The following is a 72,089-nucleotide window of genomic DNA, read 5'->3' as shown; positions in this document are numbered from 1 at the left end:
CTTATCTCCATGCAAACAGGTACAATGACTTTCTGGGTCAAACATATGCCTCGATTGTCATAACCTACTTGCCATAATAAAGCTCAATGATGATAACACACAAGAAGCTCTTTCACTTTCATATCTTTTGTCTTTCATCCCCCTTTCTTGATTGACTTCCATCATCCTTCTCAAGTCCATGTAGCCTAGTATCACATGACTGAGTATAATGACACACCAAAAACATTTGCATCTCATGTAGTTGCACCTGCATTACCACATATTAAGAATTTCATACATACATATAGATATCACAATTGCATCACATCTTGCACACAACACATGTTAGCACATTTTATATTCTCATCATGTAAATAATTATTTGCATTATCATATTCATCTGCATTTCATACATTCACATTTGCATCATGCATACACATATAAAAACATAAAAGAACAAAATATGGCATTGCATCATATACATATTTGCATCCATATCATAAGCATCACATAGAAACATACATCACATAGGTATGCATGCATATAGCTGCCGCAAAGATGAATCATCTCATATACATAATCATAAGTGTCATGATACAATGATATCAAAATCATATGGCTACAATCACCCGAAGGTGTCTACATCATCATACAAAATGGTACAAAATTGATACATAGGGAGCCCTCTACGGCTATGATGAACTCCCTCCCTTGGAGCCGGATGGCCTCGACAGAGTCTGAGCCCTGGAAGGACCCACCCCATGATCATCTCTCATGTCCCCTTTATCTCCTGAGCCTAGTTGTCTCATCCTCCTCCTCTCCTCCTCCTCCCCGATCCCGCAGCCAATCCTCGTGTCGCCCTATCCGGATAGAGGAACCCACTGATAACTCCTGCCAATACTACTGGTAGTGCTAATCATGTCTATGCCATCGTGTCCCATGCCACATGTCCAACCCTCATCTCTAGTCCTGGATCCTGAAACACTTGTCTTAGGGCCTCTCTGTCTCTGTCTTGATCATACATAATCAGCTCCCCATCGATCGGTATCCGCAGAATCCTGTATACATCCTCCAAGGTGACTGTCATCTCCCCCATCAGCAAATGAAAAGTGCAAGTCTCAGAGTGCCACCTCTCTGCCAGTGCAGTCAGCAATCCCATGTTCGCCCGAAACTCAGGCACATACAGAATATGTCTCAATCCCATAGCCTCAATCGTAGCTTGGTCCTCGGCTGTCAACTCAGGTTGCAACCTCTGAGTCGATGGGAATCTCTCCCGTGACTCCAACATAGGCAAATACTCCTGCAGTCACACAAATCAATCATCTCAGTCCTAGTGACACTCATTGTTCATCACAAAGTGTTGCTTCTATCCTAGTGGTACTCCCTATTCATCACAAAGTACTATGTGTTTTGCACTCCTTGTTCATCACAAAGTACTGCTCACATTTGCACTCACTGTTCATCACAAAGTGCTGCTCATATTTTAGTACTCCCTGTTCATCACAAAGTACTATATCTTGGTACTCACTGTTCATCACAAAGTGCCTTGATCTATCTTATCCTAGGGCCTATGCTTGAGTGAATCCTCTTGAGTAGTTTCCTAATTGGCAACGTATGTTCTATCACAGAATTGTCAATCCTAACCCTATTTGCTATCATAGTTTTCCCTAGAGGACCTGCTTGAGTGTATCCTCTCAGCAGCTTAGCCAATCGACAACATATGTTCATCACAGAATTGCCGATTTGACCTAGAAGACACAAATTCACATTTTTGAACACAAACACATTTTCCTGACATAAACGTGCATTTATTACTCTACCTAGCATGCATTAATGACAACAATAAATGCATCAAGGTACAAGGAGATTTTGTGGTACTTACTAGCTCTCCTGCCTCTGCTGGCCTTTGGAACCGGCAAACGCGGTCAAATCTGTGAACCAAAGCCATCGCTGCTGACTGTTGTTGCTCTTGTTTTCTCTCTCTACACTCTAATCTCTTGGAGGTGTAGATGACAATGAGGATGTATTTCTCTCGTGGTGTATCTTATAGACTACCCTAGCCTCAATCTCCTGTGTCAGTCTTCGTTATCTCGTGACTTTGTCACTCTATCCTATCTTGTCAGTCCATTCTAGCCTTTCTTTCTTATCGAGAGATTGTCTGTGATCTTTCAAGACATTTTCATCCAATCTCTTGAGGGGGCATATCATTCCCATCTTGGGTTAACTCTGTATCAGTTCATCTTATCTTCTTTGAAACAACGCGACAAGCCGCATTGTCTCAAAGAGGGGCAAAATGTAGACACCCAAAATCGTCCAGTCTAATTAAATAAATATTTATTTATTTAATTAGCTAAGCTTAATTCTTCTATTAATTAAATAAATCTTTATTTATTTAATTAATTCATTTATCCTCTTCTAGCCTTATTTCTCATTTAAATAAATACATTTATTTATTTAAATTATCCTTTTCCTAAATTAAATAAATATCTTATTTATTTAATTGATCCCACTTCTTCTATTAATTAAATAAATCTTTATTTATTTAATTAATTCATTAGCCTTTTCTACCCATGACACATGTCATTCATCTCTTAATTCATACACTACCTACCCCTTTCATTATTTTATTATTTCTTTTACCTACCCTCTAATCATAGCCGACCTCCTTTTACACCTCTCAATCTTATCCCTCCATTTCATATTGTGTCTTCTATATAAGGAGATGCTTCCTTCATTATCTAACCCTAATCAATCATTCTAATCAATCTATGCAAAGCCCCCCATTGACTACTTGACTACACTACGCTTTTGAACATATGCGATCCTACTTGCAACCACAGTTCGTTCTTTGTTGAGCTCTTGTGCATATAAAATCTGAGAGCAAATATATCAAGCAAGATCAATGGAGATAGGAAGAATGGAGATCCAAACCCTATTGGACATGTGATGGTATAATCTTTGTGATTTCATTTGATTTGCATTGTCTTAGGTAATCTTCATATGTTATGGTGGATCTTTGTTGTTGTTAGGCTAGGGTTTTGTGGTTGAATTCATTTAGTCTTTCAACATTGTTGTTATCCATTTTCACCATATACAGTAATAAATATGGTCATAGGGCAAACGAATGTAGATCTAGGAATTATCAGAATATCAATCCTCCCATCGATCAATGCTCCAAATGCAACAAAGTTGGCCATAACTCTGAAAACTGCAGAATGAATGTAAGATGTTATGTTTGTGGAAGATTTGGACATTTATCAAATCAATACAAAACACAAACCGGCATAGGTTATGGGAAAGCTATTCAAAAAAATAATGTAACTTGTTATGCATGTAACAAGATTGGTCATATTGCTAAATTTTGTACAAGTAAAGGTACACTGGTAGACAACAAAAGTACTAGCTTGAAAGGTAAAGAAAAGGTTGAAGAGGTTAAGCAAGAATTCTCAAAGAAATGGATTAGAAAAGATGATCTAAATATTGGGAATACTCCTCCACCGGTAGAACCAACAATTGCTCCACCGGCAGGACAGAGCAGTGCTCCACCGGCAGGAAGTTCTTCATCTAATTGAAGAAAATTATCTTGAGGGTTTGGCAATCTAATGACACATGTGCTATTATTCCCTCGGTTAGAGAAAAGAAGTTGAAAATCACTCATTACCGGCAAATAAAGTTAAGTGAATACATTACCGACAAGCAATTAATGTGGTAGGTAGCAAAAAAGACTTTATAAAATAAGGTTTTGGCTCCATTTCATTTCACCGTGATTTCAAACTTTCAGAGAGCGTGAAGATTTCCGAGCAAAGGCATTTCGAGCAAGAAGCAAGCACACTCCAAGCAATCATTCATCCAAGACAGAAAAATGTATTTATCATGGCATCCACCTCTGCAATTGAATACATAGCGAACCCTACTGTTGTGGAAGTAATTAAAAGACCTAGGCCCGTATTTCAGTTGGTCCCCGAAATAGCAAAGAAAGATGATACCTTAGGTGCATTCTCTCAAATCCCTAAAGGTGTTGTATATGTTGAAGACCCTAGAATGTATATTCACTATAATATTGAAGAGCTACGAGACAAGGAAATCAAAACCATGTACAAAATTGAGATATGTGATGATACCGGCAATATCAAAGCTGAACACAAAATCATTGAAACCCTAGGATTCACAGAAATACTTAGTATTCCTGAATTTCCTAAGGATGTGATTAGGATAGTATCAAGCAGAGTTCATGGAGAATTTTTCTGGTTAGATACAATTCGTAAGATCACCAAGCAAGCGGTAAAGGCTATCACAGGGTTACCGGCCACCGGTAAAAGACCAGATAAAAACAAGAAAGTTTCAAATGATTTAGTCATTGACCTAACAGGTGCAACATCTGATAAAATATCTTTAAGGGTTAATGATGTAAAGGATACAAATGTGAGATTCATAAGCATGATATTAGGTTACAAAGCCACTCATGCCAATAGACTCAACTCAGTTTCAAGTTTATGCATCAAGAGTGCTTATGACATAATAACCAACAATGCAAAAATTGACATCTGTGAATGGCTAAAGGATGAACTGATAGACAACCTTGGAAAGATAAAGAAGGATAAGAAAGGAACCTTCAGATTTGGGAATCTGTTAGTGTGTCTAATGCTTCATATAACAAAACAAGTTCCCGGTATAGGATATAAAGATTTTGGATATGACATACCGGTAGGAAAGCAACTGATAGAATTGTTCAATACCGTGGGCGAGAATAAGGAAAACATCATTCATGACTTTTTCCAAGCACTAAAGACAAAAATGAAGAAAAGGACAAGGTTATCACAGAAGATTGTAGACAAATACAAAGATGATATATGCTTTGTTATCAAAAAGGATGAAATATGGATGGAAGCAGTCATCCCCGGGACAATCTGGGTAACAGAAATGGGCCATGAAATAGATGACCACATAGTTGAAACTTATGCCAAAGCACTTTTGGAAGCCCCCAATGAACCTAAAGAAGAAATATTTGGTAGTGTTGAAACCATAGAAAGCCAAATTCAGTCAAAGAAAAGAGTGAAGAAGGTAGAAGCATTTGTGAGAAAAGGATCCAGACAAGCAAATGCCATTAAGGAAGATGTATTAAAGAAAACCGGCATAACTAAAGATGAGTTGGCAGCCCCACAACCTGAAGCTCATCTATCACTGGTAGGTACTTCCTCAGAAGGAGATATGCTAGCAACTTTTAAAAGAGTTGTTAGGAAAAGAGATCCCTCACCGGTAACCACTCCTTCACCTAGAAGGACAAGGTAGAAGCAACAAGCTGTGAGATCTCCAGTCAGAAAGGTCACACCTAAAAAGAAGCTGACCCCTAAGAAAAAGAAAAAGCAAAAACCAACTTGGCACCTCTAGACATTTTGTTAAATGAGATCACAGAGGAAGGAAAAATGAAGAACATAGGGAAATTTTATGACACCCTATCAGCTGATGAGAAAGGGCAAGTTGAGGAGAGTGTAATATTACACATGGACATGTTTAAAAAGTTTTTGATGCAAGTCTTAAATGAAATTCCTGATGACTTATACAAAAGAATTGAGGCTAGAAGGCAAGGAGTAATTGAACTGGACAAGAAAATAAAAATAGAAAAACTACTTGCAGTATATCCAGTAAACTCCCCAAAAGAAATTGATGATCTGATAGCTCAGGCTAACTGGATAGTTTTTTCCACTACACAGGCAAATTTCACTGATGGCAGGCAGAGTTACAGAGGTTTCAGAGGAAACAGAAGATGGTTGGGACATATTTTTGGTTGAAAAATAAAAACAAGAAGAATATAGGAATCCCAAGCCTATTAAGGTATATCAGAAGGACAAAGGGAAAGGGAAAGTTGGTGGACCTCCAAGCATAAAGATTAAAGATAACCTACCTCCACCTATAAAAATTATAATCCTTGAAAACCAACCGGCAACTGAAAGCATGGATGCAGAGGATAGCAAAACAAATCCTGAAGTCCTATTCACTGTAAATGTTGATACCTAAAAGATCAACATAACAATTGATAAAGACCCAAGTGAAAAATCAGATATGGCCAAAGAGCCTCCGGTAACAGGAAATATAGAGCAACCGGCAGCGGATACAGGGAAAAAGATGGAATCTGAAGCACAAACAGAGAAACCGACAGAGCTAAAGGCTCCAGAACAGATGCCACCGGTAAGAAATGAAGCAGGAAAACCAGTGCTAAAGGAAATGCAGACACAAACTGACCTGCCAGAGGTCAATACAAGCATGTTCACTTCCACCGGTACTCAGTTTGTTGGGTCAGCATCAAAGTCAACAAATGTGACTGAGGTATTACTTGAATCCATCAAGAAAATAACTGACTATAGCTCACAAGCTTACAAAGCAATAGATGATTCAATACCAATTTTGAAAACAATAGCTCCTAATTGTAATATAGATAATAAAGATTCTTTAGGACAGTTAGATACACTATGTAAATACATTTCTGGAAATATTGAACTAATAAAGGTAGAATCTATAAAGGACATTGTACAAAAGGAGAAACAAAAATTCTTTGAGTAAGGAATTAAGAAGTGTAACAGAGATTTTGACACACTTCTACCGAAACTGTGTATTTTGTTAAAAGAGTACAAAAACCTGTACAAAGACACATGAAAAAAAAACTTCTTGACTATAGATATAGACAAGAAGATAAGCAAGATACGAGAAGAGATAAACAAGCTTGCAGACAATTTTGTCAACTCACCGGATTCATTATCTGTTTTTGAAGATAAGTTAGCAAATTTTGAGACAGAATTACTTAAACAGGAGAAAGAGAAAGAGACAATAATAAATAAGGCAAAATACTTGAGATCTAAACTGAGTCAAAGATTGGATTATCTAGCATCTCTACGAAAGGAAATCTCAGAGGCATTAACACCAGGAAGTAAAACACCGACAGAGCAATTGCAGCATCTCACCGACACTGTGAAGAGAACTGAAACAACAATAAAAGATAGCAAAAAGTTTATGGATAGTATAAACTTAATTTTGGGTGATCTTTTTCAGATAATAACTACCCAACTACAAGGTTGAGGTCATGGACCGGTATAACTACAAACTCTGCTAACATCTTGAAAACCTTTGTCATTGATGCCAAAGGGGGAGTAGTAGGATGAGAAAATTCAAAACACAGGGATCATATGCTCAGGGGGAATCACTCATTTTTTTGGTAAATTTTTGGTCTACACATTTTTGGACATCTTTTTGGAATTTCTCATGAGTGTTGCCATCAATGCCAAAGGGGGAGATTGTTGGCATATGGACACTCCAATGAGACATTGTGTGTGATTGAAGGTTTTGTCATTGATTGCAACATTGCAATCTTATGGCACTGGCAAAACATTCTACCAGCAAAGCATTATTCAAGCAAGATAGTGCACCGGCATCAACAAGACCACTCTACACTGGCACCGGCACTGGCACAGAAGAAAAGATGTATGCCGGCATAGAGGCCGACAAGATTTTTGATATGTAATATTTTGATTATTATTGCAAGCCGACTTGGCGAATTGTAAAATGACTCTTGTATATAAAAGAGATCATTATAGAAATTTGTAGGTATCGGTAAGCAAGCATAAAGAAAATTATTAGACAGACCTAATGTGTGAATTATAGGTCAAGGGTATATGTAAAGAACAGAGCAAGAACCGGTACTGAATCTAGCATTGAAGATGCTATTATAAAGCAGTACAGAATATTGGATTAGCATAATCCTCATTGTAAGTCAGTGTGACTTCTCACTGAGCAGTGTGCTCTAGGTAGTTGGTCTTCCTGCATGTGCAGGCCCCTATTGTAAGTAATTTTCTCTTATTGGCCAGCAAATGAATATTGTGGGTCACAAATCCCACCAAGGTTTTTCCCACACTGGGTTTCCTCGTTAAACATCTTGTGTTATGGTGTTCTTTTCATGTGGATGTTTTTTATTCTGTTTATTACACTAATTCTTGCATATCGGTACACTGTTACTTTATGTTCTGCATGTTTTGTCTTAAGAAAATTTATTACCAGTCAAATACTGATTCACCCCCCCCCCCCTCTTAGTATCTGTGGGAACCCTAACACACCATGCATCCACCAAATAACAAGTGCAAAAACATAGTTTAATCGGTAGAGTATTAGGCATATATTTCTACAGTTATGTCAAAATTTCAAAGATGCACAAAAAACTATTAATGCACACTAAATAACAACAATCACAAAGGCCACAGTCATAGTTTTATTTTCTATTCTTCTAAAATACAAAACACGGATCAAAGGCTAAATTCCTATAAAATATCAGTCTATATCTTTAAAAAATAAGTTCTGAATCCTTAATTAGGCAAAAATCACTATTCTTATAGACTAGGACTTAACAACCCCTGAGATGGAGAAACAAAAAAAACATCCCCAAAGATATTGCCAACAACTCCTCCACTTTCGACAACATGCAAAACCCTGCAAATGAAAACCACTTTTGGCCTCTAGTGAAACTTCATCTGTTAGTTGTATAGGTTTTAGAATGCCTTCTTTTGTTTTGCCAATAGGACCACTTCCATCATATCCCATGTTTTGCATGATTTTGAACCCTTTACCATATTGTTATGTTTGTACTCTTATATTTAAAGTTGCTTCTTTCGTTTCTTCTTCATCCTTGTATACCCAGTTTAGAAGGCCTTTATTATCAAATTCATCTGCTAGATTGCCCGCTTTGACAAATATACCATCAAAGAGCTTGATAGGCTATGAAGAGATTCTTAGATGTTGATGGTTTTCCATGAGATCTTTGTGAAACTAGTAGTTTTGATAGACATAAAGAATGTTCAAAAGAATATTCTCCCATACCTTTATCTTTCAGCTACATCTTTTTCTCAAAATCTACTGATAAAGAACTAAGTGTGGTTTCACTGTTTGATGAAGTAGAAGTGAGAGCTTCCCTATTGTGTGGTACAAAGACATCTTGATCTTCCTTGAGATTACTAAAGTACTGAAAGGGACTAGAATTTGTTGAGATTCAGATTTCTTGTCCATAGTAGGGGAATTTCACACATTGGTGGTAAGTAGATGGTATTTCCTACATTTCATGGATCCAAGGTCAACCCAAGAGTATGTTATAGGTCAATTCCATGTTCAAGACTTGGCCAATTGTATTTTTTTGAATTGGTCCCACTTGAATGGGAAATACCTCAATCCTTCTAAAGATATCTCTTCATCATCATAAGCTTTGATAGCTATTTTTTTCTTAGGATCTATAGTATTTTATGAGAAACCCAATGCACAAATAAGCATTAAAGTACAAATATTTGAACCAACTCCTCCATCTATTAATGCATGTTTGACCTAATGTTTATGGATTAAAACTTCAATATGGAGTGAAGTGTTATGCAGATGACTCAAGGAGAAGTCATCATCTTCGAAAACTGATACATTGTGAGATGGTAAAATGCCCCACCATGGCTTGGAATCGATCGACATCCAATTTTTTTGGTACCATGGTGTCTACTAGAGCTCTTTCTAGAATATCCTTGTGTGCAGGTGAGATTTTAAAAAGTTCTAGTATGGATATTTGTGCGGGTGTCTTTTGCAATTGATCTACCAAGTTGTATTGATTTGAAGGGATAACAAATGTTTTAGATGTGTTTCCTTTCAATATAAACTTAGACTGCACTCATATGGTTACTTTTACTGGTCTATGTTCTTGTTTATCCTTGATTTTCATGATATTTATTTGATTGTTAGATGTTGAAATGTTATTGATGACATTGTCATAAATGTAATTAACTTTGCCCCCTTTTTTGTTTGATGAATATGGTTCTCCCTTTTTATAATTAGGAAGAGGATCTTTGAATGCTCCATGATCATTATTTATTTTGTGTCCTTCCACAGTTATGTCACCTCTTTTGAGCAAGTCTTGAACTAAATGTTTTAATCTTTGACAATCATTAGTTCTATGGCCTTTGCTTCTATGAAACTCACAATGATGCACATCATTTCACCATGCTGGTTTGACTTTTGGTTCAAAATCTTGGGTATCTGGCAATGTTATGAGTTTGTTTGCAAGGAGCTCTTTGAATGCTGATTCAAGTGACCATCCCAAAGGTGTGAATTTTCTTTGATCTGGTGCAGGTGTTGGTTTAGATTTGGTGTTATCTAAATTATTTGAGGGTGTAGTTCCTGATAAGTTCAAGATTGATTGCTTTGGTTTGATGTCATGTGCATCAACCACACCATCATTGACAATGTTCTTGTTTCTTGTCTAGAATTTGGATTTATCATTGCTATTCATGTTGTTATAATTGTTGGAAAATTTTGTGCCTTCTTTAGAGAATTTTAACACTCCTCTTTTAACTAAGGCTTCCTCAATCTTGAGACCATTTTTTATTAGCTTTTGAAAACTTGGTGGACATTGCAATTGGAGTCTATAGATAATTTTTGTTTAGTGTATCAATGAAAATATCCATCTTTTCTTTCTCAGGTATAGGATGAGGATACCTAGTAAACAATCATCGTCATCTTTTCAAGAAGGCAAGGAATGTTTCATTATTTTTCTGTTTGGTGTTGCATAAGTTAAGCATGGTTACTTTGTGTTGAATATTGTATGAGTATTGAGATACAAACCTGTCTACCAGCTCATTGGATAACTTGATACTTGGTGGAAGTTTTGAGAACCATTCCATGGTTTGTCCACCCAAAGTTCTAGGAAATAACCTCATTAAATACGTCCCATCGTGTGCAAATTCCATGCTCATGGTGCAAAATTCCCTCACATGGTCTTGTGGGTTAGTTTTGCCATTGTATTTATTGTATCTTGGAATTTTACAATTTGGTGGAAATGGTATCATGTTCAAATTTTGATCAAATGGATAGGGACAAATATCTTCCAATGTATATCTTCTTGTTGTTCTCCTTTGCATGTCTTGCATTTGTTGTTGAATAGCCTGAATTTTTTGGGTTAATGCATTCAAGGGATTGTTATCATTAGTTCTTGACTCAGTTTCTGCTCTCTTGGGAGTTTCTTTTAGTTTTCTCATATTGAATTCAGCAGGTAGTTTAGTACCTTGACTTGCCAACATCAGAAAGTATTTTTCTGGGTCAATTTCTTGAAGATTTTCCATAAATTTTTGGAGCTTGGGGTCTTTTTGAGCCTCTTGAATTAGTTCATCATTTATGTCCTCTATTTCGAGATCATGATACTTGTAAAAAGGATTTTCCTCTCTTTATGCCATGATTGCTTGTGGTTCTATCTCCTTCCCTTTGTGTTTTTGTTTCTAAGCTCTAGTTAGTATGGGAATATGAGTGATCTAATTGTGACCATTTTGAAAGGGATGATTTGATGAAAGGTTATCCTGGATTATGAGTGACTTAATAAGTGATTTCTTGTCGAGGTAGATAGGACAAATAGATTTGACCACTTCTATTTAGAGATTGAGATAAGGTTGATCTTTGTTGAAAGGCACAAGTTTTTAAAGATTCTTCATCAAACTCATTTCCATGACCGTGTAAATAATCATGAAAATAGTGTAGGAATGTATGATGTTTTAACAAGAGTTTGTAGTTTATGTAAACAAATATTCTCTTCCTTAAGATTTTCTTTTGACTAAGTTTCCTTTTCTTCAATCGATGGTGAATGGTCATACAAGTGATTGAGATTGTTTTAAGCTTTTGATCTTTGTTGTGAGTGTTTCATGATAAAGGATGATATATCCTGATAAATGAAACTCTGCTAGAAATCAGAAGGATGATTGAACTCAAGTTGTTTGACCTATTTTTGTTGAAAGGTTGCTCTTGTAATAACCTAATTTTACCTTGTTTAAACTAATTTTTCAAATGACGAACAAGCTCAATTATAAAAAGGGTATCTGAAAGTGATTCTGATTTTCTAAGAAAAATTCAAATCTACTCTCTATGAGGTGAAAATAGGATTATGTGCCAAAACAGACAGTGCATGTGCTAAAGTATATGTTCAATGCACTAAACTACTTTGTGACTAGAAATTTTGATAATTTTGACTATGTTTTGAGTGGAAAATTTTGAGTGTTCAATGGAAAATCTTCTAAAAAATGACTCAAAGCACAACATCAAGCAATAAGACAGTAGTTCGATTTGTTTCACCCTATAATCTAAATAATAAGTGTATGTTCAAGGATCTTGTTAAATCTCATTTGTTTTATTGGTTTGAACAAATAAGATACATCAGCCAGACTCTTCTATTCTCAAGGGTTGTTAATAATATCACAGCTCGCATCCTGATGCTCCTTCAGCTCAAATAGCCTTGTCACATCTGACGGTGTGCCCATTTTTTTTCCTTTTGCCAAAACTTGAACCAAAGAGAATTGCTCCTCAATTGGATCATTTTCTTGGGAGATGTATGGTGAGTTTCTTGGGGGTGGATTCTTCCCCACCCTTGCATTGTGATACTATAATGTTTGGATAACTGACTCAGCTTGGTTTCTACACTTAAAGTTTGCAATAAGGGTTTTGTTTAGTGCATAAATGATAAACTCCCTCAAGAGGCTACCAACCTTTAGAACAAAGGTTTTATGTATCACAAGGATACTTGAGGAAATATATTAATGAACACTACCATTGGATGTGTTATTCATCACAATCCATATTTGATTATAGTGGGTTGGAATACTTGGCGTAAGTCGTTCCCCACTTAGGTCATTCCCCTCTCACTAACCTTATGGGCTTCTCAGGAGGGCGGGCCTGCTAATGAATTTAACTTAATGAAAGTGATTATGGTATTTTGGTCACCCAATTAATGGGAGAGCATAGGCCTATCACAAGATTTAGTAGATATCTTCATTCCTCAATCCTTTGCAAAATGAAAGCTAACTTGTTCTTTTTATTCCATTATTGCAATATGATCTAATTGCTACTTGGATATGTTGCTCCAATAAACAAAGTGTTCTTTTTAACCAAGATAGAAATAATGAGTGTTCTTTTTATCCAACAATTGCAATAACTGAACTATAAAAACTTTGAAAAAACTTGCAAGAAAAACAAGAACTTGAAATTTGAAAAAGGTGGCTTGTTATTTTTATTTCTTTTACTTTGCAAAAATGAATTGTCATTTTTTTTTTAACTGTTTGTAACAATAAAATAAAATTTACTTGTTCTTTTTAGCTTGCACCAAATGAAGTATGAGCTAATTGCAAAAATAAAGGTTCTTTTGTTGTTCTTTTTATCATTTGCAAGAAAAGAAAGTTAAGTTCTTTTTATGGCACCAAATGAAAAATGAGATCCTTTTTATTTTGCACCAAATGAAAATGTGAAGTTCTTTTTAAACCTTGCAAGAAATGAAGTGTGAGTTCTTTCTAAACCTTTGTGACAAGAAATGAAAACTTGAAAGAAAAGTAAAATACAAACTAATCTAACTCCTTGTAAATCTACAGGAAAAATTAGAACCTACAAAACCCTCAAAATGTTAGTCTGATATTGTAGACTCACAAGCCTAAAATCCTTCTTGGTGTTATAATAGTTGGCTCTCTGTCCATGACAAATGTCCTAAAATAGAGAGAAAATGCACTAATAAATAGATTATGTGTACTACTATGGAATTGTAATGCGTTATTCTGATGACTTGATGTGCTAAAATAAAGATAGACAAAATAGAAAAGTCTTCTTGATGCATTGGAAATTGATGTATACGTGCTGCTCTGGACCTCAAATGTATAACAAAGGACCTATGTGCTAAAATATCTATTCAATGCACTACACATTACTATAGGTGTGCTATTATGAAACTCTTTTTGAAATTGTCTTTGATTCTGCGTGCAAAATGGTTAAAAATTTGGGGACGGGTCCCACAATGGGCGCCAAAAATGTGTGCATGGAAGTGTGACTGTCAAATAATCAAAATGTTAGTGACACACCAATGAAACTTTATATAAAAGGATTTAATTGACAAAACAAATTAAGTAAATCATCCTTCCAAGATGTTCCATTGTCCTCTATCTCCCAAGATTCCTCAAGTCATGGTTTTGCTCTCAGATTATTGAGAAATTGACCTTTAGAATGACAACTCAAATAACAAGTGCTATGATGAAATTATCTATATGCTTTTGAAACTAAGATCTATGAGATTATAATAAAGTTTTCTATGATGAATATTTTATGCTATGATAATGATATTGTAATCTAAAATGCACTAGTGAGAGATACTTGTGTAGCACAATGTATATAGCTTGATAATGAAATAACATTGATTATGTGTAGCCTTGATAATGAGATGATTAGTCCTATTTAAAGAGTAAATGGGAAATTGGATGGCTAAGATTGAATTGATTTAGCGAGCGGTCGGATTGCATGAAGAGGGCTTGATCCTCAATCCATGTTTGCAACTTCCACCAATGAAATGGTGACAAATAGCATCATGAGAGGGATTGAGAGGAAGGGAAGATGTATTAAATGTGTGAAGAGACATGATGGTTATCCTAGGGGGTTTGGTTAGGGGTAGGTTAGTGGATATATCTTTTATCCAAGGATAAAGAAGTGTGCAAGGGTTAAATGGTTACCTTAGTCAAATCATTGAATGTTTGAAGAGAATTGAAGGTTACCTTGGATGGTTAAGTTAGGGAATAAGTCTCTAACCCAGAGTCCAAAGGTGGGTTATCTTGTGGGAAGAGAAAAAGGATTTCAATGTTTGTAAGAGCCTTAAATTCTTTTGGGAGACTTTGTGGGCTAACTTGTTGAAGAAAAAGGATTTTTACATTATGTAAGAGCCTCAATTGTTTTTGGGAAGTGACTCCTTCCTAATCCTTAGTTTAAGAATATACAAATGTTTAGAAAGTGATTAGGATAGTTTAGAAGAAAATTAGTGAGTAAGTGGTTATTGTAGGAGAATGCAAGTGGGTGAGGATACATCAGTTTTAAATAAATGTTTATTTATTTAAATGTGCATGTGAATTTTGGATTTATTTAAATAAATATTAGTTTATTTAAATGAGAAAAAGGAGGATAAAGTATTAAATGCTTGAACACTTGAAGGAAGTCATTAAAGGCTTAATAGGACTCTAGAAGGAAGTCATTAAAGGCTTGAAGACTTTGAGGGAAACCACTAAAGGCTTGAAGACTTTAAAGGAAGTCATTAAAGGCTTGAAGAATCTAGAAGAAAACCATTAAAGGCTTGAAGACTTTAAAATATAAAATTCATTTAATCAAGTGGATAGAAATAGGTGTCTATAATACCTCATCTTTAAATGCTTGACAAATACTATTGATTGCATGTTTTTTGTATTTTTCTCTAAAGATCACTCATTGCAAGAACACACATAAATTTATATCCTTTGAATGTATGAAAAGAATTCAATTTGCATGTTTATTACTTGTTTTACTATGGCATGCATCCACTTAGTAGTTCTCATGCAAATCAAAGTGGGGATAAAATGTAATGGTGACAATTTCTTTCTCATTCTCCTTTCCCTTATGTTTTGGGCTTACTTTAATAGGAGTGTCTTAAATTTACTAATATGTGTATAAGTGACATATTCCTGTGTGAATTGGGTTCATAACATTCTTGTAACTTATTCTCATTGTCACCCATCCCTAAGATATGTTCTTGAAACCTATATCCATTTTTCATCACCCTAGATTAGATCCATGGGTGTGGTCTCAACCTAGACTACTTTCATAGTCACAAATCTAAACCTTGAACTTTTAAAATTCAAATTCAAATTTCATCCCACCAACTCCCTCTTACCATCCATTATGAGATGACCTTGCATATGCATTTGTTTATTTGAGTAATTAGTTGTCGTATTCAAAGACATTCATTTATTCATTTGAAATAACCCAGAAATGTAAGAATATGAAAATAACATCTAAGTCACAGAGCTTGAAGATAATTTATTCTACATTTTTTTATTGTGACATCATCCTAGATCTATTGCCTACTTACTTATTGTCTTCAATATTTTAATTAGAGTAGAAAATTAGTTAGTTAAGGGGTCCTTGAGAACTTAACCCTTGTGACGATATATTTTCTAAAGGTGTTTCTAAATATTTTGTATGAAAAATGGAGAAAGGTAGGATTAGGGCCAAGATCCACTTTCACACAACATTGAAATAGGGAGCCACAAAATATGTGATTGAATTTGACTAAATCTTGTCCAAGAGAGTCAAATAGTACCTTAAAGATTCTATTTATTCACTACTTTGGAAACCATATTGATTTAGGATGATATCAAAGTAGGATCTAGGTACAATATAGTCAAAAAATTGAAAAACTATAATAGATTGATACATAGATAGGAACTCAATAATAGGTACAAAATCATATTGATAAAATACAGGTGTACCTATGACAGCAATCCAAAGTTGATTTCACTAGAATGGGGTGCCCATAGTTCATTGGTCTTTTGGCTTCTACACAAAAACTTAACTAGAACTTCTTGAGATAGTGTGCTTTTCTCCCTACAAATTTGGTGAAGACTTCTAGGGACCAAATCGCTTAGAGCACCTTGGCCCTAGACCAAGTCACCCAAAGTGCCCTAGTCCTCACTTTTCTAGTCCTAATTCCAGATAGAAGTTTGTCTATGTCTGTTGAGTATCCCCTATTCTCTATGTCTTTGTTGAACACCTATAACTGCACATAAAAGGAGAAAAATGGTGTTTGGGTGCTTTATAGGGGTTCACTTAAGTCAAACCTTGAGTTTGGAATTAACCCTTGAACTCAACTGAAACTAAATTAGAATGTTTGAATTGAAATTATTGACTGGATTGAGTATACCTTCAAAAGGTGATGCAATGCTCTTAGGATAAGTCCTCCATGTGTTGATGCAATAACATGATAAATCACATGAAATCATACTTGAAACATAAATGAAGATGCCTTGATGTATTTTTTTTCTTTGATTTTCTCTTAAAGTGTTTCTCTTGAACTATAATGATAGCATAATGAGGAAGTAAGAATGAGATGTTGAATTGAATTGAGATGGATTCCTTACATAGGGATTTCATAATAAAACCATTTTTAGGCTGAATTAGAGTTATCATATTTTTTCATGGAGCTAGATTTGAATACAATAGGACCATCTTATTATCCTCCCAAAGTTTAGGGTAAAAAGTGCAAGATCACGTGGCATTTAGCGAACTGGTCCTAACAATATCAGCTTGACTTTTTAAGAATGTGAGATAATAGGGTTTTAATGCCAAAATTAAGTTTGTGTAACAATGTATAATGTTTAGATGAGGGAAATGTATCTCGAGATCTAAAATAGGGTGGCATCTATGATAAATAAAGATAATAAAAGATAAAGGGGCACATCTATAATTATGGCCCAAATAGGAGTGTGATGATGTATTAAAGTGGAATAAGACTCATAACATTGATTTAAATATTAACTAATTACAATAAAGGTCGTATAATGCATAGAGGATTGGGAAATACTAAAATGGATGTTAGGAGTGTAAAATTGGACACCCTAATTAAGGGTGTACAATTTATGATGCTACATTTATCCCCTATTTCAATGGAGTATGATCTTATAGTCATACTCTCAATAAAGTAGAAATGAAAAGATAGAGAATCTGAGAACAAGAAAAACAAGGGATAGGAGATATAGCATTGTAAATTATATATGGATATAATTTTGTCCTCACCTTGGTGTTATGTCTTTTGGTGCTTGATGTTTACCTTGATTCTACTCACACCCTTCACAAACCTCCATTTTTACCTTCTCTCTTGTCTTTTCCCTAAAGTTGAGTCCTGATTCTCAAGACCAAAGCGCTAGGACACACTAGTCCTAGCTTAGGACCATGGTACCACAACATCCCGATCCTCTCAATCAGGACCAAAATTTGGTCCTCACAATGGTCATATCAAGTGAGTGGGAATTTTGATCTTGTGTCAGCCTACTCTAAAAATTCAAATAGTTTTGGGAATGTTATGTATAAAAGGAGGCTTACCCCTCACATTTGAAATTGAAGCCATCTAATCTAAGTTAAATTATACTCTAGCGAATTACATTCAAGTGATCAATCAATCGCATCCATCAAGCATTCAAGATGGTATCCATGATCAACCTTCTATGAAGACATTCTACAAGACAACTTAAAACCCTTTTGTGATGATTCAAATAAGCTTCACTAAGGTATACATTTCCATTACAAGCATTTGATTTTAGATCTAGCCTTCCCCTAAAAAGGAAAACATCTTGTTGTAATTCAATTCTATTTACATTTCAATTTAGAGGTTAGTTCATAAATTGAGGTTTGACCCAAGGAAAACCCCTATCCACAACCACTTTTTCTCTTTTTGTGTGTAGGAAATTGACCCAAGAACTATGATTGAATATTTCAATAGATTTAATGATGACAAATAGGTTCAAATTTTGATGAAACAAAAAGCAGAGGACCGGGACGACCTACCATCCCAATCCTGAGAATTTTGTTTGAGCTTTTGATAGTGGATATAGTGCATCTCCTTGATCCAAAAAGGATCCCACTTGCTTGTCTCAAAGTTATAGAACCAAGGTGACTTACCATCTCATTCTCGACAATTCAACCCAAACTTTTAGCAACAGGTTTGTTGGTAAACAAATTTGTCACTGTGATTGTTTCTCTGAAACTGACCCTATTTGCCCAAAGATCAATGACAAATGTGCCAACAATTGGAGAGATTGTGATGAAACCATAATATTCCTCTACATTTGAGAGGGGCATCTCCCTTGTATGATGGGGGTTTCTAGGTTTTTTTATTACTTTTAACCTAAAAGTACAAAAAGGAGAGAAAACTATACTAAGAAAAAGTGAATAAAAAAACCCCAATGGTAGACATATGAATACCAACTAAGCTTCCACAACCGATAATAGATTACAAAGGGGTTTTTAGCACAAAATATGTTTGATATGCAATAATGAGAAAAGGATAACAAATCTCAACATACGAGGAAACATGTTATCTTACCACATTCAAACCAAGATACTAAGGTGTGACTATGTTTCATTGATTACATAGATTACTAATGGCTTATACGATTACATAAAGGGATCATTTATTTCAACATACAAAAAATCAAAAACAACAACATAGGAATACATTTAAATAATATGAACCAAATTTCATTCTTTATTATCATCTAAAACTATACAATTACAAAACCCTTTTATACATAGCGTCAAACCAAAAAAAAACCATTACAATTTTCTCTCTAAATTTCCCCAAAGTTTTGCCTTTGTAAGAGTCCCGCTTTTACAATGCCAAACCCTTTAATTTATAGGATTGAGAGAATAACTACCTTGTAACCACTTAGCCTAACTACTTAGGATAACTATCTATTTGAAGACAAGTTAGGATTTCCCTAACTTTTACAAAAATGAAACCCAAAGGCTACTTTAGTTACAGTACATGATATAAACCACTTTTACAAAGATGACCTTTTGAAATATATAACTTTTGAGAAAGAATGAGTCATTTGTTTTTATAGGATGGGTATCTTGGCTTCTCTTGAGCCACAAGAGTCATGTTCATCAACAACTTTAACCTTCAAGGAAACATATTCGACCTCCATTTGTCAAAACAACCTTTCCTTTTATGGAGCCCAATTATCATTCCTTTTGCAAGCTTTCAATTGAAAATATCTTCTCCCTTTGATAGTTATCCATACACAAATTTATGAGTCATTTGTTGACCAACACATGTTCTTTTAACAACTTTTTTTTTTATAGATGCTTATGTTAATACTTCCCTAAGACAAATGATGCACAAAAAAAAATCAATGTCCAAAAGAGCCCCTAGGTCTAACCTTAAAGACATGAATTTGAATACCAATACCCATCACCATCATAAATAAGACTTCAAAATATTTCTTTCAACAAATTCATCTTGTGAAAATCTTGCAATCACTACATTTGATGAGAGTATGTTTCTTTAAGGCATTCTGACCAACAATTCTTGTTCTTTATTTTTGGATACATAGGTACTTGCATGCATGTCTTCTAAGGTAGTTGCAATAAAATCTGTCATAATTCCTCTACCTCACTTTGATGAGATTTTGTGTGTTACTTTTGTATTGGCATCCTCTATTCTTTCATTGTAAATTCCTGCAACTTTGCATAGATTATGTATTTGTATGTGTGATCTATTTTCTTAAAATATAAACCCTCAATAAAACAAGAGAGTGAACCATTTGTAGTGTCGTAAATTTTACACCCTTGCTAGGGTGGTACAATTTCACACTTAGGTTAGCACCCACCTTAGTGTGTCTTGCATCTTGCATCTCTAATTTCCCTTTAAGCATTTAAGTAATTAATTTAATTAAATCTAAATTCATGTTTCATCACTTTACATGTTATAAAGTTGGTCCCTTTACCCTAAGCGTGCCCCTTTTCATCGTATTCCTTCAATAAATCATTTAATCATAAACCCTAATTGTGTCTTATTTCGACCTTTAAGGCTTGATTCCACATATCAAAACATCTCAAAATCAGCTGTAACTTTGGGACTCATTAAAATTGAGTCAAGTTTTGAGGCCCAATTCAAATTTTTGCTTTGCATTTCCAAATGAGTCAGTTTGAATGGCCTAGTTAGAAAGAGGGTAAAGTGGAGCCAGTTGATTTTCAAAGGGTAAGGCTTGGGAAACTTGTTGTACACCTTTCATTTGGCCTATTTAGTGATGTGAAACTTTCAGAATTCAGTTTGGATAAGTGTACTAGGTACCCATTTCGAGGGGTAAGCTGAAAGTGCATTTTAGGCACAAATGCATATTTTACTAAGTAGCCTACTTTGAGCGATTACATCTTTTTCCCTATTGATTTTCATGATGAATTTCAAAATGGATTGGATTCTTTGCATAAATGTGAGTTAGCTTGCAAAATTTCAAGTCTTCATGTATCCATTTGCTCAGTTTACCAAGCTCAAACTGTATGCAGTTTGAATGTTTTGACAAATCCCTGTTTCAGCGCCTAGTCGATGCCCTGTTTCGCATAAGTGTAAAAGTTGCCTCAGTAAGTGTTATGATATAATGTTTTTTTCCAGGATAATTTTGGTATAAATCATGAGCTACGTTTCAAATTTTAAGCCTCTGCCAATCCGTTTGATCGGTTTTCAAAAGGGTTCATTGAGTCATTGTTTTCAGTGATCCGTACTTTCAGTGTTGTATCAGTTAATGTAGCCATTTTTTTGAGCGCACCATTTGCATCCTGTCAGTCTTGTGATCGAACTAAGATTTCCAAGTTTTAATATGTACTTCAAGGTACCTATGTTTCAAATTTGAGGGCCTACGAAGGTCATTTGATATTTTTGAGAAAGGCATCATGTGTTGCCAGAACATTGACTTCATTAGGTCCGCAGTGTCGACAAAGCCAGTTGGGCATTTTTAAAAATTAATATCTCTTTGCTTGGGACTTGTCTTAAAAAACCGTTTGGTAGAGTTCATCCTTGTATATCAGAGTACACACCTATCAAATGGCGAGGTCCAGAAAGGTGTTTTGACCACTTTGAAAATTGCGTCTTCGCGATTAAATGTGAAAATGTGGCGTAAGTGCCTGAAAGTTGTAAAATTCAATTTTATGATCCAAAAATGGTGTCGATTTCTTCCAGAGGTATGGGTAAGGTTCCTGAAGCCTTTCAGAGGTTAGTTGCATGAAAATGAAAAATTTTAGTTGGACCCACTTTGGGGCCCAACCTGGCTCATGCTTGTACATTATTTTATGGCGAAATGGTCTTAATTCATGGTGATGCATATCAATACCAGTAAGCGTATTTGGCAATTTGGTTTATTGAGAGCTCGATGGACTGCTGTAGACTTGATCCTTGATCCTCGAGATGGAATATTGTAATGCAACTGGCTTGTGTAATGCATTTTTTTTACTTCAGCGACAAAGAAGAGCATTAAAAAATGTGAATGCACTTGGCAGCCATGGTGTGAGAAGACCATTTAAACTTTCAAATTAAACGCATTGGCATGTGAAAAGCCATTAAAACTTTCAACCAGATGTAGTTTGGGAGGTTGAAAGCCAAATTCCACAACCTTCCCAGCATTCTCCTTGTTGTGTGTGATGTTTGGGAGTGCATTTTAAAACTTCAGCCAATGCAATCAGCAGGTGTATCTCTAGCATTTCCCCTTTGATGATGCCAATGGCAAAGGCATGTTTGCCAAGCATAAATCCAATTCCAAAATACAATGCAAAGTCTCCCTGCACAAATGAGAAAGGGGCAATTCAGAAACAATTAGCAACAAATAGCAATTGGCTGGAGGAGAGGCAAATGAAAAGCATAGAAATATTTTCAATACAAAAGAAATTTGGCAGCCAATCCAAACTTCCTCCCTACTGTGGTGCATGGTGGTTGAACATACATTTCAAATTTTAAAACAAATGCAAACCAATCTTGTTTCCTCCTTGTTGTGTGAGCATGTTGGAAGGAGTATATAAAACTACAGCAAACCATTAAAAGCTAAAAAGAGAATGCTAATTGGTAGTGGTAAAGTTAACACTCCCCTCTTCTCATGTGTTGGTTGGTAGAAGAAGTTAAAACAAGTTTCAGCTAATGCAAAATGCAAAATTATAACAGCAACAATCCTCCCAGTCTTTGCTTCCAAACAATGGCAAATTGATAGGCTGCGTAGTTGGATAGAGCATCAAATAATCATCAAGCAAATGCAACATAGCAGATTTGTGCCAAATCTCCCACGCAGCATGTAAAAAACCCCAGCTAAAGTTTTGGACTGGCAGCGTGGCATGTAAAAGGCATTGGGAGCATTTAAAAAAATAAATAAATGTAAAACTATAGTTTCTCCATCCTGCTGTGAGGTGTAATGGTCTATAGCAAATGCATTTAGCAATAGGAACCCCCTTTGTGTGGCTATTTGGAGGCCATATTAATCATATAGCAAATGCATTTGGCATGTGTAAAGGTAATGTTCATGACCTTGCCAACATTTTCCCTCCCTTGCGTGGTGCTTGGGCATCAACATTTTAATCAAATGCAAAAAATCGCCATTAAAACCCAGGAGGAAAGCTTCAAAAATGCAGTTACAGGAAAAGGCTTTAATCCCACATTGGCTGGGTGAGCATGTTTTTTGATATTTATATATAAATCTCCACCAATACATAATGTCAAAGGCATCAAGGCTTTTGACGGACGGTGTTGTTGGGCGCCCAAGGCGGACCCCATGCGCATGGGTGCAAATTCCAAGGCGACTAGAGGTGGCGACTGAGCAGCGACCAGGTGGATCCCACGCAGCCACGCTTCTCGGGCAAATAGGTGAATTTTGCAAAGAAGGGTAGGCTTAACTAGTGAGTAGGTCTGAGATGATTCGATGAAGCACGTTGATTCACAAGCCGAAGATGCATGCGAGTTAAGCCCTGCGAAATGGCGAAATGGTTTGGCGAAAATGCAATAGTGTTAAAGAGTGAGCAAGTTCGGAGGATCTAATGGCCTGCACGATTTCGTGACCCAAAGATGCTCACCCGTTAGAGGCCGCGAAATGGCGAAATGAGAAATGCAAAATGGCGAAGTCCAAGTGGCGATGACATGGTAGGTACAATCAGATGTCCAGCAGGTAGGTCCCATCCCGGTGGTGATGATGTGGTGCAGAGGTGGCGCCTAGATGGCATACACATGGTGGCCAAGTGGCAGTGACAAAGCGGATGACATGGTGGTGATGAGGTGTCATCCCAGGTGGCATCCAGTTAACCCCATCAACCAATCAAGTCCCGACACATGGCAAGGCATCAGGCCAAAAGGGAGGCAAAAATTAAAATTAAAATCATGTTAATGATATAGTTTCAACTATATTAAAAAATGAAAAATTTAAATGATTGTGCACATTGGAAGGATTAATTTGCCCAGGGCTGCATTTTTTGTCAAAATGGCAAGTATTATATGTTTCCGGAAAGCTCTTGGAATGGGGAATTCAATTATGGAGTTTGTTTCAACAAAGATTAGATTTTTTGAGAGTAGTTTCCATGGGAGTGAAATTCAGTTAGAGAGGAGACACTTGGAGATTTTAGTTGCAGATTTGATTTTCTTCCCTCTCCTTCTTATTCCCAATTCTTCTCAGTTGTAAGGGTTCCAGAAATTTGGAGAATGGCTCCATATTTTCATGGCTTCCAATTCTGAGTTTTCTTCAAGATTGTACAGAGCAGGGCTTTCCTTTCCGTAATGGAGTTCAATTCTTTGCTATAGGTGTTCTTAGTTGCAGGTTCTTGTGTATGTAAGGCATGCACAAATTCAAATAGAATTTGTCTCTGGATTTGTATTTTCATTATATTCAAATCAGATCCTCAAGGAGGCTGAGATTTGTTATCTCAAGGAGGTAGTTGTGATTGTTTGCAGGGATTCTTCAAGGAAGAATTTAAATTCTATAATAAATCATGAATAATGGAATATAGTTTCTGGATTTGATATTTTCTGTGAGTGAGCTGAGTAATGCATTTATGCAAGGCATTAAATGTAGGAATACTTAAGAATGAAGAAGGATCTGCAGTATAAGTTTTCATCTATAGTTTGATGTGTGACTCTGTTGCCCTTGGATAAGGCACTGATTCTGCAATTAAGGGGATTCTCAAACAATTTAAAATCCAATCAGAATACCTTTATTTTATGTTATGTTTTGAAATATTTCATCTATCTCATGTTCAAGAATAGTTGAGTTTTATGTGTAGATCTAGCCCATCTGCAATAAACTACTTGTTTTGGAGCCCTGGTGAGATCTATATGTTTATGTTGATGCTATCATAGGTGTGTAATAGGTTTAATTCTAAGCATCAAAGGTATACCCGCCTAGGTTTTGCAGAGCCTGAAGTGTAGAAGGATTTAGGTCCTTGTCATGTTGTCCAAGCCCTGAGGTTCTTCATAGATTGAATTGGCTATTTCATAGATCAATTGCAGGTGTTCTTGGGTTATCACTTTTGGTGAACAATAGGATGCGCTCTAATATCATCATATCTAACAACCCCAAAAATTTGGTGAAAAGTTGGTCAGACAGTGGCGGGAATGCACATGGTCCTTGGCTTTTTTCCTGAAATTTTAGGAGCATAATCCTATGATATAATAATGCTTAACCCTAAAATATTGATGGGAAATTCAAATCCTAGGTTGGCCTAAAGATGAAATTAAGATCTAGGGTTGCATACTTAAGAGCTCTCTTTCTTCATTTGAAGGGGTCTTCTTCTAAGAATCTAAGAGAAAGTTTTTGGAGCATAAAGAGCCTTCTTTTCAAAGAAAAATTAGATCTTTTAAGTCTTAAAAAACATTCAACATTCATCCATCAAACATTCATCATTTATCATTTCATCAATTGGGGGATTTTGAAGATGTAGGAGAACAATAGGAGATCACCGACTAAAGATTGGCTTGTACCTCTCCCTTGGGTTTGGATATGGTTTCATATTGTTTCCATGTCTTTATATGAGCTTCTTTTTTATTCATATTTATGCTTTAGATCACTTTGCATCCTAGATTTAGAGAATTTACTTTGTCAATTGTAAGCAATTAGAGTTTACTCTTTAGGGTTGTTAAAGTTTGTTTGCTTTCATATTAGGATCTTGCACAAACACAAGGTTATTGCACACACATTTCTAGTACATTATTGGATATTTGTGGAGGTGGAAATCACCAAAATAGGGGTTTGACTAAGGCAAAACCCCATATAGCCACCCAAAACCCTATTTTGCAGATTCAGATATAGGTTCAGATCTAAGCGTCGACGGAAGTTTCAGGACCGGAGGAGTGCACATAGATATTTTTTGAGTGCAAATTTCATCAGAAAACCCAAGGATAGGGGCATGGTGCCTTGGTCCTACTTAGGACAGGGGCATGGTGCCTTGGTCCTACCCTCTGTCAACAGGATTTGGCAGAACAGTGTCTTGCAAGATCCAGAACCTATTTTGTCAATTGCAACACCAAAATTATAGAATCAAGACAATAGAATGGCACCTTGGTTCTGGACATTTCTTCTTAGGTCTCAAACACAAATGCACCTCTTATTGTGCCTCCTAATATGTACTTTTCAGTAGTATATCAGTTGTCCTTTGATCTGTATTTCTAGATTAGGGTTTTGTTTTCTTATTTGCATTCTAGGTTAGATTGCATTTTTGAATCATTAATCTCTCTCATTTATAGAAAAGGAATAGAAAACCTAAGAGGGCATCCTTAGCTCTCTCTTCCACACAAGAAGTAGCCTGAAGTGTGTCACCTCTCTAGGCTCTTTTGTATTCTATGAGTGTGTATGAGAGTGGGATTAGTTCTTCCATACATAGTCTCACTTTTTCCTCTACACACCATTAAGATTGGACCATTGAGAAGAGTTTCTTTTACAAATTGTCTTCTTGAGAACTCCTAAAAAGTAGATATTCTTGTTTTTATAAAGTAAACACCAAGATAGTTGCAACCATTGTAAGAATGAATCCAAAGCCAATAAGTGACACATGAAAAATATACCATATTTGAATTATTGATCATTTACCAAGTCGATTTCTCCAACATTGCATAAATATCTAATGCTTGTAGATGTGATTTCCTTTTTATATTCATATATGATCTAGAGGAACCAATAAAACACATCCACGTGACCACTAAAAGGTTACAATCATTAGGATAGGTTTGATAACATTGTATTAATTTAAATATTTTGAGAATTTCCTTGTAAAATCCATTTTGTGCATATTTTGCAATCATTTTATTTTGTTCCTTGAGATGACATCTTATCAAGGGATTTGGTCCAACAATCTACAAGCCTTGTCTTTGTTCCACTTTTTGTATGCACGTCAATAATTCTAGTTATAATCCCTGACATGTATCTCTTCATCTTCCATGTTTTGAGAGATAACCACACACTATTTCAAAGCTTCCATGGCTCTCAGGAATGAGGATACTTAGCGTAGAAATTGGCCTCACATTTTGTGCATACTTTAATATTTTATGTGAATGTTTACCAGCATATCTCCAACCATAATATCTGTTAAGATCTCATTGTTTATGCATTTCATGAGGCATATTTCTTTGTGGCAATGTGTGAGATAGGTCGCATCCTGTGACCATGCTTTCACGGTTTGCATGCAATTCTAAGAGAGTCTTTGCAATTGCAATATACAACAAGTTTTTTATGTCGTTCATATTGCCAACAATAATGAGAGAAAACTGAGAGGGGGGTGAATCAGTTTTTTATCGGATCTTCAAACTCAACCACAAATATAAATTGGATAAACTACGGAAATAACAAAGATAAGAAAATTGATAGCACAACACACAACACCAAGATTTTGATGTGGAAAACCTAGTTAAGGGAAAAACCACGGTGGGAACCTACCCATAATAAGGTGATACTCTGCAGTAATATGTGAAAATATTACAATGGGAAATGCACCAACATTCAGGAACACTACCTAGATCTCACTGCTCAAATATAATAACTTGGAAGGTTTCAACCCTTAGGGAAGTCTCACTGACTTACAAAAAGATTCAAACTACAATCCAAAAGAAATGAACTATAATAACAGCATCTGCAAATGCCTAATGATAGTTCCAATTAATCACATTTGTCTGCTTTGCAACACCAATCTCTACTCAATCACAATGTTGAAGGATGAATCCCTTATTATCACATACACCAGTCTCTGATAATACAAACACAACTTTCATACATAAATTACATGACCATATCAGCTATTTATACAGTTCATCAACATTAACAACAAGGTCGGCTAAATCCTCAACTCATAATTACAAAATTACATCACACGATACAAATATCGACCACTGGACCAATATATTGATATACATGACATATAGTGGACCTAAATCAAATTTCTAAATGCTCATCACCACCAGTAATCACGCCAAGATCAATCACAACACGTTACACCACTAGGAAAACCGTATAACATGAAGAATATCACCAGTTCAGCAAAATTACCAAGAACTCACACAATGATCAATGTGGATCATTAAAAAAAAGATGACACAAATAGGAAATGTCAACAAGCATGTTAGAATCATTAGTAACAATTGTACCAACACCACTTATCAAATCTTCATCAATAAACATCTAAAACTCAGGAGTAATCAAACAACAACAATTGTCATGAAGAAAGATAACTTGCAGAGCACCAAATCACAAACCACCTAAATGAAGACACAAAAGACCATCCCAAAAAATCTCCCAAAATCTCATCTCAAGATCTAATCACACCAAAATATACCGGAGGAAATACTGAACTCTGCAAAAGCACTTATCAGAAAAACAAACTAAGAGGGGGGGTGAATCAGTTGTTAACAAATTATAACATTTAATCCACTTAATAACTTTTAACCAGATTAAGTACCAGTAAAGCAGAAACAGATACTGGTAAACAAAGCAACTTAACAATTAAAAAAATAATCAATGCAAAGCAACCATACCACATAACACCATGATTTGTATGTGGAAAACTTGGAAAGGGCAAAACCATGGTGGGAAGCCTACCCACAGTCAAATGATACTTCTGCAGAAAGTATGTGTTTAAATGAGGGGCCTGCACATGCAGGAAGGCACACTACCTAGAGCGTACTGCTCATTACAAAAGAGTCTCACTAACTATAGAGGTTAAAACCACCTCAAGATATATGAACAACGATCCATAATAATGAACTGCCAGAGATAGCATCTACCATGCCTGATTATAGACCTAGTTAAGCTCAATACCAAAGGCCTTTGACCTCTTCCTTAATCCCAATTTGATCACCTATGATCGGCCAAATCTCCTTCGCATATGATATTACATTCCACGACCATGAACACTTATTACAATGAGGTCTTACATCATTTTATACCAACCCTAAGGCCTAAACCAATTATGTCGGTCACCTAAAAGATATTACGATAAGATCATTACATAAATTCATATTACAATTTTCCATGTCAGCTTAAGACCAAAACAACAATAACAAATCCATAAATCATCCTGAAACATCTCGGTAACGTGTAGAGTACACGTTAACATGATACCAGTCTATAACCTAGATAGGCACTAGACCTATTATGGGTCTACCACTCCAAAGAAATGTCTTCAAGCAGTTGAAGCATCATCAAAGAACATCTTCAACATCCTGAAGTCCATCTAGAAGCTGCACCAACACCACTTATGCATCCTGTCAAGATTCCTCAATAAAAGCTCTGCCGGTTATACCTTAAACCAATGTCGATAAGGGTTTACAAGAGTGTATGATAGCATCTGATTACCAAGTCAATACCAACTGACTAGAACATGCTCGAGGAGCATATAACACATAAAACCAAACATACTACATTGATCCAAACATGTCGGAAGTGTCCAACAGATAGTCTCTTCTGTCAGTAACACTAGATCTTCTAGCGGTAACCAAAACTTGTCTATCGATAACCAACCCTAACAACAATTATTGACATCAATGATAAAACATCAATGCAACACATAATTAGTTCATCCATAATGCCAACAATCTCCCCCTTTGTCATTGATGGCAACACTAGATGTGAAAAACATCTAAGTACCAAGAAATGCCAAACAAGTCTTCCCCTGTGGAAGACAACCATCAATCTCCTGAATATCAGTAACTCTCCCCCTGTGAATGATATCTCTGAATTTATTTTTCTCATCACTATCACTCCCCCTTTGACATCAATGCTAGAAATCTAACAAAAATATCAAAGCAAGAATATAAACCTCTGAATCTCAAAGTTGACTACTCCCCCTGAATAGTAGCACCGCTCATCAGTGCCAAAATGAATAATATCTCTGATAATGCATGTTGGACTAATGACAAACTGCATCAGTCAAGTCTCTATTGGAGGGGCAAAAACCCCTAGCCTGTCTCTTAAATACTCAAATGATTCCTTAGACAATGGTTTAGTGAATATATCTACAATCTATTCTTTAGTGTTCACATAAACCAATTTGACTTCCTTTCCTTCTACCTTGTCCTTTAGAAAGTTATACTTTATTGATAGATGCTTAGTCTTAGAGTGAAATACCGGATTTTTAGACATGTCAATAGCTACAGAGTTATCATAGTAGACAACTACTGGTTCACTACAATTTACCCTGATATCCTTCAACATTTGCTACTGCAACAGATTCAACTTCTGTCGTAGATAAAGAAATGCATGACTATTTTTTGTTGATCCATGAATCCAGTTTCTTTCCAAGAAAGAAAGCTACACCAGAAGTGCTCTTCCTATCATCACTATCTCCTGCCCAATCTGAGTCAGTATATGCACATAAAGTAAAATTATCATTTTTAGAATACCATAAACTATATTTTGTTGTTCTTTGCAAATACTAGAATACCCTTTTTACTGCACATTCATGATTTTCTTTAGGATTGCTTTGATATCTTGAAACAATACTTACTACATTCATAATATCCGGTCTAGTCTAAATCAAATATAACAGACCACCAATCATAGACTTATACCTTGTTGGATTTACCGATGTAGAAGTATCATTGATAGATAATTTCTCACTTGTCACCATAGGAGTACTTACCGGTTTGGAATTATCCATGCCAAACTTCTTCAACAATTCCCTCAGATACTTAGTTTGACAGATAAAAATGGCTTTGTCAGTTTGAGCAATCTACAAACCTAAGAAAAATCTTATCTCACCAATCATGGACATTTCAAATTCATTCTTCATATTGTTAGCAAATTCCATGCACAATTTATCTTCTCCTCCATAAATGATATCATCAACAAATACTTCAATAATCAGAATATCATCATCAGTGATCTTATAATATAAATTACTATTAGCACTACCTTTAGTAAAGCCAAGCTTCAAAAGATATTTATCCAACCTTGCATACCAAGCTCTAGGAGCTTGTTTCAATCCATATAAAGATTGCTTCAATCTGCAAACCATATCTTTATCATTTGTCAGTGAAAATCCATCAGGTTGCTCAATGTATACTTCTTCCTCAAGTTCACCATTCAAAAATGCACATTTAACATCCATTTGATAAACCTTATAGTTCTTATAAGTTGCATAAGCAAGAAATAGTCTAACAGCTTCAATTCTAGATACAGGTGTAAATGTCTCACCATAATCAATTCCTTCCATTTGAGAATATCCTTTACAAACCAATCTATCCTTGTTTCTTACAACTTTACCATCTTCATTCACTTTATTCCTAAAAACCCATTTAGTTTCAATAACATTCTTATTTTTAGGCCGGGGAACTAAAGACCAAGTCTCATTTTTCTCTATTTGATCTAATTCATCTTCCATATCTTTTAACCAATGTTTATCCTTACAAGCTTCAATAACAGTTGTCGGTTCAACTTGAGAAATAAGACATACATCTTCATTTGCTAGTCTTCTTCTTGTCATTACTCCCTTGTTCCTATCTCCAATGATTTGATCTTCAGAATGATTTAATCTTACATGCCTTGGTGTCTTCTGAACTTTAGGTTCATTGTTATAATCATCAGTCACAGTTGAATTTTCTGATTGTGCCGGTGTAACTATCTCATTTTTTTGTACCGGTTGAGGCATTGTCGGTTCAGTTATGATCATTTCCACTGTTGGTTCCCTGTCATGTGATATAGATTGATTTATGTACTGCTCATCCACTTTCACATTAGCACTCTCCACAATTTTCTACAATCTTTTGTTATAACATCTATATGTTTTACTTTGAATTGAATAACCAATAAATATCCCTTCATCACATCTAGGATCAATCTTTCCAATCACTTTTTCCGGTAGATGATGATGACGATGCACGAAAAGAAGGTTCAGACTTTACAGCTCCAGAAGATCCAAATTCTTCAAGCTCAAAAGCAGATAATTTCCCAATCAAAATGTCTCTGTTAACTGAAGAGTTAGCCATTGTCCTCAACTCATTAATTGCAGTTGCCTTCATCTTGTAAGCCGGTGGAAGGGCTCTCAAGACTCTGGAAAATATTTCATCTTCACTTAAAAATCCTCCACAACATTGAACTCCCATAACAATCTCATTTACTCTTACCCAGTAACCATCAAGTTTAGCAATTTTGATAGTAGGATCACCTTCATTAAAAGTTTGAAATTTATCCCACATAAACTTTTTTGATGATTTATCAATTAATCCCATGATCTGTTGATCAATAAGTGCACACAAGAGGGATTCTCTAGCTTTGCAGTCATTTTCAATATTCTTGTTCAAGTCTGCATGTAGTACCCCTGCCCTAATCAATTTCTAATCTTGGTTTAATCTTGGTTAGTTTATCTTAATATAATGTTATAGTCAGATGTTTGATTTAACGCATAGTTGTTGATGTGGTTTTCACACTAGTTGTATGCAAGTTGTTTAGTGTTCCTATTTCGTGGTATTAATATCGGGCTAATGCTTTCATTAAGTTTATATATGTATGCATGTATGACTCTTGGTTGTAGGAGATTTCAGGTACAACGCCGCATGAGTGCGAGGTTCGTCTTCACCTGGATTTGCAGGTTTGAGTGTACCTCTTTAATCCTTAGAGTTGGATTAGGTGGTCGTAAGACCCTAGTTGACCTTAGCCGTGCTCAAGTGAGCATTGTCAGTCGTCGTCGGTATTCCCTTTTTGTTTGGGTTTGCGAGTTGTCTGTCTAGTTGACTTTCTTGGTTTGCGTGCTTGGTGTGTGTGGTTAAATTGATTAGTTAGTCCTTAGTATTTAATTTGACAAAATATGTGTTCGTGCATTAAAGATTAATGGACTAGATTAATCAGGATTTCGTTATGCAATTATCGTTGATATTGGATTGCTCGTTTTAAATTGGGAGTAAGTTCAATTAAATGGTTGATTTTGAATATTAAATGCATTTTGTATATGCTGTTGAAAAAAAAAGTTTTGTATTTAATTGCAATAGATTTAATTGTATTCTGTTGGCTTTTAAATTAGAAAGGTTAAATTGAATTAATTGAGAAAATCAATTTTAAATGGGAAAAGCAATTTAATTTGTTGATATAGTTGGAAAATAGAATTATTTTGGGAATTATTTTAAATAAAAATTTTAATTCCAAAAATGGAATTTTTGGTCTACTCTTCCTTATAACCTAAACTTTTGGAAAATTTTGGAGGATGGATATTTTTGGAAAATATTTTGTTGGAAAAAGATTTTTGGATGGAATTTGGGGGTTTTGAATGGGGAAGGATTCTTGGAGCTACAGATTGGGGCTCTCCATCAGATCCCTTCCAGGAATGCTTATTGAGGTAGGATCTGCTTATCAATTTAGTTATTATTTTTAAAAAAATAAAAAAAAATGGATTTGAATGTTCTTGAAATTTTGGTTTCAGATTCTCCATTGGCTACTTAAGATTTGAGATTGTAGTAAATTGGTTAGTTTGGCTGATTGCTTGTAATTTTGTATGAAGAATAGTTTCTTTTTGGGCCATTATGAGTTTGGCTGGAAATTTGTTTGAGGTTTTTGTTATTCCTCAATTCTTTTTGGGTGTTTGAAACCCATTTGTGGTGGAAGGAAGAATACCCACCAAAGAAAGAAAATTAAAGGAAACCAAAGCTTATTTCTTATAAACTTGTTGTTATGGCAAATCAAAAAAAAGAGAATGAAATTTTTAAACCATTTCTTTTTGTCTGTTCGAATTTTTTTTAAATCAAAATTTTTTAAACAAAAAAAAATTGGATTGGATTGGGGTTTGGAGGGCGGGGAGCGGAGCTCCACCCGCCTCCTCCTCCCCCCTCTCATGCAGCCCACAGCCGACGGAGGCCGCAGCTCGTTGCGACCCTCGCAGCGGCCGCAGACTTTGCGTCTCCGCCACGGTGGCCGCAGGGAGCGGCGCGTTCCCCCGCGATGGACGCAGGGCGCTGCATTCCCTACGCGGGAGCCGGAGGTCCTGCGCCCATCATGACGGTGCCGCTGCGACTAGGGCACGGGCCCGGTTCCCCATTTTGCCTTTGCAATGTAGTTTTTAAAAATGTTTTTTATGTATTTTTTTTTTAATTCAAAAAAAATATATATAATATTTTAATATTATTTCATGTTAAGTTTTAAATTAGATTTTTAATTATGATTAATGTGGCATAATCATAATTAATGATAAATTGATATTAATTAATTGTATAATGGAATATATACGTTAATTAATATTCAATTTCATTTTATGATTAACGCATTTTTTCTAATTAAATTCTAGAATTGTTAATTTCGCAATTGATTATTAATTGGTTATATTTTGATTAATCTTGGATTAATAAATATATACCTTACTTAATAGCAAATTGGAGTATTTGGCTAATTGAGGAAGTATTGTTTTAAAAAAAAATAGAATATTATGTTATTGGAAAATTGTTGAAATATGATATATTTACTAATTGATTATGTTAAATAATATTCAAGAACATATCATTTGAGTAATTGAGGAGTAAGTGAAATATTTTATCATTGGATAGTTTGATCATTTAAACGATGTGCTTCTGGAAATTTAATTAAGTATCATTTGGGAAAATTGTTTAGTTACTGATATTCTCATTTAGTAAAATGAATGGTTAATTTATATTTTTCCTCTGTTTGAGAAATAGACAATGGTACTATTGCAAATTGTGGTATTGTACTCACCTGGTAACGGTGATTTTTCCGTCAATGCATTTTGAAAACTTAGATCAATCAGAGAATTGGATCAACTTTTATGCTTAAATCAATATGAGAAAATATTGTCTTTTCCGATTATTGCCTATGCGAGTTTAATTTCTATATTCGCTTTGCTTATGTAATGGCAAGTCGTGCTTTGTTAGATAGGTCCCTATCATATGGATTGACTTGGGGTACCTGTTTCAATCCTCGGTTCCGAGTTGACTGTTGTTTTGTGGTGGTGTCATAGTTGGTCATATCCTTTGTGTGGGTGTCGAATGATGATTCATGTTTGACCAGATGGTTGTTCCCTCCTTCTTGAACTCCGTTCGTCTGACCATGTGTATTCCTTGGTTTTGAGTTCGTCCGAGTTTAGTCTAGTGTCATATGGGAAAGTGGCTTTCGATTGGGGGCCGCGCCCAAAGTGGCTGCTGGGTAACCCGTCGAAAGTGAGTCTAATAAGGGATAACCTATCAGTAGATTAGAATGTAATCTCTAAGTAAGATAAAATTTGCTTCACACATGGGACGAGTGCTAACATAGACTCGACATGCTGTGAGAAGGCCTGAAATGGCAAACCATCATCCTTGTCTTCACGAGAGGATGTGTGGGTCCACATGAGGCTTGGATGGGTCGGAGGCTCGGATTAGGTTGCTAGGGTAACCCAGTGTATGGGGTCGGAACCTATGAAGACCTGCCATGGTAACCATACCAGGTTGTGTGATGACACTTGTCCCTACGTTCACTAGTGTGTTGTCATTTTGTCCTATTAGGAGCACGTTTGTGGGTCGTCCTTTTGTCTGTGCCCTTGTGAGAACTTGATTTTAGGTTAGACCTTGGGTGGTGATGACTCAGTTTTGTGGATGCTCTCTTGGACCTTTGTATTAGCTTTGATTATGTTCAACTGGATCCTTTTCATTTCAGGGATCGTTTATGTATTAATTGACCGATGTGGTCGTTTGTATATTGTTTATGTTTCGCCTTGATGGCAGGATTGTAAATGGTGTAACCTCTTGTATTCTTAACTTTATTAATTATCAGAGGGGTCTTGCAGTTGAGCAGACCCGGAGATGTAGCCCTTTAAGGGTGAACTCCGAGATCATTATGGTGCTATGTGATGTTATTCTCTTATGTTTCCCTTATTCAACTTTATCATGTATGAATAGCTTATGTTAGAATGTATAAGTGGATAAGATGGAATTAACTTTAAATGTTTATATGCAGTTCTTTCTTGAATGCCATTTTGATCGAATGCATAAGTGGTTTAGATGAGATTTATCGTAGATGCATGTATGCAATCATCTTTTAAATGCAATAAATTGGAATATGAAAGAATGTAACTTAGAGTAATGGAATATATTCAGTTGTTGTTAAGGAAATTAAGTATGCTTGGAAAGATCTCATATGTTATGATGAAATTCTAGTGTGTTAGAATATTAGATGCAGGGCTTGTATTTTTAATGAAAAGCTTGAATGAAGATTATGAATAGATCTTAATGGATGAATCTTTGCTTGTGATTTATATTTCCATCTTTTGAAAGAAATTATCCTGATTAAGAATTATCTCATTATTAAGATAATCAACTTATTGGATTAATTGTGTGAGTTAAGTGAATTGTGAAATTTAAGTAATCTAGTTGGGAAACTCTTTAGGTGTTAGTTGATGTCTTCCGCTATGTAATCTGAATCTTTGTTATCTTGTTGTATCTTAATGTGGTGTAACTTTTTTTAAAAAAAATTATTGCACTCTATTCTTGTGTTTTGGCTTATCCCTTCGGGGTTTCCTGGCGAGGCTTTACACTATAGGAGAAGGATTGTCAGATGTCGAATCATAAGGTGTGTATCCTTTCTCAATTATCTCCCAAATACCTTTGCCAAGATATCTAAGATGAGTCTCCCTTCAAATTTTCCATATCCCATAATTTGTTCCATCAAGCTTAGGGATTTCTCTTCTGAAAATAGTTGTCGGTGGATTAGAAGTGTTAGCTGCCATAAGATCTACCTCAAGTGGTTAAGCTTTTGCAAAAGAGGACCAAAGCTCTGATACCAATTGTTAGGATAACTAGTGAACAACTGAGAGGGAGGGGGTGAATCAATTGTTAACAAATTATAACATTTAATTCACTTAATAACCTTTAACCAGATTAAGTACTGGTAAAGCAAAAATAGATACCGATAAACAATGCAACTTAACAATTAAATAGATAGTCAATGAAAATCAACCATACCACATAACACCATGATTTGTACATGGAAAATTTGGAAAGGGAAAAACCATGGTGGGAAGCCTACCCACAGTCAGATGATACTTCTATAGAAAGTATGTGTTATAATGAGGGGCTTGCACATGTAGGAAGGCACACTGCCTAGAGCGTACTACTCATTACAAAAGAGTCTCACTAACTACAGAGGTTAAAACCACCTCAAGATATATGGACAACAATCCAGAATAATGAATTGCCAGAGATAGCATCTACCATGCCTGATTACAGTCTCAGTTAAGCTCAATACCAGAGGCCTTTGACCTCTTCCTTAATCCCAATTCGATCACCTATGATTGACCAAATCTCCTTTGCATATGATATTAAATTCCAAGACCACGAACACTTATTACAATGAGATTTTACATCATTTTATACCAACCCTAAGGCCTAAACCAATTAGGTTGGCCACCTAAAATATATTACAATAAGATCATTATATAAATTCATATTACAATGATATGCCATGTCAGTTTAAGACCAAAACAACAATAACAAATCCATAAATCATCCTGAAACATCCCGGTAACGTGTAGAGTACATGTTAACATGATACCAGTCCATAACCTAGATAGGCATCAAACCTATTCTGGGTCCACCACTCCAAAGAAATGTCTTCAAGTAGTTGAAGCATGATCAAAGAACATCTTCAGCATCCTGAAATCCATCTAGAAGCTGCACCAACACCACTTATGCATCCTGTCAAGATTCCTTAGTAAAAGCTCTGTTGGTTATACCTTAAACCAATGTCGGTAAAGGTTTACAAGAGTGTATGATAGCATTTGATTTCCAAGTCAATACTAACTAACTAGAATATGCTTGAGGAGAATATAACACATAAAACCAAACATACTCCATTGATCCAAACATGTCAGAAGTGTCCAACAGATAGTCTCTTCTATCGATAACACTAGATCTTCTACCGGTAACCAAAACCTGTCTACCGGTAACCAGCCATAATAGCTAGTGTTGACATCAATGACAAAAAATCAATGCAACACATAATCAATTCATCCATAATGCCAACACAACTTTCCTATATTCTCATCTCTCTTGATATAACACTTGCTACCAAAATTTCTAAAATATATCACAGTAGGAACATGACCAAACCATAGCTCATAAGGAGTCTTACCAATATCACCTTTAATATGAACTTGGTTGAATGTGTAAATAAAAGTGATAACAAATTCTCTCTAGTAGATCTTCATAACATTCTCTTCAATTAGCATAGTCCTTTTAGCATCCAAAACAATTATGTTCTTCCTTTCAACAACTTCACTCTACTGTGGGGTTCTAGGAGCAGATATTTGTCTTCTAATCCCATGCATCTCACAGAATGAATCAAAGTCACCAAAACAAAATTCTCCTCCTCTATCAGATCTCAGATAATTTGCCTTTAGTCCCATCTCAATCTCAACCTTTGCTTTGAATATCTTGAATTTGTCCAATGCTTTTGATTTCTCCTTCAAAAAGACAACCCACATCATCCTAGAATAATCATCAATCAACAACATAAAATATCTATCACCCGACATACTTCTAATGTTTGTAGGTCCACATAGGTCAGTATGCACAAGATCTATCAATCCATCTGATGTATACTACTTGCTCTTGAATTCTTGTTTGCTTACCCATTTGACATTCCTTACATATCAGATTAGTAGGCTTAACAATTTTAGGTAAATCTCTAGCAACTTGTGTAGAACTGATCTTAATCATTGAATCAAAATTAACATGACACATTCTCCTATGCCACAACCAACTTTCATCAATCTGATAAATTAAACAACTTTTCTCACCAGCATTCAAATGAAAGATATTACCTTCATCCTTAGTTCCAGATGCAATCTCTATACTAGAGGCATTTAGGATCTTGCATTTTCCATTCTTGAATTGTAAATCATAACCTTTGTAAACCATCTATCCAATACTTAAAACATTATGCTTCAAACCTTCAACATACAAGACATCATCAGTGTTATGCTTACCATCAAAGGAAATAGAACCTCTACCATGGATCACATAGGCTTTGTCATCTCCAAATCTTACTATTCCACCATCATACCTTTCCATATTCATAAATTTGCTTTTATCACCATTCATATGATGTGAACAACCACTATCAATCACCCATTCATCTTTCTCTTCAACTTTAGTAGCTAGAGCTCTCTCCTCATTAGTACAGCTTGTGGAATCAACAGGCACCGATCCACCTTCTTTGATAGCAATAAATACAACTTCATCTCCTTCTGATTCTTCATCTGTAACATCTTCATCAACAACATAATAATAGTTTTTCTGATGCTTATACTTTCGATTAGGCTTGTAAATCTTATCATACTTCTCATGCTTCTCATATCTATCATTCCTATCATGCTTATCAAATTTGTCATGCCTATCATATTTAGACATTCTCTCTGAGCATCTAGAAGAAAAATGTCCTATCTTATTGCAAGAGAAAGATTTCAAAGGTAATTTTCCATCATACTTACCGGCTCCTTTAGGCAATCTCTGGGAAATCAATGGTTCAAGCTCCTCCAATTCTCTTTCTGGTTCTTCCATATCTCTTCTCTCTCTTTCATATCTAGATATTTTGCATTCTTCAGGATCATACTTTTTCTTTAAAGATACAAATGCTGTAAATGTTGTTTCAAACTTTCCATGTGATTCACCAAACTCACTCAGTTCAAATGCAAAAATCTTTCCAACCAACATGTCCCTTGTCATAGTAGTCACACTCCATATTTCATCAATAGAAGCTATCATATATTTGTAAGCAGGAGGCAATGATCTCAACACCTTAGAAACAATTTCATATTCTTCAAGGGTTCCACTGGCACAGCTAATACCTAGGAAAATTTCATTCACCTTAGCCATAAAGGAATTTATGTTCTCATCATCTCCCATCTTCAACATCTCATACTTCCCTTTCAAACTCTGCAACTTAGCAACTTTGACTTGTTTATCTCCTCCATACAAGGTCTCAAGCTTCTCCTAGATCTCATGTGAACTCTAAAGTCCCATTATATTAGTCATCTCTAAATCAGTCAGGGTACTCAACAATTCTTCCTTAGCTCTAATGTTATTTTCAGCTTCCTTAATATCATCTTCAGTAACCAGTCCATTCAGAGGAACATAATAGGAATTCTTTGTAATCTTCTAGTAATCTTCTCCAAGACATCTCAAGTGCACCTCCATCTAGTCCTTCCATATAGCATAGTTAGTTCCATCAAATCTCATACTCTCCTTCTTAAAGATAACACCTCTAGTTATCATCTTGGATCTCCTCAAGTGGTCAAGCTTCTTCCAGAGCATCTAGCTCTGATACCAATTGTTGGCAACAACAATGAGAGAAAACTGAGAGGGGGGGTGAATCAGTTTTCTACTGGATCTTCAAACTTAACCACAAATAGAAATCTGATAAATTGCAGCAACAACAAAGATAATCAAATTGATAGCACAACACACAACACCAAGATTTTGACGTGGAAAACTCGGTTAAGGGAAAAACCACGATGGGAACCTACCCACAACAAGATGATACTCTATAGTAGTATGTGAAAATATTACGATGGGGAATGCACCAGTGTTCAGGCACACTACCTAGAGCTCACTACTCAAATATAATAACCTGGAAGGATACAAACCTTAGGGAAGTCTAACTAACTTACAACAAGATTCAGACTACAATCTAGAAGAAATGAGCTTCAATAATAACATCTACAAATTCTCGATGACAGTTTCAATTAAGTACATTTGTCTACTCTGCAACACCAATCTCTGCTCAATTACAATGCCAAAGGATGAATCCCTTGTTCACACATACACCACTCTCTGATAATGCAGACACAACTTTATACATAAATTACATGACTATGTCACCTATTTATAGAATTCATCAACCTTGACAACAAGGTCAGCTAAACCCTCAACTCACAATTACAAAATTACATCACATGATACAAAGATTGACCACCAGACCAATATAATGATATACATGACATAACATGGATGTAAATCAAATTTCCAAACTCTCATCACCACCAGTAATCACACCAAGATCAACCACAAAATGCTACACCGCCAGGAAAACCGCATAACATGAAGAACATCACTGGTTCAGAAAAATCACCAAGAAATCGCACAATGATCAATGCAGATCATCAAAACAAATAGGACACAATTAGGAAACATCAGCAAGCACTTTAGAATCATCAGTAACAATTGTACCAGCACCACTTATCAAATCTTCATCGATCAACGTTTGAAACTCAAGAGTACTCAAACAATAGAAACTGTCACAAAGATAGATAGCTTGTGGAGAACCAAATCATGAACCACCTGAAATGAAGATACACAAGATCATCCCAAATAATCTCCCAAAATTTCAACTCAAGATCTGATCACACTGGGATATACTGGAGGAAATATCTGAACTCTATAAATCACTGATCACGAAAACAAATTGCAAACCAGATCGTATTATATGATCAATTAAGCTTCCTAGATCACCAAAACCAATACATAAAGATATAATGATACTAGAATTATTCTATACACCAAACCATGATCCCAATAAACCAATATGCAAACACCAAAGCAATAAATCACACGAATATGTTGACATCAATGACAACAACATATCCTAACAGCAACAATGTCCAATACTTCATACTTTGTTAGATGTCCATACACTATCATAAAATTCCCATCTTTGCATAGGTAGAGAGGATGCAAGCAATTTTTGTAGAATTTGGCCTTAATCTTGCCAATGCATTTCTTTAAAAGTTTTTAGAAGCCAATTCAACAAATTTGTTTTGTAAACCTCTTGCAATTATGGTGTACCATCAAGCTAAGAGTACTTTGATACATTTTGTGAAATAGTTCACATGCTTAGACCATGCTTTCCTATTTCCACATAGGTGTACCAAGACAGTTGCAACTATAGACTGATAAATTCCTCTATCATTCAAGTTTTATGCCTATGTAGTGTCATAAATTATGCCCCATGCATTTATGATAAAGTTCATGATCGAGATTTCATCATTTTAACATCATGGGCTCCAAAGATAAAGTGTCGCCAATTCCCCTAAAACCCCAATTGGGATCATCTTTGGTTGGATAGAAGTGCAGTGCCCTAATGTCCCAATACTTGAATCCAAATGGCATATTCCACTCTGACCTTTCAATGATTCATATCCCTTTGCTTGGGTGTGTCTAAAATAGTCACTCTCACCTATTTTCAGTGTTAAAAGCTCATCCTTTTACTCATGTCTCTCTTCTTCTTTTCCTAGTCTCTCTGGATGGCTCCCACTCTCTCTCTCTCAGTGGTCTTTTAGCTTTCAAAAATCTCTCTTGGCACTTTTCTTATCTTGAAATCTCTAAAATGGTTATCACACTCTTGGATCTCTCACAATAGCAAGATTACATTGATATTTGTCACGCTCTTTTCTCAAGGGCAGGTTTTGGCTAAAACGCTTTGTCTTCTCTCTAATGTTAGGAATTCAAGTGTCTCAACCTTAGCGATTCTAAATTATGCATTTATTAATATTTCATATTTTTCCATGGTTATTTAGCATTTATCAATAATTGTGCTCCAACACAAGGGGTGTGGGTTTTTTTAGTTGGCACTTCTGTCACATGTTGGTGCCTTAAAAATAAAAAAATGACGATAAAGTGATATAACATGTAAGGCCTATTTTTAGGGATGTTATGATAGATTTTATGACAATTGTAAGGGCTAAAAGTGGGGTGAACCATTTTAAACGTTGGCATAAGTTGTTATGACATGCATAACAACATCCTTACATTTGTTATTAATAGTCTATGATGCATGTAAGAGTATCTCCTATATTTGAGGGATGCTTATAACAAATTGTAAGAAGGTGTAATGTCATGTTAGAGGCTATGTTTGTCATGTAGGGGTGAAATGGAATTTTACCATGGTTTTTTAGAACATTGTTTTAGCCCATGGTAATGTTTTATAGTGGTAAATTGAGCCTCCTAGGGTCTATGTATTGAGGGGTTGAGTTGGAGACAAATAAGTTGTTTTACTAGTACACAGATGTTGCCAAATTGATGCAAGATTGAGGAAAAAAAATTATAATCTCTTTGAAGAGTAATATAGATTTGCCCTCTTTTCTTGGTGGAGTTTTTTCCCGAAAGGGTTTCTCCATGTAATCATAATGTTATGTGTTTATTGTTTTGTGGTGTTATCTTTTGATGTTATAGCTAATTTATTTCATATGATAAACACTGTTAGATCTAATTTACAGTTTGATTTGAAGCTTCTATTATTTTTTTTGACCTCTTCTTTTCAAAAATTTAGTATCAGAGCCCGACCAGTTTTGTGTCTTGGGTGGTAGAAGGGAGGTTTTCAGAGCATTTGGGGGAGTTTTAGTTGATTTGTTTTTTCCATATTTATGTTGATATCATGGTTGCAACTTCATCTTGTTTGAACACAGAGAAGTTCAATAGAATGGGTTATGAGTTGTGGAAGCTGAAAATGGAAGATCTCCTTGAAGAACAAGATTAATGGGTGGCTATAACAAATAAAGAGAAACTTGATAAACTTTCTAATGAAGACTAGGAGAAGGTGGATTAAAAGCCATGAGATACTATTATATTGTTTCTTTCGGTTTTTAATCTTTTAAATGTGTCAAAAGAGAAGTTTGCATATGATTTATGGAATCAAATCAGTGAGATCTACCAAGCCAAAAGTCTAGTAAATAAATTTACTTGAAACGGAAATTGTTTTCTCTTAAGATGAAGGAAGGTGATACAATAGTCGAGCATTTGAATTCGTTTAATTTATTTTTGAGTTAATTAGCCTCTATTGATATTTAAATTGAAGAAGAGGATAAATGCATTATGCTTCTTTGTTCTTTACCTAATTCATGTGAAAATTTAATTCTTTCTATCACTACTAACCTTGAAGTTCCAAAGATGGATGCACTTGTTGGAGCTTTTTTGCCATAGGAAATGAGGAGAAAGGATATTAATAGTTTAGGTGATGCTCTCAATGGCCTAAAGAAAGAGGCTCTAAAGGAGATAATAATGGGCCTAAGGACAAGTCTAAGGGGGTGATCCCACAATACTTGGTTACACTTTTTTGAACATCCTATTTCTTGTTGAAATCATACATTTTATGAAAAATATAATGATTTAATCCTTGAGAGGTCCCATTTGAAGTAAATAATTGAGAGATTTATATCAAAGCCTCTTAGATCAAAACCCCTTGGATATAACCTCTCTACTCTTAAATCATACCTAAAATGGAGTAGATCCTTCACACCTATCAAAATGCTGATAAAATAACACCTTTACATTATCTTTTGGGGGTTCAAATGAATTCATTTAAAACTTTTGTTTTATAAGTATGTAGGTCCTTATTATAAGCTTCCCAAATAGTATAATTTTTAATATGTTTAATTTTATTAATATATTTATGTTCTATTTCTTATGAATGCAGGTTTTTCATTCAATATTAAGAATTGTGTTTCACATATGTGGAAAAATTAAAAAATAGAGAATAAAAAATTGTAAAAAATATATTTTACCTAGGTATTGATATCCTCATTTCAACACAAAAACAAGAAGTTAAATCAAATACATACAAAAATTCTATGCATTACCAATCGAAATTACAATTACTTTGACTTCAAAAATTAACTTAAAAAAATATATGTAAAAAAATTATGGAAAAATATTCATCCACTAGATATTGGTGTGACAAATCTATATTTTAAAAATAAGAAATAACTTCTTGCTGTAAAAAATATGATACATTACAAAATAAATGTCACTTCTCAAAAATGTTGATTACTATAAATATTAAGTTATTCAAAATGGCTTTGGATAAATGGCTCTGGGCGAGGAATTATTTTTTGAAAATTCATATGGTGATAGAGGAGGGTTTTGTAGTCATCAGAGGAAAGTTCATCAATAGTAGGTTAATGGATTCTAAACTAGGCCTCAATGGGGGAATGTGCATTAATGGCAGTGGAGTCGGTATGAAACATGTCTTGGGAAACCCTTTAGGTAGCAGTCAAAAACTAGTCAAGCCAATCCTCGGAAGCCCAATTGAGTACCTTCTCATAGGAAAAGAAGATTATATAGAGAAAAACAAGAGGTATTCAACATCTATAAAAATGATAGATATTCGATTGAATGGCATGAGGAGAAGAACTTTCGACATCATTACAAGAAATGGGGGTTCATGTACTGTCTCCACTCAGAAAGTGTCCTAGTGTTGCATTCACTGGGTAAAGATGCTCTTACTTTCCCAAATAACATACCATTGTATTCTTTAGATGGCCAAAGACGTTCATTCAAGAGGGGAAGCAATCATGATAGAGAGTCAACAGAATGGAATGAGGAGAAGAACCTTCGGCCCCATGGCAAGAAATGGGGGTTTATGGATCATCTGCACACAAATAGTGGTTCAGTGTGGCACTCAATGAGAGGAGAATTTCCCTCTTTTCCAAATAGCAGGCCTTTGAAGGTTTTTTATGGATGAAAGGGTTCCTTCAAGAGGAGACATAAAAACTTTTCCTCATTCCCCAATAATATTCCTTTAAGGGCTCCCTTTAAACCATCAGAATCATCATTTTCCACAAATATCTTCAACTCAAAAATAGTTCAGCAGAACAAAGGTCCCCTTTAAGTCTGGAAACAAAAAAATATAGCATCTCTTTATGCCTGATGACAATTCTAGTTAAGCACATTTGTCTGCCCTACAACAATCTCTTCTCAATACACCACACCAAAGGATAAATTTTCTTAAGCACCACATACACCACTCTCTGATAATGCATACATAACACCGATACCCAAATTACATGACTATACCACTTATTTATACAAATCATCAAGCTTGACTACAAGGTCGGCTAAACCCTTAACTCATAATTACAAAATTACATCACACGATACATATGTGAACCATTAGACCAATATAATGGTGTTCATGACATAACATGGACCTAAACCAAATCTCCAAACACACATCACCACCGGAGATCTCGCCAACATCAACCACAACATGCTACACCACTAAGAATACTGCATAACACAAAGAATATCACCGTATCAACAAAATCACCAAGAATGCGCACAAGAATCAATGCAGACCACCAAGACAAATAGGACACAAGGTGAACTCACAATATTGGTTCCCACTTTTTGACCAACTTTGACACTGAGATGAACATTTTGAAAAAAAACCCTTCACTTTCCGACACCTATAACTTTTAAACCATTAAGAATTTGAAGATGATGTAAACTTGTGATTTGTAACATCTTGTTTGTATATTCTAAATTTTTTTTTTTCAATTTTTTTATTAGATATAATTTTACTGATTTTTCCATCTCCCTCAAAAAGTAGTTTTTTATAGCAAACAACATTTTTTTAAGAGTAATGTGCATCTCGAAACACATAATTTTTTTCTATAAATGATAAAAACTTAATTCTTTTGAATTTTGGTTTGTAACATCAATACCCAAGGCATGCAGTTGGTTTGATAGTGATATGTTGAATAATTTTCATTTTATCAAGTTTTGAAGTCTGACTAATTATAATTTAGATATAGGTGTACATTTGAACACGTAACTTGTTCTATATATATCAAAATTCAATTTATTTTTTTTTGTTAGAAAGAAGACATCAATACCTGGTGCATAGATATTTTTCAGAATTTTTTTGAATTAGTTTACTATTTTTCCCAATGCATTGAACAAAGAAGTTCATGTTTGGTGGAAAACCTACATTCATAAGAAATAAAAATATATATATATTAATGAAATTAAATATATTAAAAATTATAATATTTGGAAAGCTTATAATAAGGACTAAATAATTTTAAAAAAACTTCTAAATGAATTCATTTGAGCCCCCAACAACTAATGTAAAATTGGTTTTTTATCAGCATTTGATAGATGCAAAGGAGACTCCATTGCAAGTATGATTTAGAAGTAGAGAGGTTCTATCCAGGAATTTTTGATCTAAGAGTCATTCATCTAACTCTTTTAAATTAATTACTTCAAATTGGACCTCTTAAATCTTAAATCATTATATTTTCAAAAAAAAAGTATGATTTCAACAAAAATCAGGATGTACCAAAAAGTGGAAACTAATATTGTGAATTCACCCTACGAGCAAGAAACACCAACAAGAACATTAGAACCATCCACAATAGCTGCACCAACACCACTTATGCAAATCTTTATTGATAAACATGCTAACTCACTAGAATACTCAACAACAGCAATTTGAGCTAGAAAGATAACTTGCGGATCACCAAATCATGAACCATATGAACTAAAGATACACATGAACATCCAAAACATTCTCCCAAATCCACAGCCAAAGATATAATCATATCGGAGCTCACTAGATCAAATACCGAACTCTGCCAAGTACTTCACAGAAAAAATGAACTATAAACTAGATCAAATAATATGATCAAGCAATCTCCCAGATCACTAAAACCAATAAGGAATAAAGTATTCTAGAATCCCCAATAGATGAACCATCCATATTAGCTTAGTACAATCACCAGAACACAAAACAACTCTTTTGCAACACCAGAATATGTTGACATCAATGACAACAACATATCCTAGTAGTAGTAGTATCCAACAATCTCCCCCTTTGGAATTGATGGCAACATATGAATGTGAAAAACAATCAATGCAAAGGAATCAATCATCACTAGCAAACTCCCCCTAAGATCATGCACACAAGTCTCCAAAGATAAAGTAGTTTTTCACATGACTCTCTCCCCCTTTGACAACAATTCCAAAGAGAGAATACAAATTATGCTCTCTCTCTCTCCCAAAAATCATCTTCAAAGAGGGACAATCTCCCTCTTAGGATATACCCACAACTGAAAATTTGAACCACACACTAACTACATTGGTTGAGTAGTAGCACCAACTCATCAACCCAAATAAAAAGATAAGGCTCTGAAATCCACCGGATTGATGCAATTCCATGCATCTAGTTCTCAACGAGAGGGGCAGAGACCCCTAACTTGTCTCTCAAATAAACAAATATATCTGCAGGCAAAGGTTTAGTAAAAATATCTACAATCTAATTCTTTGTATATACATATTCCAATCTGACTTCTTCATCACTGACTTTCTCTCTCAAAAAATGATACTTTAGGGACACATGCTTTGTTTTAGAATGCAACATCGAATTCTTTGAAATATTGATAGCACTTGAATTATCACAATATATAATAGTAGGCTCATCATAAATTACTCTAATATCCTTCAACAACTGCCTCATCCAGACTACTTGAGTACAGTTACTAGTAGCAGCAATGTAATCAGCTTTGATAGTAGACACAGATACAACATCTTGTTTCTTACTTGACCATGAAATCAATTTCTTTCCCAAAAAGAATGCTCCATCGGTAGTTCTCTTCTAGTCATCAACATCAGTGTAAGCACACAGCAAGAAATCATCATTATTCGAATACCATAGGCCATAGTCAAAAGTCCCCCCTCAAGTATCTAAAAATACTCTTCACAGCACTGACATGAGTTTATTTAGGATCTGCTTGAAATATAGCACAAAGGAAAACAACATGCATAATATCTGGTCTAGCCTGAGTTAAGTACATCAAACCACCAACCATAAATCTATACAAAGCCTGATTAACTTTTTGAGATTCATCATTTTTAGAAAACTTGCATCCAATCACCATAGGAGTTCCAACAGGCTTATAATCGGTTAACCCAAACTTCTTCAATAGTTCGTTCACATACTTATATTGAGAAATTAAAATGCCTTTACTGGTCTGAGTAATCTACAGTCCTAAAAAGAATTTCATTTCACCTATCATAGACATCTCAAATTCCTTTTGCATATCATCAACAAACTTCATACTCAAATCATCATCACCACCAAAAATGATATCATCAACAAAGACTTCAACAATCAAAATGTTATCTTTCTCAACTTTGAAATATAAATTATTGTTAGTAGTACCTTTATAGAATCCCAACTTCAACAAATACTTATCCAATCTAGCATACTACGCTCTAGGGGCTTGCTTTAGTCTATACCGAAATTTCTTCAATTTGCATACCATATCTCCTTCATCAAATAGAGAAAATCCATCTGGTTGCTCAATGTAAACTTCCTCTTCTAGATCACCATTCAAAAAGGCTAACTTGACATCCATCTGATATACCTTAAAATTCTTATAAGAAGCATATGTAAGCAACAACCTAACAGCTTCAATTCTAGCTACAGAAGAAAAAGTTTCTTCATAGTCAATACCTTCCATCTGAGAACATCCTTTACATACCAATCTTGCTTTGTTTTTGACAACTTCACTAACTTCATTCAGTTTATTTTGGAACACCCATTTAGTTACAATCACATTCATGTCTTTAGGCCTTAGAAAAAGGTCCCAAGTGTTATTCTTTTCAATCTGATTCAACTCTTCTTCCATTGCTTTTAGCCAATTTTCATCCTTACATGCTTTTGCAACATCCTTAGGCTCAATCTTTGAAATCAGGCATATCTCTTCAGCAACAATCCTTCTCCTAGTCATTACACATTTATTCTTGTCACCAATAATTTGATTTTCTAAATGAATAAATTAACATACCTTGGTGTCTTCTGATTGTTCTGATTTTCAGGTTCTTGCATTTGTTCACTGACAACAACAATATCTAGATTACCTTTCTCCACCGGATCAGTCTACTTCAAGATCTATTTATGAATAGGCTTAGGAATATCTTCATCATCAAAATCATAACTGCATCCTCTAATATGCTTTCCAAGACACTCATCCACCATCACATTTGCACTTTCAACCATCTTCTTCAATCTCTTATTGTAGCATCGGTAGGACTTTCTCTTAGAAGAATATCTCAAGAAGATTCCTTCATCACATCTTGCATCAAACTTTCTTATATCCCCATCTCTCTTGATATAACATTTACTTCCCAAAATTCTGAAATATCCAACTATGGAACATGACCAAACCATAGCTCATAAGGAGTCTTACCAGAATCACCTCTAATATGCACCCGGTTGAATGTGTAAACAACAGTGCTAACAACTTCTCTCCAAATGATTTGTGCAACATTTCCTTCAATCAGCATAGTCCTTGCAGCATCTAACATAGTTTTGTTATTCCTTTCAACAACTGCATTCTCTTGAGGGGTTCTAGGAGCAGATAACTACCTTCTAATTCCATTCCTGTCACAAAATGTATCAAAATCTCCTAATGTAAATTCTCCTCCTCTATTAGATCTCAGGCATTTCAATTTCAATCATGTCTCAGTCTCCACTCTAGCTTTGAATATCTTGAATTTATCCAATGCTTCTAATTTCTCCCTTAAAAAGGTTACCCACATCATCCTTGAATAATCATCAATCAACAACATAAAATATCTCTCTCCTTGCATGCTTCTCACTCTAGTAGGACCACATGATTCAGTATGAACCATATTTAGCAATCGATTAGATGAATATATCTTACTCTTGAACGAAGTTTTTGTTTTCTTTCCCATCCGACATTCCTTACATATCGAATTAGCAGGCTTCACAATCTTAGGCAAATCTCTAACAACTTGAGTATAACTTATCTTTACCATGTAGTCAAAATTAACATGACACATTCTTCTATACCATAACCAACTTTCATCAATCTGAGCAATCAAACAACTCTTTTCATCAGCATTCACGTGAAAAATATTACCTTTAGTTTTAGTGCCTAATGCAATCTCTATACCGGAGGCATTTAGGATCTTACATTTACCATTCTTGAATTGTAAATCATATCCATTGTCAACCATCTATCCAACACTCAAAAGATTATGCTTCAAACCTTCAACATACAAGACATCATCAGTATTAAGCTTTGTCATCTCCAAATCTCACTATTCCATTATCATACCTTTCCATACTTATAAATTTTCTTTTATCACTTGTCATATGATGTGAACAACCATTGTCAATCACCCATTCATATTTCTCTTCACTCTTAGTAGCTAAAGCTTTCTCCTCAACAATGCATCTTGCAGGATTCACTGATACTGGATCATCTTCCTTGATAGCAATAAATATAAATTCATCTTCTGAATTCCCATTCTCTGTTTCCTCATTTATTACACCTTCATCAGTAGCATAATAGCATCTCTCCTGATTTTTGTACTTTCAGTAGGGCTTATAGGGCTTATCATACTTACCATTCTCGTCATATCTATCATTCTTATTAGATCTATCATGCCTTTCAAATTTATCATTCTTATCATATCTAGACATCCTCTCAAGGCACCTAGAAGCAAAATGTCATATCTTATTACAAGAGAAACATTTCAAAGGTAACTTTACATCATACTTACCAACTCCTTTAGGCAATCTCTGAGCAATAAGGGCTTCAAGATCATCCAATTCTCTTTATTGCTCTTCCATCTCTCTCTTCACTCTTTCAAATCTTGATACCCAGCAAGAACTTTCTCCTGGATCATACCTCTACTTCTCAGATACAGAGGCTTTGAATGAAGTTTCAGATTTACCATGTGATTCTCTAAGTTCACTCAACTCACATGCAGTAAGCTTTCCAACCAACATGTATCTATTCACTATGGTCACACTCTGGATCTCATCATAGCAGCTACTTTATGTTTGTAAGTAGGAGGTAATGATCTCAGCACCTTAGCAACAATCTCATCTTCTTCAAGGGTTCCACTGGCACATCTGATATTCATGACAAGATCATTCACCTTAACCATAAAGGTTGATATATTTTCATCTTATGCCATCTTCAATGCTTCATACTTCCCTTTCAAGCTTTGCAAATTAGCAACTTTAACTTGCGCATCTCCTTCATACAAAGTGTAATACCCTAAAATTGGTCATCTAGACCATGGGCCCCTAATTTTGACAACATCACCAAGGTCCTAACCAAAGGCAATTAAATCAATCTTGAGCACATTATTAATTCTTTAATCATCAAATGTCACATGGAAAATCAATTACTCAATATTAATTAAATATTTATTTAATTAATTGAATCATTCTAAGAATATCATTTTGATCAATTACCCTATTTAATTTATTAAATATCCTAGCATATTTAATTAATTAATAAATTTGCCATGTAATCATGCAAAAAAGGAATTAATTTATTACAAAAGAGGAATTAATCACAAAGCAAGAGTTAAATTGAAAATAGAATAAAAGAATTGAGAGAGAAATCAAACTTGAGATATTATTTCTTTATTCTAAATTGAGAATTTGTAATCAAAAAAGCAATAAATTGAATTATTAATCATTCTCTAAAATTAAAAACTCAAAGCTTTTGAGAAAAAGAAGTTCAGTTGCATTGAAAAAGACTCTTTTCTTGAATAAATCAAAGAATTATCTTTTTTTATCACAAGTGCATGGAATTAATTAATTCTTATTTCTAATGCAACTTGAACTTCTTATCTGAATGCATTTCAATTAAACTATAATTGGAATCTATCTCAAGGTTAACTGAACCTGATTTCTCAATTATTTCAATTAATTCTAAATTGTGTTTTTTCTTGATCTCTCTAATTTCTATAAATTCAACCTTCAACTCTCATTCAAATCACCCCAGAGATATTTGAGAAACACCTTGGAGATTATTATTATGCTGATTTTGCTCTGGAGTCATTGAAGATCTTGTGCTTACTTTTTGAGATTATTGCATCTTAGTTTAGCTTTTTACATATTTAGTTTATTTCATTATTGCTTGAATTATTCATCCATATTGCATCTGTTTTGCTCGTTTATCATGCTCATATAGATTAAATCCTTCGTCTTGGTCTAGTCTAGTCACTGGTATTGCTTATAAAAATCTGAGAGCAATCTTATACTCGCATCTTTTAGAAGGAAATTAGTCATTTTGTTATGGTTTATTATTTATTGATTATTGTTTTACTAACAATACATGTAATGAACTAATTGAAGTGTTGTGCTTGCAGCTATGAGCCTTTTTTCACTTTTTCACACATGCCATTTCTAGTGCCCACTGTGGGGCAGAAGACTACATTTTTCGGCCTCCAAGACTGATTGCTTATTTTATTTTATTTTTGGATTTTTTTGACTTTTTGGATTTTCGTCCGTACAAATTCCTGCGTAATATCATACAACATTTCCCATATGCCAGAATGACAAACTGCAGGTGTCGTAGGATCTGGTATAGTTTATCGTACGACCTGGTAAGAATTGTTGTACGCTTCAGTATTTTCTTGGTCAAAAAGTAGATTTCTTTCTTCAAATTTCTCATTCAATTTTGATTATACTGATGACTAACCCTGGCTGTTTATTTGTCTATCTGAGAATTTTTACAGCCTAATCAATTTTTTGCAAAACGCTTGTCAAAGAATATGTTTGTCGCACAAAGACAATATGACTACTAATTCATTGTCTTTACAGGTTGCTTGAGAAGAATCGACCAAACATCATGTATTCTTTAAATTCATTTTTAGGAACCTAACTTGCTATCTGGTTAAAGAACAAATTTGTATTTCGTGTTTTAAGTAAATTCTGAGAGGTAGGAGAGTATTCTCTTGTCTACATAGACAATAAGAAATCCAGACCCTTGAGGCATTTTCTTTAAGTTTGAGATTTGTACATCTTTAGCAGGCCTGCCCTCCCAAGGAGCTAATAACTCTTAAAGCCTTTACGGTCGGTGTGAGGGGAACAACCCAAGTGGGAATGGCTAAACGCCAAGTACTCCAACCCACTATTAAAAAAACATGCTTTGATGAAAATCAAGTCAATGGCAGTGCTCGGGAATAGCTCTCCTCAGTACCTTCGGGTATATTAAACCCTGGTTTTCAAGGCTGGGAGACCTCTTAATTGAGTTTATACCTCGACGCGCCGAATGGACCCCTTACTAGTTCCAATTCAAATTAGAAGCTACCTGGTTCACCTCCGAAAGGGGGATAATCTTTTTGCAAGAGATATAGTAACTCTCCCAAGATACTTGTCATTTTGTGCCCCCATTAGCATTTGGAGTTGGATAATACGACGTTGAGAATCCATTGCATGAGACTCAACGGTCGTATTCTAATTAGCTATTGGGTGTGTACCTGAGTCTACAAGAAAATGTTTTCTTCTCTCACTAGTTTCTATAGGGTTTGCATGTTGTGATTGGAGTTATTATTGATATTACGTGTTTTTTGTGTTTTCATCCCTGAAACTGAAACTAAAACACCAAAACTGGAGAAAACAAGAAACAACTCAGTGATCAAAAACTTTGTCCGTGTCAAAACTAGTCTATCCTAGTCAAAACTCTGTCCAAAAAATCAGTCTATCCTAGTCAAAACTCTGTCTGTGTCACAAACTAGTATACCTTAGCTATTAAAAACTCAGTCCACCTCTAAACTGCTCATCATCAGTCAGTGATCAAAAACCCAGTCCATCTCAAATCTGATTATACTTAGTCATTGAAAACTCATAATTTTTGCCTCTGTCCACCAAACAGTCATACGATTCCTCTGATTTATCGTCTGGTTTTATATCCTGTGTCGTATGAAAATCCATCAATCCTAACAGTCTGTCATTTGAGCTTGAATCCTGTGTCGTATGAGTCCTTGTTGTCTGCCGTCCAGTTCTGAGAATTGTCATTTCACCTTACATCCTGTGTCGTACGATAAAACATTGCATTGATCAGTCTGTCATTCTAGACATACCCATCTATCATATGGTACAAGGCAGAAACGTGTACAAAACACTGTTATTGTCATCCTAAAGCTTTTGAATTGTCGTCTGGTCCTGAGAATTCTGTCGTACGAATCTCTAATTTTGTTAGTCCAAAATAGTCAAACTTGCCTAAAATAGTCTATAGCAAGCATAAAACTGGTTATCATCATCTTGAGCATAAACAAATCAAAATAGTGTACCTCTGCCACTTGTATTGCATGATTTTGTCGATCATCTTTAGCTAGTTCAATCAACTACATATCAAACCTAAGTCACTTAGATAAACATCTTATACAGGATAGATCTTTCCTGAAACCAAACTGAATCTTAGTCACTTCTCTCAGATAAACTTAGATAAATGTCTTATACAGGATAGATCATTCCTGAAACCAGACTAAATCTTAGTTGCTTCTCTCAAACAATATGTTAACTGAACAACTAGCTTTGAATTTGATCTTGACTTTTGCATCATAAACAGCTTTAGGTCACACCAATCAATAAAAATGCCTACTCAAACCAGGATTTTTCATAAGAAAGATGCCAAAGGCAAAGGGCAACCCTTTTCATATAAAGATAATCCATTTTACAAAGAGGATCCCCTGACTGATAAACCTTCATCATCAGAGATACCAGTTTATGATGAGCCTGTATCTCCTACTATACTTAGAACATAATAGAATGATGAAGACAACCTCAGTATTCATGAAACCGATAATGATTCCTCATCAAGTGAAGCTGAAGATTTTGAACCTCCAGAAAAAGATATTCATAAATGTCAAAAGGATAAAGATTTCCAAAAAATGATGAAGGCTATCATGGCTAGGGAAAAAGAAGACTATTTTCTAGAACTAGCAAAACAAGGCACCAATCTTCCTACTGGATATGACGTTCAGACTCTTGTCACTAAAAAGGAAGAATCACCTATAATAATGGTCCATAGACAATTACTAGCTTTACAACTTGAGATCACAGAACTAAAAAACAAGGATAAATCCCCAAAACAATATTCTCTAGAGACAATATGCCCATTTCCATTTGACAAAAACCTATACATTCCTCCATTCCCTTCACGAGTTGAGATTCCAAAAGTTGACAAATATGATGGTACCTCAGATCCTCAAGATCATGTCAAAGAATTTTGTGCTATCTGCATAGAGTTCATGCACAATCAAACGTATCTCATGCACCTTTTTCTGAGGAGTTTGGGAGGACAAGCTATGGAATGGTTCTCAAGTCTACCTAAGGGGATAAAAACTTTTGAAGAACTAATCCAACAATTTTTACAACAATACTCCTACAACATTCGACATCCTATTACTATGATCGAACTTTACAATACCAAACAAAAAATAGGGGAGCCTTTTCTCACTTTCCTCCAACATTGGAGAAAGATGCTCTCTAGGTATTCACGGCCTAGCCCAGATGCTGAGAAAATGGATATATTTGTCAACAATTTGATCCCTGAATTGAAATACAGTATCCAAATGCAAGTACACCCATCATTTAACAAAATGGTAGATAATGCTATCTGAATGGAAGATGTGCTTATAAAGAAAGAAGATATCATACCTTCGAAAGAAACACAACCAGGATCTAGCTCTAAAGAGAAGAACAAGTATTGGAAGTATGGAAAAGACAACAATAAGAATATTGTTAATGACAGAGTAGTAGACATGGTTAAAACCAACTCAAAGCCCATGATATTCAACTTGGCTAGTGGCACACAAGCACTCAAAGCAGTTGAAACTGCAGTAGAAAATCCTCCGAAGAAAGCAAAAGAGTGGTTCAAAGAGAAACCTTGGCTTTCGAAACCTAGACACGAATTCACTCCTCTGGAAGAATCATACGAATCCACTTTCAAGACTCTATTGGAAAACAACCTGATAACATTACCAGATAATTCTAGGCCATATGTCCCGGAAGTCAAACCAAAATGGTGGAGAGAAAATGAATACTGCGACTACCATAGGAATAAAGGTCATAACACAAACAACTACATGAAGCTCAAGCATGAGATCCAAGATCTCATAGACGCTGGTAAAATTGTTGTCAGGAATCACCCGACAAATTCTAATCATAAAGCTTTTAAAGATTAATTACCTATTTACGAACAAGGTGATTCCTCAAAGACCAAAGGAGGTGCCAAATTAAATTATACTTATACCAGCAATGACAACATCATCAACATAATTGAGCCTTCCTAATTTGAATATTGCAATGTGATTATAATCTAAGATAAACAAAACGAATCACGATATGCAAATGCTATCACCCGTTCCCAAAAGAAAGTCACTCTCCAAGGAGCTAGTTCTTCAACTCCGGCTCAAACAACGTCAAACCTACCAGCCTCATCAAACAAACAAAAAGAATCAACATTTGATAAATTTAAAAGGCTAACTTCACCATTGTCCTCTGGATATACCATTGTTGAACAATTGAAAAAGACAAATGCTCAAATTTCTATCTTTGAATTACTAAAAATCTCTTCTGCTCACAAAGAGATCTTGGACAACACCTTGCTCACCACTAATGTTCCAAAAGATATTGATCAGTTTCAATCCATGGTGGGTCATCTAACTTCACCTCGCTATCTGACCTTCTTTGAAGAAGATGAAAAATCGCTAAATCATCCACATAACCAGCCATTACACATTGAAACCATGATCCATAAACACAGAGTCAAACATGTTTTGATAGATGGATGCGCGGGGTTGAATATTTGTAGTTATAATCTGCTTACACAACTAGGATTTTATGAAAATATTATTGATCCGGTCAAGAAAATAACAATTAAAGCCTATGATGAAGAGGAAAGGACCTCTAAAGGTCTGGTATGATTACCAATAAGGGTGGGACCTGTAGAAAGAGATGTCATTTTCCAGGTACTTAATCTTCCTCTGTCATACAATATCTTACTAGGCAAGCCATGGATTCATGAAATGAAGGCAGTTCCATCTACATACCATCAATGCTTAAAATTTCCTTATAACGGAGTTGAGGTTAGTATTCCTGCTGATACAAATGTCCCCTGTAATGCATTGACAAAAGGTGTTGATACCTTTGTGCCTCATAATAGAGCAACCTCTACAAATGAAAGTTTAGAAGTCCTGATGAAAGACTTGGAAAAGAAATTGAAAATTACCATTACTAGCATGGATGGATACAAGATAGAACCAGTACTTTCATTAGTCTCTCTTCCTCCATCATCAAAACAGTTGGGTAAACCATTAGAGGCTATGAAAACACAAACTTCAACTTCGAATATCATATATGATGGTCTTTTTGTACAACCTTCTACTTCCCTTGTAGATGAAATAGAAGAGGATGTTGTTCTAAAATGGCTTTTTAAGGAAGATAGTGAAAACAAAGAAGTATGACATTGAGAGATTTCCTCAACACAATTTGGTACAGGCTACAAAATGATTCAACACATGGGATATTCAAGTACGGGTCCTTGGGAAAAACATCAAGAGGGTATTATTGAACCGATTCAGCTGCAAACAAAATCAACAAATGATAAGGCTGAACTGGGGTACAATCCAAAAAAGACATCAGACCAAAAACATGGTTCTAAGTCTAAGTGGTAGAAAAGGATATCACCTTCAACATTACAGGAAACAAACACTCCACAAACTCAAGCAGAGTGTGTAAAAGAGAAAGAGGAATCAACAATCAAGAAAGAATAAATAGTCAGCACTCAAGCTCTGATGGTGTCAGCTATAATAATACAAGGAGTTGAAGTCCCAGAGGATATAAGAGACGAAGTAGAAAGAATCAGAGAATTGTTTGCACCACTGAAAGTTCCAGTCACATACACTGGTAGGAAGCAAGTAGATGATTCAAAGACCAACTCAAACGAGTATGAATGGGGTCCAGACCACCTCTCAGATACATCCAGTACAGAAACTCCAGAAGAGTCTAGTGGTATCACATGATACTAAAGAGGTGATGTGCTTAAAGCTAGAAAAGGAGATATAGGAAATTAGACTAAAAAGAAAAGCAAACTATGAACAAGGGCTGAAGGAAGGAAGAATACCAAAAAAAATTTCATCTATTATATACCCCTCTAATAAAACAGAACAAATCAAGTATGGGATTACATAAGAAGAATTGGAAGCTACAAAAGCAGAACCAGTCATCAGTCCAGAGGAAGCTGAATGGAGTAGACGATGGGGGGTCACATAATCATCAAGATCATGTCAACAAGTGTGTCAGATACAAATGCTAAATGAGCCAAATCTTGAAACAACTTGCAGCATTAAAGATGTTGGTGTTGATACCATACACACATTCATTCAACCACTTGAAGAAGACTCAGAAACTTCATCCAATGACTCTGAGGACTCTGACAATAGTCTTGTTTCTGACAATATCTACTCAGCATCAAACTCTGAATCCTTTGATATAAATGGCAAGAATATGTCTACTGATCTTGTTAATATCAAACCTCAATATGAAGTTCAACCTGGCATAGAGAACGATGCTACAAGTAGGTCTATTGGATTAGGTCAACTAAATATTAACGTGTACTTTAATAATCATATTCTGAATTTTCCTGGTCTCAAGATATCTATGCAAGGTGTCCTTCTAGAACTCGACTTTTTGATCTGCAGTTGTGATGACAATACTGTGAACTCCCTCGAACATGTCCACACTCTATCCTTGGTACATCCTGAATTAGTTGATTGTAGTCTACAAGACCAACCCATGAATGTACCTACTTTTTCCAATGACTACACACTAGCCTATTACCTAAATGCAGTTGAACCCATGTACTCTTCCACCAGCAAATAGAGTGAAAACATGACTGAAACAAATATCAAGTATCTTAGTCGCAAAATTTTTTTTTTTAAAAAAAGATCTAATGGTGAAAACCACACTGTGGCGGTGTCAAAATCTAAAAAAGAGAAAATAAAGGATGTACCTAAGGGTGAAAACCTCTCTGAGGTGCCTGAAGGTGAGATACTTGATATACTGCCAAGTCACTTCTAGGAGAGATCTTTATGTTAATTGAGCCAACTCAACCAGTGAACATTGGGAGTCAAGAGACACCACACATCATTCATGTAGCTCAATCATTATCAATGGAAGAATTGAAAGATTTCACTCATCTCTTTTCAGAAAAGAAGATCAATTTTGCATGGACATACTCTGATATGCTAGTCCTGGATCCTGATCTTATCATGCATCATCTTTCTATCACACCGGGAGTTAAACCAGTCAAGCAAAAACTCCATATGATGCACCCTCATGTGGCAATACTAGTCAAAGAAGAGTTAGAAAAACTACTAAAAGCTGGATTTATTAGAGATATAGACTATGTAGAATGGATTTCAAACATAGTACCTATGTCAAAGGCAGACAAATCTATTAGGGTTTGCACAGACTTCAGAGATCTCAACAAAGCTTGTCTAAAGGATGACTTTTCATTGCCAAACATTGATATGATAGTCGATATGACTATTGGGTATGAGATGTACTCACTAATGGATGGATTATCCGGTTATAATAAGATAAAAATAGCTCCTAAAGATCAAGAAAAGACAACTTTCAGTTGTGCATGGGGAACTTGTTGCTGAAATGTCATGCCATTTGGGCTGAAGAACATAGGAGAAACTTACCAAAGAGTGGTAACTACTATCTTTCATGACATGATGCATAATAATATGGAAGATTATGTTGATGACACTTTAGTAAAGACTATGAAGATATCCACGCATATTCAAGAGCTAGGCCCTATACTAGATAGAATGGAAAAATTCAAACTCCGGCTAAATCCAAAAAAGTGTGCATTCAGTGTGACATCTAGTAAACTACTTGGGTACATTATTTCAAAGAAGGGAATCGAGGTTGATCCTAAGAAGGTCCAAGCTATAATGGAAATGCCACTTCCGAAGAACATCAGTCAAATGAGAAGTTTACAGGGACGTCTCCAATCAATCAGATGCTTTATTTCTCAACTAGCAGACCAAGCTCAATCATTCACAAAAGTATTGAGGAAAGGAGCAATATACAATTGGGATCAAGAATGTGAAGAACACCTTCATCAGATCAAAGAGTACCTATCCAATCCACCAATATTGATGCCACCAATTCAGGGAAAACCATTGATCTTATACATATCAGCCACCGATTCATCATTGGGGGCACTTCTGGCACAACAAGATGAAAATAAAAAAGAGAGCTATATATTACATCAGCAGAACATTGGTGTCTTATGAAATGAACTACACTATAATAGAAAAAGCATGCTTGGCATTGGTCTTTGCATCACAAAAATTGAGACACTACATGTTGGCAACACTCACCGAAAGATTGGAAAAATGGGTCATGGTACTTACAAAGTTTAATATTGAATATGTGGAACTCAAAGCCATCAAAGGATAGGTAATTGCAGATCAACTCGCTAAAGCTCCACTTGAAGACACTCAACCCCTGCATATAGAATTTCTAGATGAATCAATAATGCACCTTACTCAACAATTATGGAAGATGTTCTTTGATGGATCTTTCACCCAAAATGGTTATGGTGCTAGAATACTATTTATCACTCCTCAAAAATATTCAATCCTGAAGGCTTACAAGATTATTTTCCCTTGCACAAACAATATTGCAGAGTATGAAGCTTTGGTAAACAGGATCAAGCTAGCTATTGAATGGAAGGTTGTTGAATTACATATCTATGGAGATTCTCAACTAATTATTAATCAAATCAATGATACATATTAGACTCAAGATGAGAAACAAATGCCTTATAAGAGGATGGTTGATGATCTCAAGAAGTATTTTACTTTTGTATCATTCCAGCAGATTCCTAGATCAGCAAATAGAGTGGCAAATGCTATGGCTACCTTGGCGTCTATACCATACAAGAGTCTAATTTTCACTTTGAATTCTTGGTGGAAGAGTTACATTACCCTGCCTATGATTCTCCCGAGTCCTAGATAGTCTATTCTATTATTGGACATGACTCATCTTGATATAACCACATTTACTCTTATCTGCAAGACCAAATTATTCTAGAAAATCTTACCCATAATGAGAAAAGGAACTTAACCTGAAATGCTTCATAGTATGTCATCATTGCTAACAATTTGTTTAGATGAAGTTTGGACAGTACATTGCTTAGGTGTCTAGAAACTAAAGAGTCTAAATGGGCATTATCAGAAGTCCATGAAGGTATTTGTGGATCTAATTCGAATGGTCTTACTTTAGCTCAGAAACTACTAAGGGCTGGCTACTACTGGCCAGACATGGAGAAGGATGCTATAAAGTTTTCTAAAACTTGTGAAAAATGTCAGCTACATGGAAATCTCATACATGCTCTAGCAAGGGATCTCATACCCTTCATCACACATTGGCGTTTCCAGCAATGGACCTTTGATCTCATAGGTCAGATCTATCCTGCATCATCCAACGGACACAAGTTTATTATAACTACCACTGAGCACTTCACTAAATGGGTAGAAGCGGTTCCACTCATCAAAGCAACTAGTAAACAAGTAGCTCTGTTCATTCAAAACCATATCATTTCTAGGTATGGGATACCTTCATCCATCATGACTGATAATGGAAGACAATTCAAGAATAAATATTTGGACGAGCTCTATGAGAAATTAAAAATTAGACAGCATTGGTCATATGTATATTACCCTCAAGGTAATGGACAAGCTAGGGCATCTAACAAAAACCTGTTGACTATCTTACACAGAACAGTAAACAAATCTGGGAAGGATTGGCATCTGCAGCTCAATCCTACATTATGGGCTTACAGAACAAGTATCAGAATAGCTACTAGGGATACACCTATTTCTTTGGTGTATGGGTCTGAAGCACTATTACCTATTGAAGTAGAAATACCATCTCTAAGAGTTTCTTTGCAAGGTCTTATTACTGATGAAGACTATAGGATATCTAGATTGCAAGAACTCGAATTGCTAGTTGAACGTAGGCAAGTGGTGTTTGATCATCTCAAAGTGTATCAAAAGAGAATGTCCAAAGGATATAACAAGAAGGTTTAACAAAGAGAATTTTAGGTTGGTGACCTGTTTCTAAGAGAAAATACTAAAAATTATTTGTTTCAAGACAACAAAGGGAATTTTGAACCCAACTGGCTGGGTCCCTACATTGTTACTGCAGTATTTGGCTCTGGTGCCTATCATCTCTCAACATTGGAAGGAGAACAGCTCTGTGAATTGATTAACACCATCCATTTGAAGAAATTATTCACTTAGCATTCTCTGCTCCAAGCAACCTGTATAGCTGAAAAAGTCCTGAAAAAAAATCATAAAAAAGTCCTTTAAAAAAAAAAAAGAGAAAAAGAAAAAAAAATGCCCTGGTGAAAACCTGGTAAACAGGCACCTTGGTAAAAAAAAAATGAATCTCTGCCAAGTAGGTGAAAACCTGGAAAACAGGCGCCTCTTGTACTCAAAGCTCCATCTATCAATGCAACATTGGCATTTCCCGCTTTCATGTATCTTTATTATCGCTTGTACATATTTTAGTCACTTTTGTGACATCCTGGTTCGTTGGAACCCTCATGGCTTGAAACTGATAAATGTCCTATTCTTAGGTTAATCGATAGAGAACATTATGTGTCCTAAGCAATATCAACCAAGTCATCTTTTTGTCAGTGAAACCTGGTCATCCACTCTGAGTCAGTCACCTGTCTCCTAACTACCAAAGAGTTTTATCACTAAGTACACAAGCAAAACAACATAACAAAAAACAATCACTAAAAATTTTGAGCTATGCATGAAAAATTTTCTTTGTATGTTGTCTTTTATATTAGTTTTTGATTACTATCCCTCTGAGTAACTGGAGGAAGTCTATCTTGACTAAGAGAAGCAAGGATTGGGGCATAATATTTTCTTTGTTTTCTGCTTGTAGGAATGATTCTGATGATTTGGAAACATCTAATAAGCTGGGTGTCTGTGATCAGAGCCTTCACATCAAGGTGAAATCACCACACATACCTCGACTCCGCCTATTTGTATTCTACAAGGAGGTTCCCATCATTTCTTTGTCTGTTTTGAGTGAATTTCTTTATCATGCAATCCGGGTCCCTACATACTCTGTCCAATGATATGAACAAAAAAAGGGTCATAATGGACAAGATAATTAATATTGCACATGAAAAGAAAGGAACTCTAATCTGCCTGTTATGTTTGTTATGCTCAGTGATGAAACTTAAGCGTTTTAAATCTAGTGACTAGGTTTAGATTGCATCTCATTTTGCATCTCATTTTTTATTTCATTCTGTATTTTGTGAATTTAGAGTGATTTCAGTATGGTAATAATCTCTTTATCTTCTGAATGAGAGTTGGATGTATCATCATTTCTTAGCTAAGAGGTCTCTTTTTCATCATTTCTTCGATCGAGTACTTGTGTATTGAGATGTTAGCTACATACATAAGCATCTTATATAGATTCATACATTTCATTACCACTCATTCGCATTCATCTTATTGCATAAAAAGAAAAAAATATATATATATTTGCATTACTCATTACTCATTTTTATCATTTATTTGCATATGAAAAGAAACAAAAACAAACACTCATATTCATCTGCATTACATGCATTCATACTGAAAAAAATGCATACATATAGAATAAAGCATATAGAAGACATCTCATAATCGATCGAAACAAGTACTATGAAGTCCAATCAGATCTCATATATATATAATCATCAAGTCTGAGGGTAGAAAATAATTTCAACTGACATATACAAACTCCCATCAGAGCAAGAATCGTAAGGGCTACAAACAAATGGGTGTGTCTACAAAAAATCTCTGAGCTACAAAAAGAAAATCTAGATCTCAGCCTCTCCCTCATCGCCTAGTGGATGAGGTGGAGCTTGCTGACCTGGAACCTGACAAGGTGCCCGAGCTCCCTCCGATCGAGCCATATATTACAAATACGGTACAATCTGCTGCGCTACTGGAATTGCTATGCTATAAGCCACAATATAATAGGCTTCCCGACTCATCTGATGGAGAACATCCTTTTGAAGAGTGTCTCGCTCTACCCTCATCATTGCAACCTGACAATTTCTCTCTGCTCTAAGATCCACTAGCTGTTAGTCTTGCTCTGCCAGCTAAGTCTATGCCACTATCAACTATGACTGTAACCTCGCCAGGCATTCTCTCATTGACCTCACTGTGTCAACCCCCTCATCCTTCACAGGCTCTCTACATCCATCTTCACCTCCATCGCCTTTATTTTTTCCTCCAGCTCCCCCTGCTCCTCTCTCCTTTGTCAGACCTATCTCAGTGCTTCTCTCTTGTCCTCTCCTCCACCCTCCGGCACTCTCGCTCCATTAAGTCTCACTCCAACTGTACCTAGGGATCCACTCTCTCCTCTTTGCTGCCTACCACTAGCTGGTACCCTGTTGTTACTAGCACTAGGATCACCACCTGCCCGCCTTAGAGCCTCAGCTCTTTTTCCCTATCTTTGCCCATGTCCTTGTCCCTGCGCAGGGCATCATCCTCTACCTCCTCTATGCAAAGTACCTGCTCAACCAGATCTATAAATCTCGGGAATGGATGCTACTGGAACCAATCCCTATACTGAGGCAAGACCCTCGCATCTGCAACATCATCCATATAGTCCCATCTGAAATGCTATAATCCAGTCATCTTTTGCATACTCAAGGAATAAGATAGTCTCGATGTCCATCCTTGCCTCTCCTCATCTGCATAATGCGTGTATGTAGTGTATTCCTGCAAGATCCCTTGAGGTTTACCATACTGCCTCATCACTTAGGAAACAATGAATCGCTCGACTACTATCTGTGATCTACTGATGAGTGGGTGAGTCACGAACAAATCCCTATGAACAACCCTCCAATCATCCCACAACTCTAGACCCCTATATAGTCTCCATGTCATGGCTATTAAATCATCCTACTGCCATTTCCAAAAATCAGTCTTGCCCAGATGGGGCTGAGTAACATATCTTGAATATCTATATACAATGGGCTGATCAGGATCTTTGTCATCATTTACAATCAGCCTACAAACTGGGAGGTGCTCCCAGGCCCATACCTGTAAAATCAAAACTTCTACAGCCATACTCTTCCTCTCCATAAATATAATCTCATGCATCTCGCAATACATGTGTGCTAATATACAAGAGCCCCAACCTAATCTCTGAGGGGTCTCAATAAACCTCTCTAACATCCTACCCCATCCACACAAAAAACCTTGATGTCCCCTGTCTGGCATAAAAAAACAACCGATAAAACCTGCCAAGATGCAAGCAAGTGGAAAGTCCTCATTGTACCTGCCCATCATCACGTCCCAACTGATAGAATGTGTCAGAATATCGGGATCTCTGAAAACATGTCTAATAGCTACTAACCTAGGAAGCTATGTTGCATCATAATCAACCTTCCCTCCAGCAAAAGGGATACAGAGAATCCTATAAACATCCTTGAGAGTGATGGTCATCTTCCCAACTGGCAAGTGGAATGTGTTATGCTTATAATGGAATCTCTCTACAAGCGTAGTCAGCATTCCATGATTCACATGGATATCAGGTAAATCAAGAAGGTGCTTCAATTTGCACAAATCAATTTGAGCTTGGTCAATATCTTACAATTGACGCACTAAGGTCATCGTCAGTGGATAGACACATTTGAAAAGAACATGAGGCAATTGAACCTGCAAAAATCAAACAACGGAGCATCAGAAAATATTTCAAGTAAGCCTATAAGAGAAGCAAAACATCATGCAAATTCAACTATGTCAATTGCACAATCACAATTTCAAGTTTACACCTTAAAAAATGCTCATTGTTTTCCAAATGACAAAACATCATAGGAGCAGAAACTCGTATGAGTTAGAAATAGACCTAGTATGACAAAACACTCCCATACGACAAAAGACTAGCCCTAGGATGACAAAAGGGGCTCTTTTGAATGTTCTCGTATGATATAAGGGTAGGCCTAGAATGACAAAACTGATGGACTAAAACAAAAAAAAAGACTTAATCATTTTTTCGTATGAGATAGAATCCTGTCTCACACGACAAAATGAGAAAGCCTGACTTCAACGTGCCAAAAATTGAAAAATTCAACAAAAAAATTCAAAATTGAAATGAATAACAGGCTTAAGATAGATCACTTACCGTTGGCTTGTAGTTTCAAGGTCGATTATGTCATCTTTGGCTCTTGAATTGATGCACATGAGTGGGAACCACCATTTTTCTTCATAGAAGGCTTTTTGAATTTTCAAACTTGGGGGGTTAAAATGATTTGAAAATGACACTTTTACCCCATATATAGCCAAAACCCTAATTTTTTCAACTTGCTCTGATGGACATGGAAATTATACCCTTAGCTAATTTGCCCATTCTGATTCCATTTTTGGGATTGAAATCAAAATACGAGATCATTTTCCTAGTCAATTTCACAATTTGGACCACTTAGTGCTTTTTCATCAGATGCTCATTCTCGCTTCAACTTTGCACTCAATTTCTCATCAATCAAAGCCGAATTTTCAAAAATTGCTCTGAATCAATTTGTGGTCAAATAATTATCATCGCTAACAATTGCCTAAAATCATGTACCCTCACTATCTTTCGATTTTTCTCCTAAGGGGGCATACTCATGACCTCATGACTTCACATCTTCAATGTCGAGAAAATTTTCAAATCTTCATCAAAAGTCAAGCAAAAAAAAAAAAAATTCAACTAAAGAAAATCAAGTTCTTATTGCTAAGGGGCATCTTAGCTTCATCGCTTCACATCAAGTTGAGATCTCTCTATCATCTGAATCGAATCAATCACTAGGGGCATTTTCATCGCTTCAAATCAAGCTGATATTGTCTTCATCTGAATCAGTCTCTTAAAGTTAATCAGTTTCATCTCTTTTCATCAAGCTGATTATTTGTTTAAACTCAATCAAGGGTTTAAAGAGTATCTTCGATCACACTCAATCTAAGTAGGTGTTCAGTTTCATCGCATCAAATCAAGCTGGACAATTTATCTTCACTCATCGTGTCCTGATCCATCAAGTTCAAGATCGATTTTATCTTTGCTCGTCATGTCTAGTTCAATCAAGTTGTAGATCAGTAAGATCCACTTCTTGATCAATCAAGTTCAAGTTCGGTATCTTTGTGCTCTATCATTCCTAGTTCAATCAAGTTCAGGATCAGTATCACTTTAATCAACTTTGTTCAGCTTCATTGCTTCAAATCAAGATAAACACCTTGCTCTTCATCTGGTTAGTGATCAATCAAGTTCAGAACTAGCATCTCCTAGACATCAACTATTCTTTGAACCAACGTGTTGCTCACACATTAATTCAAAAAGGGGCAAATGTAATACCCTAAAATTGGTCATCTAAACCATGGGCCCCTAATCTTGACAACATCACCAAGGTCCTAACCAAAGGCAATTAAATCAATCTTGAGAACATTATTAATTCTTTAATCATCAAATGTCACATGGCAAATCAATTACTCAATATTAATTAAATATTTGTTTAATTAATTGAATCATTCCAAGAATATCATTTTGATCAGTTATCCTATTTAATTTATTAAATATCCTGGCATATTTAATTAATTAATCAATTTGCCATGTAATCATGCAAAAAAGGAATTAATTTATTACAAAAGAGGAATTAATCACAAAGCAAGAGTTAAATTGAAAATAGAATAAAAGAATTGAGAGAGAAATCAAACTTGAGATATTATTTCTTTATTCTAAATTGAGAACTTGAAATCAGAAAAGCAATAAATTAAATTATTAATCATTCTCTAAAATTAGAACTCAAAGCTTTTGAGAAAAAGAAGTTCAATGTCATTGAAAAGACTCTTTTCTTGAATAAATCAAATAATTATCTATTTTTATCACAAGTGCATGGAATTAATTAATTCTTATTTCTAATGCAACTTGAACTTCTTATCTAAATGCATTTCAATTAAACTATAATTGGAATCTATCTCAAGGTTAACTGAACCTGATTTCTCAATTATTTCAATTAATTCTAAATTGTGCTTTTTCTTGATCTCGCTTGTGAATTTCTATAAATTCAACCTTCAGCTCTCATTCAAATCACCCCAGAGATATTTGAGAAACACCTTGGAGATTATTATTATGCTGATTTTGCTCTAAAGTCATTGAAGATCTTGTGCTTGCTTTTTGAGATTATTGCATCTTAGTTTAGCTTTTACATACTTAGTTTATTTCATTATTTCTTGAATTCACTATTGCTTGAATTATTCATCCATCTTGAATCCATTTTGCTTGTTTATCATGCTTATATAGATTAAATCCTTCATCTTGGTGTAGTGTAGTCACTGGTATTGCTTATAAAAATCTGAGAGCAATCTTATACTCACATCTTTTAGAAGGAAATTAGTCGCTTTGTTATGGTTTATTATTTATTGATAATTGATTTACTAACCATACATGTAATGACTTAATTGAAGTGTTGTGCCTGCAGCTATCAACCTTTTTTTACTTTTTCACACACACACAAAGTCTCCAGCTTCTTCCAAATCTCATGTGTAGTCTGCAACCCCATCACATTAGTCATCTTTGAATCAGTCAAGGCACTTAGCAATGCTTCCTTAGATCTTATTTTATGTTCAGCATCCTTGATTTCAGCGGCAGTAACTGGTCCATTATGAAGAACATTGTAGGCATTATTTGTAATATTCCAATACTCATCTCCAAGGCATTTCAAGTGAGCTTCCATATGATCCTTCCAAACCATATAATTTCTTCCATCAAATATAGGACTCTCCTTCTTGAACACATAAGTTTCCATCTTGAATCTCCTCAAGCGGTCAAGCTTCTTTTAGAGCATCTAGCTCTTATACCAATTGTTAGCAGCAACCAAGAAGGAAAACTGAGAGGGGGGGTGAATCAATTTTCACCGGATTTATCAAATCAAGCACAATCTCAGATCTAAACAACTAAAACAAGAATAAAGATAGACAATAGAACCAACACACATGACACCAACATTTTGATGTGGAAAACTTGGTTAAGGAAAAAAATATGGTGGGAACCTACCCACAATAAGATGATACTTTGCAGTAGTATGTGTAAATATTATAGTGGGGAATGCACATGCATTCAAGCACACTTCCTAGAGATCACTGCTCAAAATAAGATGACCCAGAAGGCCCCAACCCTTAGGGAAGGTTCACTACCTTACAATAATGATATGACTACAATCTGGATTACATGAACTACAAATATAGCATCTCCTTATGCCTGATGACAGTTTCGGTTAAGCACATTTATCTTCCCTCCAACAATCTTTGCTCAATACACCACACCGAAGGATAAATTCACTTAAGAACCACATAGACCACTCTTTTAAAATGCAAACATAACACCAATACCCAAATTATATGACTATACCACCTATTTATACAAATCATCAACCTTGACTACAAGTTCTGCTAAACCCTTAACTCATAATTACAAAATTACATCACACGATACATATGTGAACCACCATACCAATATAATGATATGCATGACATAAAATGACCTAAACCAAATCTCTAAACACTCATCACCACTGGAGATCTTGCCAAGATCAACTGCAACACGCTACACCGCCAAGAATACAACATAACACGAAGAATATCACCGAATCAGAAAAAACACCAAGAATGCACACAAGAATCAATGCAGACCACCAAGACAAATAGGAAATGATCAGGAAACACCAACAAACACATTAGAACCATCTGTAATAGCTACACCACCACCACTTATGCAAATCTTCATCAATAAACACACTAGCTCATTGGAATACTCAACAACAACAATTCAAACTAGAAAGATAACTTGCGGAGAACCAAATCATTAACCATCTAAACTAAAGATACACATGAACATCCAAAACATTCTCCCAAATCCACAGCCAAAGATATGATCATACCGGAGCTCACTGGATCAAATACTGAACTCCACCAACCACTACATAGAAAAATTGAACTATAAACTAGATCAAACAATATGATCAAGCAATCTCTTGGATCACTAAAACCAATAAGGAATAAAGTATTCCAACATCCCAAATAGATAAACCATCCATATCAGCTCAATGCAATTGCCAAAAAACCAAACAGGTATTTTGCAACACCAGAATATGTTGACATCAATGACAACAACATATCCTAGCAACAACAATATCCAATAAGACTTACGCAAGAGGGTCCTTATTAGTAAGTTCTGGAACCACTCTTTTGAAAAATTTTCTTTCCAGTCTTGGGTGAAGGATAATGGCCATGGTTACTTCATAGTAACATTTTTCTCAATAGATTTTAGGGACAAAGCTCATAACATAAGGGCTAGTTTTATGAAGGTTTGGCCTGTTTACCTTACCCTGGAGTCCGAATTTTTTTCCCAAAAACTCAACCATGAAATTTTCTCCCTTTTGGGTACAATACTTGACTTTGCCTCTGGAATACAGAGGTCTAGATTTAATTCAAATGTTTGCAAATCAAATCAGTATTTTTATAAAGCTTTACTTAGTTCCATTTGAACAAACTTCTCTTCCTCCTAGAACTTATCTTCTATTTGATTTGTCCAAACCCTTTCCAAAACAACTAATTTTATCATCTAAATATGGGTCTTGGAATTAAGACATTAAGATTATCGAGCTGAAAGATGTAGCTAGTTTCATTGATAGCCTTGGTCACTTTACATCAGCCTGTCAGGGAGAGTCCAATGCACAAATCAGAGTATGTGATTATCTTTTTTTAGACCCTCTTCAATGCTTCTTTTATTCCTCAAGTGTCAAAGACAAATCTTTAGAATTCCCTATGATGCCTTGTCAGGAATCTTCACCATCTTCTCCTCAAGTTAACAATAGAGTGGAGGAGGTCAATGCATGCAAAATATCAGATGTTACAAAGATGAATACTTAGAAATCCCTTTCTTCTAGTTTGCAACATAGTGGCATGAGTACCTAAAATCCCTACATTGAGGACCTAAAAAATACCATTGCAAAAGCTGAAAACATAAGAGACTCCTTCAACCCTAGATTTGAGAAAATAGAGAAAGACCTACTGGAAAGGAAAACTCTTGCCGACACTATGGATCAAACTATTTCGGGCATTGCCAGTAAAGTCAAAAAAATTGAGGATTGCCTCAAGAGTATTGCAGAATAGAGTTTAAGCATCCTGAAGATTTCTTCTAGCAACACTAATACTCTCATCAACAAATTGGATGAGGAGAAAGAGACCCTGGATATTGACCCTGACACTGAAGACACAGGAGACGCTCAAGGACCCAAAACTAGAACCAGAGGCAAAAAGAAAGAAAAGAAACCTAACAAGGACCTGGATCATCTCAAATATGTTGGGGTAACCTATGACCAGTTGGTGAAAAAGGCGGAGGACCTTCTGAAGACTATAGCTATGTAGTGTTTTCCTAGTTTCTTTGTTGTTTTTATCTTTTGTTGTCTTTTTGGTTTGCTAGATTTTTTGCTAGTCATTTTGTAAATGGTTTATAAGCTCTGGACTTTTAGATGTCTTATCTTACTCTCCTATGTTAAAGGTTTCGGGTCCTGAAAACCTGTTTTTCTAAATTAATCAGAACATAGCGGCATGAGTATGGATTTTTACTCTA

Source organism: Cryptomeria japonica, chromosome 5 (genome assembly GCF_030272615.1).
Source record: "Cryptomeria japonica chromosome 5, Sugi_1.0, whole genome shotgun sequence".
In the NCBI taxonomy this organism is placed as follows: Eukaryota; Viridiplantae; Streptophyta; class Pinopsida; order Cupressales; family Cupressaceae; genus Cryptomeria; species Cryptomeria japonica.
This window is presented reverse-complemented; position numbering follows the sequence as displayed.